The following is a 71758-nucleotide window of genomic DNA, read 5'->3' on the forward strand; positions in this document are numbered from 1 at the left end:
CATTCGAGATGATTGCAGTTCCCTTATTTATTTTCTCTGATTGGAATGGGCTACGATGATGACTTAGCAATTGGAATGCCAAAATCAGTAGTTTTGTAATTTCGGGGTCAGCCGTGATTTGTTATACAGAATGGTGGGTGAAAATGAAAGCATGTCTGGCAAATTCCACTCAGGTTTTGACCCAAAGACTGGTCTGGTATTAATTGCCTGAAGCTTAGACTAAGCTAAATACAAGCATTTTTGTAGTACATATTCCTAACAATCCGGCCAAAATGTCTGTTTTCTTGAATCTTGGGTTCCCTCCTATTTAGCTTTGAATGAATTGTTGAATCACTGGTGCTAGTGCCATTTGTCACTAGTGTCAATAGTAAGTATGTTACAACGTGATATTATTTTACCATTATAATCAATCGGTTTGCTGTCACAATAGTAACTTGCAGTGCATTATATTCAATTTGTTTGCTGTTCGTGCTTGGCATAATGTGGACGATCTTTGTTTCTTTTGTCTCTGTTTTCTTGTGTGTTTTTTTGGGATTCATGTAGATGGTGGATGTGCCTGTGTGCCGACTGCTGTTTGAACGAACTGACCTCGCCTTGGCTCATTTTCTGCCAGCATCGGATGTTTTTGACTGACTCCAGGGCACCTCATATCTACTGAGCTGAGGTTTAAATTGTAAAATTCCTGTCCCGTAGTTCGTTCCTTACCAACTAATGCACCCAGGTGTAAAAGAATTTTTTTGTAATGTATTCACATATATTTCTATACAAGTTTGCAGTGTTAATATACCAATGTTCGTTTCAATAGAGTGCACCTAGTAATTAATGTACCTCACCTTGTAAATAGATTCTTGTATTCTTAAAACTTTTTTTAAATAGAAGTTTCAGTGTAAGAAACCGATGTAACATTCAGTGGTGTATGACTACTAATTAACCTACTCGCCGGTATATGTAAATTCTTGTAATATATTCTTAAGGGTGTGGATGAAGTTTCTTGTATTCTTGAAACATTTCTATATGAAAAATTCTACTTTGCAGCGTTTAGCTATATTTTTGAGTAATTTTGATGCAATGTGGTGCCCCTGTTTTTTATTCCCGAAACCGAAGCGACTGTTGTTGCATTGGACTTTGCCTTGGCTTAGCATGTGGACATTTAACTACTCCCTTTGTCCCTGAAACCTGAAAGAATGTCATTCTCACCTATTGAGGAGTCTCAGTGTCAAATTTGATCAAGTACTAATATTTATATGTAAGTAATAACGTTAGATGTATAATGAAACATTTTCACAATAAAACTATATGGACATACTATTTTTTTTGCGACTATTGGAGAGACTAATGTTGATATTAATTTTTGTAAATCTAGTTAGACTTATTTTAAACTTAGGGTGCTATTTTTTTTTTTTTTTGGGGGGGGGGGGGGGGGTGTTGGGTGGGGGACGGAGGAAGTATGAGCGCATTTTTCTTGCACCGGTTCATAGATGATAAGAAAACTTTATGACAGGTATTCTTTTAAATACCTTATTGATTTTTTTTGGGACTGAGGGATTGATATTTGTTTTGTGAAACATGGAGAATAATTTTTTTTGTACTAAATAAAATACCCTAGTTTAATGAACGAGGGGAAATTTTTTGGTCACTGTTGATTACAGTACCTTCGTACGACAGTACGAGCATGCAGTGATGCAAATGACATATGGAGTAGACAGAGAGCGATTTGAACTTAACGTACACGTACATGAATTCCATACGCAAACTCTACTATTTTGGCTAAAATACTGTTTCGGCTGATTTGTTGGAAGAGAAAAATACTATTTCGACTGAAAAAATAAGCCGAAAAGTACGGATTATAAGACAAGCAAACAGGGCCTATGTGACCAGTCACGCAGAGTGAGGAAGTCGCGTCCCCGCGCCTGCGGTCTATGAGCCCATTACCCTGCTGTCGGTGACGGTGGTGGCGGTCGAGATGGGCGGAGCGGCGGGGGCAACACTCGTTGGACAGTGGGAGACGGCGGTTTGGCGGGGTTGGCAGCGGGAGCGTCACAACGGAGTAGTCGTCGGTTGCCCTGTGATTAGGAGAGAGCGGGATCGAGCGGGCGGTGACGGGAGGTGGGTGGTGCGGCGAGGCGTCGGGGGCCGCTGACCGACGGTAGTGGAAGAGCGGCGGCGGAGGGGTGCATGAGTAAGAGGAGCGCAGGAGTTTGGTGAGGGTGGAGCATCGCGAGCGAGGAAGAAGGTCGCGCGATAACGTCATCTAATTTCGTAGAACATGTACAATGTATTTACACTAAAGTTTTACAATTAAGTGTAACTTAGTTTGACTTCCTCCATGCCAACAGAACACATCTCTATCATTGACGTTTGACATCTCGCATACTCCTGTATACGACACAAAAGAGGGCACTAGGCTCTATATACACCATATGTGGCTATAGCACTTTGAAGACCACCTGAAGAATAAACTCTTATTTGTATGCTAATCTAGAGTGGTAATATAAATAAAAGTTTAAACTTTGTTGTCCAATTACAAAAGCAGCCTTTCACAGTTTGATCATGGTAAAACTTATCAGATTTTTCTAGCACATTGAACAATTGATCTTTCCTTTCAGTAGTCCGATTTTGAGTCTCAAGTTCTTTGGCAAATTAAGTCCAGATAACATTCATACAAGCTATATTTGCTGTTTCAGCATCCAAGTTTTGAGTGATTTTTCTACACTTAGAACTCTAACTAAAGCAAATGTATCATCCTTAAACATCCTCTTGTGACTAGCTGTAGATTTGCTTCTAGTTGCTGGATCCCAATTCTTTGCTTCCAATAAGAAACTGCAGGTCATGGATGACAGACAGTTGGCATTTGTTATGCAGAAGCTACCTTTGGAGAAAAACAAGCTAAACTTCAAAAAGACATACGCTGAGAACTGAGGCTTGGCCTACTGCTTAACAGTCGAAAGTGCTCGGCATTTACTGGATGAGAATGGTGTACAACCATGGAATTTCACCTCCTTTAGGAAATATATCAAATCGCCTAGTTTTGGAACGTTCCTGTCACTGTCAATGCAAAGCAGAAGATTCAGACGACAACAACAAACATGATCACTTTCACAAGGAATGTACTAAAGGAGTTACCTATACCCTGTCATTCGGACCACCCATATGTCCCCATCCCCCTGCGTCCATGGGAGGAAGGCCAAAGGAGTGCTCACCATGAGGAAGTTGTCGACGCACAGGTCTCGTCATTCAAGCTGAGTTTGACCTTGTCCGCCAATCTCTTATGGCCAGGGTCATGCTTGAACCTTGGTATGCAAAATTTCAGAGCAGGGCGGTCAGCATCAAGTCACAAGCTCTTAAAAAGATGCGCAAAGAGTTTCTGTAATCTAATTGCACTAGTGACCTAACATGAACAAGGCAATGCTGACCATCTTTTCCGTATTCGCCGTGTGGCAAAGGTAACCTAGCAAGTTATTTCTGATATCTAGGACAGAGCTGAGTCTGGCTAAATGGTGGGGGAACGATGGTTCGATGGCTCCTGTTGTTTGTCTCCACCTTTCTTCTACCTATGAGCTATCCTCATACTCTCAGTGATAAACAAGGCCAAGCTGTACCAAACACAAGAAAAAACTCACCGACTCACGGTAGCCTTGGCTATGCATCCGATCAGCTATCAGGCTGGATCTGATGATTGGTCGTCTCTCTCTCTAAAAAGAATCGGCTGACATCTGCAATGGCGTCAGTGAGAATTCGCTGCGCCGCCGCCGCGGCGCCACCCGCGTCCGTAGAGCCCCTGCGGGGAGCCGGAGGCACACTACCACTCGTACTTGCCCACCTCCACGGTTCTGCCACCAGTCCACTGTCCACTGTCCACCACCCTGACCCTGTGGTTCATTGAACCTGGCCCTTCAACACTCGCCAAGGCCAGCCAAGGCCGCCAGGGGGCGTCTGGCGTCTCCGCCCCGGCTCCTCCTTCCGCCAGGGCCCAGCAGCAGCCCTTTCGTCCCGCCCTCCCTGCGCTTTCCCTCCACCCCTTCGCGGACAGAAAAAGAAGTGTCACCTGGTGCTGGTCAGCTGCCCCCGTATAAAAAGCGCACCACCAGCGGCGGCCAAGCCATCCGCTGCCCCCCGCATCGCCATGGCTCTCGCCGTCCGCACGCCCCGCTTCCAGCCTCGACCGGCCTCCATTTCTGTGCCCGCACCACCCGCCTCGACCTCCCTCGCCTGCGCCGGCGGCGCCGCCGCCGCCGCGAACGCGAGGCCCCGCGCCTGCGCCGCCGCCGCCGTCCGCGCCTCGCCCTTCACCGAGGCCACCTCCTCCTCGCGCTACCGCCGCGACGCCTGGTCCTACGCCGCCGCCGAGGGCTCCTCCAACTCCGCACCCCCGTCCTCCGATGCTGCCGCTGCCGCGGTGGCGGCGGGCCGCCGGGACGACGAGATCGCGCTGCAGCTGCCGGAGCTGCGGAGGCTCCTGGACACGCTGAGGGCGTCCAGGGGGAGGGGCGCCGAGGGGGCAGACGGCGGCGGCGGGCCCGGGAGGGTGGCGCTGGTGGGAACAGGGCCCGGGGACCCCGAGCTGCTCACGCTCAAGGCAGTCCGGGCCATCGAGGCGGCGGACCTGGTGCTCTACGACAGGCTGGTGTCTAACGACGTGTTGGACTTGGTCGGGGAGGGCGCCAGGCTGCTCTATGTCGGCAAGACGGCGGGATACCACAGCCGCACCCAGGTGGGAACACTGTTCCTTCGTTTCGATTTTGGATCAATTGAGGTTTACACGCGATTGGAAATGCTAGTTGGGCGGGCATTCTGCAATAACGATTTCAAGTACGGAGTACTTTTTTCTGGGGACGTGCCAGACAACTTCCATGAAGAAAAACAGAGCTTGTGCCATATGGCTGTCTCTGTCTGGAAAAAAAAACAGAGAATTGAGGCGACCTCAGCTTAGGACTTTGTACCTTTCCTCCCCCTTGTTGGTAATTTGTATGTTTGATGACTGATTGATGCAATGTAGGAGGAGATTCATGAGCTGCTGCTGAGCTTTGCGGAGGCTGGTGCCAATGTTGTGCGCTTGAAAGGTGGCGATCCTCTGGTAATTTGCTCTTGCTTGCAAATCTACTTAGCACCTTAGGGTTATTGTGGCACTTACATTTGTTACCCAAGCCAAACAACAAAATTGGTTTGGCAACTTTTGCTAGTGGTGGTGTCATCAAACACTGAGGACTAACTTTTTTAAATCATGATCCATTCTTGGTGTGGCTTGAGTCATTTTCACGTGATGGATTCATAGAACTGATTGTCTGATACTGATTAGTACTAGTTATGATCTATATGTCATGTCTGTCACATCTGACTCGTCAAAGCAGCAGGTCATAAAAGAATAAAAGTAAACCCTCAGGCTACTGTTTTCCTTTGGAAAGGAGACAATATTGCTAGGATGGGAAAGATCAATCATTTGTAAGCTGTTGTGTTTGCAGAGTGTAGATGATCGATCATGTCCTTATTTAATCTTTTCAGTTATCATTGCAGAAATACTTCTCAATTCTAAGTGTGATAGCCTTTCATTAACCGAGACAAACAATGCCACTTAATTATGCCCTGTACTTTGTTTTATCTGTATAGTAGCAATAGCAATTGATTCTAAATTTTTTCTATTTTTTCATTCATTTTTCCTCAAAAGGATTCCCATTCTTATTGGCTATTTGGTTATACCATCTCATGTAAATTCCATGTGGATGTATCATTTTAGAGATCCCAGAGCCATGGGGGTGCAGTTGTACTTTTTCTAATAAAAAATAGAGGCAGAGAAAAGTAGCACCAACATTGCAATTTTTATCACTTTGAGCATAGACAGTGTTTCACTCTACATATAACTCTCTGGAATTGCGCTTCTATCTGTGGGCAATAAATTTGCTTGTATTCCTTTCAGGTTTTTGGAAGGGGTGGAGAAGAGATGGATTTCTTACAGCAACAGGGAATCAAAGTTGAAGTTATCCCAGGTATGATAATTCTATTGCACTAGCTTGGATACTTTGCATTGTTGGTTTGTAGCAGTTATGAAATACTTTGGATCTGAATTCCAAAACTCTGCAGGAATTACTTCTGCTTCGGGAATTGCAGCAGAACTAGGCATTCCGCTAACCCATAGAGGTGTTGCTACCAGGTATATGCTTAGCCTTTTGTAATTTTATTCTACCTAACTTTTAACTACTACAAAAAGATTTCCCCTTTATATATGGAAATGTTTCTTCTAAATGACTTTTCAACAAGCTTCACCATTTCGTAGGATCTGCAATACTCCCTCAAATGCAGCAATTAGCATGCCTAAATGTGGATCTTATGAGCATTTTCTATAGGGTTGAGGCTTTAAGTGTACTAGTTACTTGCTGTAACTCTGAAATGGTTCCCGTTTTTCACCATACCTGTCTCGTTGCGTAGTAAGGGGCTGTTTGGATTGAAGGATTTTCACGGGAATTTTGAAGGAACACAATCCATAGGCAAGGAATTGAATAGGAGTGTTTGGATTGAATGAATACAGAGTTCCATTCCACAGGAAAGGGAATAGTCGATGCACAAAACGTAGGAAATAAAACATCCACTGAGATCCAAGGGAAAGAATCTTCGCTGCTTATCTACTCTCCCACCAACCTTTCATCTCAGCCATGGGTCTACTCATCCTGTAACTTCCGATTTGGACAACAAGGCTGTTATTAAGTGGATGCACACAATAGAGAGGGGAGAGCAGCCGATGTTAGACACGGGCTGTGGTAGGATGCTATTGGACAATGAGGTTGTTACGGCCTCGGGATCTCAGGGCATAGGGATGTGAAGGGGAAGGCCGAGGTTTGGTTCCCTGGCGGCAGATCGGCGGCGCCGTGCTCGGCGCCTGGATTGTCGGACCGTGAACAAGAACTCGAACAGGGCAGCGCCAAAGAGCGAGAGAGAATAATCTCAATTCTCTGGCTGCCTTCTCCTTAAGCAAAGTATCTGCCTTATAGGCCACTAGTACATGCAACCAAACTCACACATGCGGCTAACAAACCCCTGAAAAGGTTGACACGATCTAACAAACTCAATTGATCTAACAACTTTAACTAAGCTGCTCCTGAACTTGTGGCATCGAGGCCTCCCCTGGTAACCGCGCCCATTGCGTTGTCGTGCCCCTCGCGCGGTCAGCCTCTAGCCACTGGTGCGCTGCCTCCTCTGATATGTTTGGCCCACCATAACAGAGGATTTGGCTGAACTTTTCTTCGGGAGAGGGAAGAGGAAAGTCTAGCAGCTTTGTGCAAGAAAACTTGTGTCTGCAGATAACTTTATTATGAGTCCCATGCTGTATAGCCGCACTGGAGATAATTGTGAATTATGGGTCTAGATGAATTAAATATGTTTATTTGCTAATAAAAATTTGACATTGCAATGACAAATATTTGAATAATAAAACAAGTATTCTTGTCTTTTAATCACACCTTATGTTTTCAGAATCCTGTGTTATAATTCCTACGTACCAAACACCCATATCTACATTTTCCTGTGTTTTTCCATTCCTATGTTTTCCCATAACACCTATACCCTATTCCTGCGGTTTTTTTCCTTTCCTTCGTTTTGCATTCCTTTGTTCCAAATAGGCCAAGTTCTCGGTATTATTTTCTGCAGTTCTGATGTGCTATGGTAATGGAATAGCAATTTTTTAGTTAAAAACTCTCTTGCATTGTTAAATGAACAGAAAGGCACTAGCTTGTCTCTGACACTGTAGTGTAGAGAGAGAATATTTCTTAAGTGCTTATAGTAGGATAAATTGTTGACATATAATCTTCGCTGCAGTGTAAGATTTTTAACTGGCCACTCCAGAAATGGTGGGACAGATCCACTACATGTAGCTGGAAATGCAGCTGATCCAGACACTACTTTGGTTGTGTACATGGGTTTGTCAACACTTCCATCACTTGCTCCAAAGTTAATGAAGCACGGCCTGCCGCCAGATACCCCTGCTGTTGCAGTAGAGCGCGGGACTACACCTCAACAACGAACGGTAGCGACTCTTTGGCCCTGAAAAACTAAATTGTGTTTAACCTTACTCTGCCATTCTGAATGTTCCTTACACTGTAGGTGTTCGCCTTGTTAAAGGATCTTGTTGATGAAGTCAAGTCAGCTGATCTAGTTTCTCCAACTCTAATAATTATCGGGAAAGTGGTATCCTTGTCGCCCTTCTGGGTTGAGTCATCTGAACATGATGCACTGAAAATTGAGAGCTCGTATGCAAATGAAGCCAGATGATAACATGTTTTCCTGATTTTAGTGATTGGACAATACTTTGAGTAATGAAATATCCCAGATACGAGCAGTTCCAATTGAGATCCATTTAGGACATGCGAGCACAAGTTCGATCTGGTGTACACAAACATTTCAGGAAGCATGGATTCTGAATGATGGATGGTAGCTTAAGCCCATAACAGCCTTGGGGCAGAAGCGCACTTGGACTGATCATGCTTGACACTTTGGCCTAATCTACCTGAGATCCACAAATTTCGATTTAGTTGTTCGGTAATAGTTGTGTGCTTCTGTATTGCTTTGGTGGGAATTGGTTTGATCCCCTTGCTTCTGTTGATGAAGAGGTCATGTCTGGATGCTTAATTGAAAGCCGTCTACATACCGTTCGCTTGTCTTAAAAATGGCTTGTTCGGCTTCTTTTTTCAGCCGGAACAGTGTTTTTCTCTCACAACAATTCAGCCAGAACAGTGTTTTTCAGCCAGTTTCAGCCAAGTTTCAGACCAGCGATTTTTCAGCCAGTTTCAGCCAAGTTTCAGCCATTTTTAAGACAAGCGAACGGGGGCTTTCAATTCAGTGTCGTCTTTGTCAAAGAAGTCTCGGTAGATGTATGTTTTCAATTCTGTAGCACCTGCCAACTCCTTTCTGATTTGAGGCCCATTCGGAGTGCAGGGATTTTGCAGAAATTCGACGATAAGTAGTTATATTTTTGTGGAAAATAAGAAACTTTCTGCTCCCCAAATGTAGATAACTGTAAGGAATTTTTTATCATCTTAAAAATAAATACATTGTTTTTATGTGTTCTGTTCATCTTTCAAAACTCAACGTAAAATACAGACTGAATCAATCTTTAAGAGCATGTATAGGAAAGGGTTGTATTTGGCTGGTGGAGAGAAGAGAAGCGCCTGTAAACTTATAGCCACATTATACATAAAAAAACCAAAAAAAACTTTATGAGAGAAAAAAGTGGTCGTAAGGGCTGACTACTATACGATTGAGTTGATAGGTAGGTTGTAAATGTACATATATCCAGTAAAGAGTTATATTATTAACTTTGTTCTAAGCCAGTCAGGTTCAGCTCATTTAGGCCCCTTTTAGAATGTGGGAATTTTCCCTATTTTTTATGTTTTCCTATGAAAATAAACTGATTTTTGTGTAATTCCTGTCTAATACCCGTAAAATTCCTACGTTCAACAGTGGCCCTCGGTAGTTCTTACTTTTCTTATGAAAACTACCTCTAATAACGTCGATATTACTGTTCTATTTTTTTTGGACACGACGAGGTTGCAGTTTCAACTTTTGTACGACCTTTGTAACGGACAAACGGCCTGAAAGGTCAGCCTGGGCATTCGGTATTACCGAACCGATCGGTTCGGTACTTCGGTTCACAGAGAAATTCGGTTCCTCGGAAAATAGGTACCGATCGGTTTGTTCCAAAATTCGGTATCGAGGAAATTCGGTTTCGGTATTTTCGGTTTGGTTTCGGTATTTACCAAAAAATACCAAACTGACCGCATGGACATGTAATAGTAGGTTCAAAAGCTAATTTTGACATGATTTCATAGAGAATAATAATGCCAAATACATACATATAAAAGTCCACAAGACTACAAGAGTAGAGTACCACAAATACATAATATAATAGACTAAAATAGTGCTATCAATAATATAACAATACTTGAACTCAGCACAGTTCGATAAATTCGGTTCCCCGAGGTAAATTCGGTTCCTGGGAATTAGGAACCGAACAGGGCACCGAAAAATTCGGTTTCGGTATTTCGGTTCGGTTCTCGGTATTTTCGGTTCGGTTCTCGGTATTTTGTGCCCAAGGTGAATGAAAGGAACATAAAGATGATGTTTTTTTTATATAAATCACGCCGTCCTATATGAGGTAGTGTATTAATGAGTCCATTCAAGAAAATCTTAGAAGACAACGGCGAGCCATTAATTCTGGTACACCCAGCGAGAGTTTCATTTACATTTAGCGTGCTACCAAATATGCGTTTATGATAACATGACAACATTTTTTAAGTAGAGAGAATAAATGAGTTTCATGTAGCACATAAAACAGATTGGTAAACTCCATTTAACAATTCAGTGAGCAGTAGTAAAGTTCTACAATTTGGTATTTTAAAACAAGTACAAATTAACTCAAATTTGTGTTCTATACAAACCAAAAATATTTAGCGTGAATTTTGTTGTCGCCGCCCTGTGCCATCGAGCCCTGCCACTGATGGAGTCCTCTTCTCCGCCGCCGCCGCCACTGGGGAAGAAACAGGAGAGAAAATGAGCGCATGAGCGAGCGCCAGCGGGCGATGTGCTGATGTCTCTGACCTGCAGAGTTGTTGGCGCGGGAGAAGTTGGACCACAACCCGCTAGGTAATGGAAAAGTAGCATGAGAATACATGTTTAATTTGGGCTGAATTTTTTACATGATATTTGTTTGTTTTGACTTTATTTTCTTTCTTTTCCCAATACACATACATGTATGTACTGTATGTACAAGGGTTTTCAGCAAAATTTTTGGATATTCACCTGAATATCCTTGAATACAGGTAAGCACTCTTGGGCGTTGGGCCTGTTTGGTTTCTTTATCAGCCTTGATTGCTTTATCTTGCTTAGCCTTGCGAGGTCAGGTGAGCCATTTTAGCTCTTCTCTGCTAGCAAGAAAAAACCTTACCTGCAAAGTCTCGAGGCACTATAGTTGGAGATCTGCTTCCATCCACGCCCTCGCTAGGCAAGACTATACACTACGGAGCAAGAAATCCAAGCACATCTACTGCTACTACTACATCACAAGACCGGTGTAATCTTTCTACCTAGGGACACGGGATCTGGCAAAGATCTTTCGCAACAGTGACAGATACTAGAATACACATGATCTCCAAGCGTGGGTTGCACTCATGCACATGTCTGACGGCAATGTCACTAGATGGTAGTACCTTGTAGCAAGAAATGCATAGGAGGTTCGTCTTTTTAAAATAATGGAAGTAAACTAATAGGCTTCGTACTCACCAACTTACTCATAACTCAGAAATCAGACCAATTCGTTACAAGAGTTCACACATAAAAATCGTCTCTAGCTAAAAAAAACAATCATCAATCCTAATAGAGGCCAACAATACATCCAAGGCGAAAAGGGCAAGAGCCGTCATCTCCAGCATATTGCAAGCGTGGATGGTGAGCTCCTTCTCAAGTTGCTGCAAGAGCACCTCCAGTGTGTTCAAAAAGCGAACCGTGGGCAGGGTAAACCGAACCAACAACGTTGCAGTGTGCGAACCATGATTGTCAGTGAAAAACATTTAGGCCCTAGTTGGGTTCTGGTGATTAATGAAGACACAAAATTACTGTGACTAACGTGTGTTTTGTAGAGACAAATTGAGTTATATTATGGTAATGGTGATTATTGGGGCAATCGATGGTTTCAATGCCCCTATCAATAGAAATTGTTTCGGTTTTTAAAGGATGGACGACAAGGTTAAGGTAGGAATAGTTCTAAGTGTCGTTTGGTGTTGAAGAGACACTTAGAGTAGTTTAGGACTTTGTTTTTCCTTTGGTCATACTATTAAGGGGGTATGAACTAGTGGTTTGTCCTAGGTGAGTATAATGTGTTAGGTGTGATGCACACTTGTCAAACTTAGTACTAGCTAGCTCTGAGTTGGCCCAAAGATCATTTGAAGTCAAACTCATTCACAAAGTTTTTGAATCAGAAGTGAATGAAGTGTTGTTTATGTTTATCGGATGCTGAAGAAGGACCGGACGCTAAGGCGTAGTGTCCAGTCAGTGGTAAGTTGCGCAGCGGGGGTCTGCTTGAAGACCGGACGATGGGTCTGGTTGTTGACCGGACGCGTAGGTGCCCCTACAGCCGCTCTCGGCTTAGTGATCACGCAGACCGGACGCAGTGCAGTGTGTGACCTGACTCGCTCGTGGCCGAGTCCGGTCAAATACAGAAAGGGTCCAAAGGAGGCATTTCCGGACCAGACGCGTCATGTCTGGAGGGACCGGACGCTACAATGAGTCAGGTTAGTTTAACGGTCGTCTGTCGATGCTGGCATCATTGTAGCCGTTGGCTACTGACTGGACGCGTCCGGTCACTTCGTTTTGTGCTAAGTTGGACCCTAACGGTTATGTTTTGAATGGGAGTGTTTAAATACATCTCCTACTCGTGCAATTTAGCTCTCTTGCCCATTTATTCAGCTGAGGAAACACTTTGGAGTGCAAGGGAGAGTAAGAGCCTAGTGGGATGATTGAGATTTGATAATCCAAGATTAAGGACCTCATTAATGCATATCGAGTAGCAAGTGTGCATCCACGTTTCTCATTAGGCTTGTCTTGATCAAGTGAGAGTTTATGCTTGTTACTCTTGGTGATCGCCATCACCTAGACGACTCGGTGGTGATTGGAAGCTTGTTGATCATCCTACGGAGCTTGTGGATGACCCAAGCCATGGTGTGAGTGGTTGTAGGTGATTCACCGCAACAGAGTGTCAAAGAATCAGCTCGTAGAGAGCACTTGATCCTTGCGTGGATCAAGGGGGAGCTACACCCTTGCGTGGGTACTTCAACGAGGACTAGTGGGGAGTGGCGACTCTCTGATACCTCAGAAAAACATCGCCGTGTTTCTCTCCCTCTCTTTACTTTGAGCATTTACATTTGAGCAATTCAATTCTTATCTTTACATTCTTAGAATTGCCATGCTAGAGTAGAATTGGAACCTAGGGTACAAAACTTTTATGCGGTAGATCAATAGAGAACACACTTAGGCACTAGGAGTGAAATGGGCTAAGTGTAGGGCTTAATTATTGCAAGAAATTTAGAATTAGTCCAATTCACCCCCCTCTTGGGCATCTTGATACTTTCAGTTGGTATCGGAGCCTCGTGCTCCTTAAATTAGGCTTAACCGCCTAGAGCAAGATGTCCCATGAGATGGACCCCCTCCCGTCTTTGAGGGAGATGATTTTCCTTATTGGAAAATTTGCATGGAGGCGTATCTAGAGGCCATAGATGTTGGAGTGTATAGAGCCGCCACATAAGGCTTTCCAAAACCTAAGGACCCCGCCTACCTTGTTGGTGATGAGGTAAATTATGAGAAGTGGAATGCAAAGGCTAAAAACACCCTCCTTAGAGGCCTTTGCAAGGATGTCTTTAACCGTGTGCAAAACCATGAAGACTCTCATGCACTATGGTCGGACATTTGTGCGCTCCATGAGAGAACTAAGAGTGAGCGTGAGGAACGCTATCACCTTGTGATCAAAAAGCTAAATTTATTTGAGATGCTTCCTAATGAATGTGCTAATGAAATATATTCTTACTTGAATGTTCTTGTAGAGGAGGTCAATGGGCTTGGACTCACTCAAATGCAACCATCCAATGTTGTGAGAAAGATCTTGAGTGTCCTCTCCATTGACAAGTATGGACATATTGTGACGGTGCTTCATCAAGGTGATCTTTCCACCGCTACGCCAACTCAAATATTGGGGAAGATCAATGCACATGAGATGTACATGCACATCACTCCATAAGATGGCTCTTCTTCCACCAAGAAGAAAGATTTAGCATTCAAGGCTAGCCAAGAGAAGAGGGGCAACGAAAAGATCACTCATGATAGTTCAAGTGATGATGAAGTTGATGATGTAAATCTTACTCTCATGGTGAGAAGAACCACCAAGATGCTCAGAAAGCTAAACAAGAGTGGCATCAAGTTTGATGGCAAGAAGAAGAAATTCTTCACTAGTAGCAAGAGGAAGCCCATCTTCAAAATGGATTGCTACAATTGTGGAGAGCTTGGTCATCTAGCTCATCAATGTCCCAAGCCCAAGAAAGACAAGTACAAGAAGAAGTACAAGAGCAAGAAAGATGACTCAAGTGATGATGATGACGAGAAGAAGAAAAACAAGCCATATAAGAAGAAGGATGGCAAGAAGAAGGAATATCACAAGAAGAAGAATGGCAAGGCTTATTGTTGGTGATTGGATCACGGATATTGAATTATCAAGTGGCTCATCCGATGGTGAAAGTGACAATGAGAAGGAGAAGGTGGCCGCCCTTGTGATTGGGTCTTCATTATCTTCACTGCCACCGCCACCATCATCCTCTACACACCTATTCCTCATGGCCAAGGGTGATCGAAAGGTACAAAGTGATGATGAGAGTAGTGGTGATGAAAATGGTAGTGATAGTGATGAAGAATTTGAATCACCCTCCTATGATGATCTAGTTGTCTTGCTAAATGACTACACTAAAATCATAAGAAAGACAAGAGCTAAAAATGAAAAGCTAAAACTTGAGAATGAGTCTCTTTTAGCAAAATATGACATAGCCAAAAAAGCTAATGATGAGCTTAGAGAAAAAGTTGAAATTGTGTCATCCAAGCTCAAGGAGCTCAAAACTTCTAAAAAGGAGCTTATAGAAAAACATGATAAACTTGAGGGGATACACAATGAGCTCACCACTAGATACAACTTGCTAAAAGAAGAATGCACCACTCTCAAAGTTAATCATGATAATCTTGTGCGTTCTCATGAGTATTTATCTAATGAACCGCATGATGCTACTAACCAAGTTGTTAAGATTGATATAGCCACATCATGTGATAACTTGATTGTTGAGAGCATTGAGCAAGGTTCTAGTAGCAAAGGCAAGAAAGTGGTTGAGTTCGATAACTATGATGATTATGTCAAGCTCAAGAGTGAGAATGAGAAGCTTCAAAAGGATCTTGAGAAGCTAGCAACCACCAACACAATTGTCTTGGAGACACTTGACAATGATCAAGATTTGGCTCTTGAGAATGAGATGCTTAGAGAAGAGAACAAGAGGCTCAAGATGGAGAAGGATCTTGAGAAGCTATCAACTCATTATGAACTTAGAGAAAAAACAAGAAACTCAAGTTGGAGAAGGAACATCTCAAGACCAGTTTGAGAAAATTCACAAAAGGCCAATATCTTCAAAGTGAGCTACTAATGAACACTGTGATGAAGATGGATAGAAGTGGTATTGGATTCTTGGCACATCAAGAGAAGAAAGGTCAAGCTCAACATCAACAACACAAGTCAAAGCCTAAGCCAAAGAGATGCTTTGAGTGTGGACAAGAAGGTCACTTTGCTCATGAGTGTGAAACTCCACCACCACAACCCTTGCCCAAGCATGCTAGACCCTTTGCTTTCAATGCTCGATCACTACATGCTTAGAAAGGATTCTAGTGGAAAGATGAAAGTCATGTTCTTAGGTCCACCAAACAAGAATAGGCCTAAGCAAATTTGGGTTGCTAAGTCACTAGTTGAGAAAGTCAAGGGCCCTCATCAAGTTTGGGTCCCTAAACAACAAGTTTGATCTCTTGTGTGTGTAGGTGAACTACAAGATCGGTGGAAGTCATTGGGTTATTGATAGTGGTTGCACTCAACATATGACTGATGATCCTCGTATGTTCACCTCACTAGATAATGAAGTGGATTAGCAAGAAAGAATTACATTTGGTGATAATTCAAAGGACAAAATACAAGGGTTGGGCAAAGTTGCAATATCAAATGACCACTCAATATCAAATGTGTTGTATGTTGCTTCATTGAGCTTCAACTTGCTATCCGTTGGACAATTGTGTGATCTTGACTTTCAATGCTTATTTACCGAGAAGGAAGTGGTTGTATCAAAGAAGGATGATGAACAAGTGATATTCAAAGGATTTAGATACAACAACCTATATCTAGTTGATTTCACCTCCAAAGATGCTAACTTGAAGACATGCTTATTCACCAAAACATCACTTGGGTGGCTTTCGCATAGGAGGCTTGCACATGTTAGGATGAGCTCACTCAAGAAGATAATGAAGGAGTTGGTGAGAGGCTTGAAGGATATCAAGTTTGAGAAGGATAAACTTTGTAGTGCATATCAAGCCCACAAGCAAGTTGCAAATACTCATTCAACCAAGGCTTACATATCAACGTCAAGAGTGGTAGAGCTTCTCCACATGGATCTATTTGGACCAATAACTTATAAAAGTTTGGGTGGCAACCTCTATTGTCTTGTGATAGTTGATGATTATTCAAGATACACTTGGGTGTTCTTCCTTCATGACAAGACCGAAGTGACTACATGTTTCAAGAAGTTTGCCAAGAGAGCACAAAATAAATTTGATGTGAAGATCAAGAAAATAAGAAGTGACAATGGAAAAGAATTTATCAACACAAACATTAAAGAGTATTGTGATGAAGTTGGGATCAAGCATGAGGTCTCCGCAACCAACACTCAATAAAATGGTGTAGTAGAGAGAAAGAACTGGACACTAATCACCCTTTCAAGAACAATGCTTGATGAGTACAATACACCTCAAGACTTATGGGCGGAAGCTATCAACACCGCATGCTATGCATCCAACTGCCTATTTCTTCAAAAGTTTCTTGGCAAAACCCCTTATGAGTTGCTCAATGGAAAGAAGCCGAACGTCTTATTCTTCCGGGTGTTTGGTTGTAAATGCAACATCTACAAGAAGCGGCAACACCTAGAGAAGTTCCAAAGACGTTGTGATATTGTCTTTCTTGTTGGTTACTCATCAAAGTCCAAATCATATCTAAAAGTGCATTTGCCCCCTATGTGGGTTTTGGTGTATTGATGACATCCAAATTAGGGACTAATGAGATCTTAATGAGATATATTACAGTTTTAGTCCCATGAAAGTTTTAAAGAGTTGATCTAAGATGAAATGGTATCCCTCAATTTCTTGAAGTTGAAAAGGCGGATGAACTCAAAGCGGTCTCCAAAGTTTACATTTCTTGTTTTGGTTTTAGGTTCATCGTACTATTAAGAGGGATGCAAATTTAGGTGGTCTGAGAAAGATAGAGTGCTCAAGCATAAAAATAAAATTAAAAGAGAGACACTCAAGCACCTCACGAACACTTAGATATATCTTTTGGAGTTTTGGACGTCGGAAGTGCCGATGCTAGCCGGAAGTCCTAACTCCCTCCGGAACTCCTAGGGCCTTGGGACTTAGGCACCTAGCTCGGTCGACCGTCGGAGGTGCCAACGCTAGCCGAAGATGTCGGCTGCCAGAAGTCCCAGCTCATGCCGGAACTCCTAGGCCCAGGGGACTTACGTGCCCTGCTCGGCCAACCGTCGGAGGTGCCGACACCAGCCAAAAGTGTCGGCTGCTAGAAGTGCCAGCGGTCATCAGCAGTTCTGACTTTGGCTGAGTCAACCAAGTGGACTACGCGTTTGAACAATGCTTTTCTTTGGCGCTGGAAGTTCCGGCGATCTATGTCAAAACTTCCGATGCAGATCTGAATGGTTGGTTTTTACCTATGAGTATTAATAGGTCTGTCCTCTCTTCTAACTGTTACCCACTCATTCGTTGCGATCTAACTCTGTCCAAAACTCCTCTCAAGCATTGAAGGCTCTTCTCTCCTCTCCCCTTTCCTCCTAGATCCTAGATTAAATTTTAGTGTCAAGGGAGTGACCCTACGTGTCTACCTAACCACTTGGAAGTGGGTTTGTAAGAAATCTCACACTCAAAAGTTCATTTTAGCACTTGTAGCAAATTTCCCGTAGGAGCTGGAACTGCTGACTGTTTGTGTCGAAACTTTCGGCCGTCGGAAGTTTTGGCCCAAACTGCTAGAAGTTTTGGCAATTGCTGACTGTTGACTTTGAGTTTGTGTAGAAATTTTTAGATACACCTATTTAAGCCCCTCTAGGCATTGTTTAGGTCCTTTCAATTGGTATCAGAGCAAGGTCTTCTTTTAGCACTTCACTACGTGAGAAGAAATAATGTCGGACACCGAAAAGATGCAAGCCGATGCCACCGAGATGGCCAAGCAAATTGCAAAAGAGTTGATGGGTGAGCAAGCAAAGCTATTCCAAGATGAAATGAAGAAGAAACAAGATGAGGTGCGCAAGATGAAGAAAGAGTTGAGCAAGAAGGTGGAAGATGCTATAAGTGGCAAGAATGAAGCAACCAAAGACAATGCAAGTGATGTTGGAGCAGGCGAGCATGCAAATGAAAAAGGAATGTATTCAAACATGGGATTCGATTATGGACAACTCATCAAAGGTCCACCTACATTCTCCTTCTGTCAATCTCGGCAAGCCACCTCACTTTGATGGAACAAGATACACCTATTGGTCTTACAAGATGAAGATGCATCTCATTGCCGCAAGACTTTGGGAAGTTGTGGATGTTCGTGTGATGATTCCTACCAATGAAGATAGAGAGATAACTCCAGAAGAAGTGCACAATCTTCATCAAAATGCCCAAACCATAGCATTGCTTGTGTCAAGCCTAGGCTCGGATGAGTTTAGAAAGGTGAATGGAATGGGAAGTGCAAAGCAAATATGGGACACTTTGAAAGTGTCATTTGAAGGAGATAAGAGTGTGAGAAAAGACAATATTGAGTTACTTCATGGTGAATTGGAAATATTTATGTTCTTGCAAGATGAAACAACTCAATCTATGTTTGATAGGCTTGTGGCATTGGTCAACCGCATAAGAGCTCTTGGAAGCACCGAATGGGATGACAACAAGTTTGCTAGGAAGATGTTGAGAACCTATAGAGACAAGAACAACATGTTAGCATCCGTGATCATGGAAAGGCCCGGTTATGATGAGATGACACCTCAAGAAGTTCTTTCAAAGCTCAAGCATCATAGTGTCTAGATGAATATGCAATCAATGCTCACAATCAAAATCCTAATGCAATGGGATACAACAAAAATATAGCCCTAAAAGCAACTCAAGCTCATGAAGGCAAATCTTCTAGTCAAGAGAAGAAGAAAGTGAAGGATAATTCTTCAAGTGAAGAAGAAGAGTCCGATGAAGATGTTGCACTCATCATTAGAAACTTTAGAAAGTTCATAAAGAAGAAGAGCAACCGCAAGACTTACGGTGATGGGAAGAGGAGGAACAAGAAAAGGTTTTGCTATGGGTGTGGCCAAACCAGTCACTTCATAGCCGATTGTCCTAATGAAAAGAAGAAGCACAAGCATGACAAGGATGAAGACAAGAAGAACAAAGGCAAGAAGAGAGGTGAAGCTCATCTTGGTGAAGAGTGGGAGTCAAATGATAATGACTCAAGTGATGATGAGAAGAAGAAGGGAGCCACAAACATTGCCATCCACCACTCATCGTCACCGACCATGATCTTCCCTGATTTGACTTCACCACTAAAACTCTTCTCCAACCTATCTTCATCACCGAGGCTCTTCTCCAACCTCATCGACAATGAATACTACACTCCAACTTGCCTCATGGCTAAAAGGGAGAAGGTACATGACTCAACAGATTCTTCTAGTGATGAGTATGATAGCTGTGATGAGAACATAGAAGAAATTGAAGCAACCATGATACAGAAATTTGGTAAAAAAGCCTTCACTAAAATAAAAACGCTAATGAAGAAATTAGAGAAGAGGGATAGATGCTTATAGATGCAAGGAGATATAATCACTAAAGAGAGAGAAAACCTTTACACTTGAAGCATCTATCACCGAGGAAAAGATGAAGGTTGAGAAGTTAACCGTAGAATTGTCTTTAGTCAATGACTCAATTGAGAAATTGACTAAGGAACATTCCTCGGTTAATGACACGATAGCTAGCCTCAAGAATGAGAAAAGTATAGCTCAAGAAAGCCTTACAAGCTTGGAAGAAAAATACCATAATCTTGAGTTAAAATATAGCACTCTTTGGGCTAGCACTTCAACTTCTCCTAAGGCAACCGAAGACTCTAATGTCTCCACTAGTAATGGTTGTAAAAGATGTTATAAAATTGATGTAAATGTATATACAACTAATCTTGTTGAGCTAGAGAAGAAAGAAAAGGAGATTGATAAGTTTAATATGATCTTGAAGAGTGGGTGCAAGTGTCAAGAGCAATCAACAAGACTATATACAAGTCATTAAGGCACCCATCCATCAAGGAAGGCATTGGCTATAATATGTATGATGGAAAGGCCAATGGAAGGAACATGATCAATGGTGTGCCTTGTGTGAAGTTTAGCAAAGGTGTTGCTCTTGATGAGCTCATATGCAAGGCAAACAACAAGGTCTTCATTCCCAAGATCCCACCTACAAGTGACAAGACAATCAAGACGAAGCAATCCGAGGCCCCCAAGCCACAAGCACCACTTCCACGGTGCTATGTTAGTGATTATATGTGTTGTTGGGGCAAGGATGGCAAGATTATGGTGAAGTATGTTGGTGCCCAAAAGAGGAAGGAGATCATGAGGAGTGTTTGGGTGCCCAAGTTTTATGTGACTAACCCCCTAGGGCCTAAATCTTTTTGGGTACCTAAAACAAAAGCTTGATTTATCTTTGTAGGAATATTCCTTTGGTGGAACAAGTTGGGTGGTGGATAGTGGATGCACCAATCATATGACCAGAGAGAAGGATATGTTCACATCATTCCAACCTAGTCATGAAAAAATTGGAAACATTGTGTTTGGTGATAATGGAAAAGGAGAAGTACTTAGTTTGGGTAAAATTGCTATCTCAAATGACAACTCTATTTCCAATGTTTTACTTATGAATTCATTGAGATATAATTTGTTGTCTGTTTCGCAACTTTGTGAGACGAGTTACAATTATCTCTTTATGGATAAGGGTGTGGAAGTCTATAGAAGTGAGGATTCCTCTATTGCATTTACGGGTCATCTAAAAGGGAAACTCTATCTAGTTGATTTCACATCAAATAGAGTAAATCCCAAGACTTGTTTAGTGGCAAAATCTAGCATGAGTTGGTTATGACATCGCTGACTTGCTCATATTGGGGTGAGGAACTTGGCCAAACTTCAAAAAGGTGAACACATTCTTGGACTAACAAATGTTTCTTTTGAGAAAGATAGAATTTGTAGTGCATGCCAAGATGGAAAGCAAGTTGGAGCCAAACATCTCGTCAAGAATGTTGTAACAACCGAAAGGCCATTGGAATTACTTCACATGGACATATTTGGACCCGTCGCTTATATAAGCATTGGTGGTAACAAATATGGTTTCGTAATTGTTGATGATTATTCTTGTTTCACTTGGATGTTCTTTTTGCGTGATAAGAGTGAGGTACAAGGCATCTTCAAGAAGTTTGCAAGAAGAGCCCAAAATGAGTTTGATGTCAAGATCAAGAGAGTTAGAAGTGACAATGGGACGGAGTTCAAGAATACTAATGTTGAAGAGTTCCTTGATGAAGAAGGCACCAAGCATGAGTCTTCGATTCCATACACTCCACAACAAAATGGTGTTGTAGAGAGAAAGAATTGAACACTCATAGAAGCCGCAAGAGCAATGTTGGATGAGTACAAGACTCCAACCAACTATTGGGTGGAAGCAGTCAACACGGCATGTCATGCCATCAACCGCTTATATCTCTACAAGAAAAGAGAAAAGACCGCCTATGAACTTCTAACCGGTAAAAAGCCTAAGGTGCGCTACTTTAGAGTTTTTGGATCCAAGTGTTTCATACTTAACAAGAAATCCAAGAGCTCAAAGTTTGCACCAAAGGTTGATAAAGGTTTCATGCTTGGTTATGGTACTAACGAACATGGATATTGTGTTTTCAATAAAACCACCGGTTTAATTGAAATCACAGTAGACGTGACTTTTGATGAAACCGACGGCTCTCAAAAGGAGCAAGTCAATGTTGAGATTGTAGATAATGAAGAAGCTCCTCATAAAGCTATCAAGAAGCTTGCCATTGGTGAGGTAAAGCCCGTCGAAGTACAAGATGAAGATGAAGACACCACTATGCACGTTGATCATTATCCTAGCATTCATCATGTTTCACCCAATGAACATGGTGAAGCTTTCGCAACAAGAAATGATGGAAGATCAAATGATGCACAAGGTCATCCATGTCAAGATGGTGCTATCAATGGTGATGAGCAAGCTCGACCTCAACTCAACAATCAAGCAAGAAGTGAAGATGACCCTCCACAAGACCATGGTTTTGATCCTCAAATCAATCAAGACCATGATGATGAAGATGATGGCCCCATCCAAAGATCAACTCAAGTGCCACATCTAAGAGTTCATCATTCCATTCAACGGGATCATCCCATTGATAACATATTAGGGAGCATTCGATGAGGGGTAATGACATATTTCCCTTTAGCAAGTTTTTGTGAACATTACTCGTTTGTTTCTCCGTTGGAACCTCATAGGGTGCAAGAGGCACTTGATGATCCAGATTGGATGATAGCCATGCAAGAGGAGTTGAACACTTTCACTCGAAATGAAGTCTGGTCTTTGGTTGAAAGGCCTAAGAAAAATGTGATTGGAACCAAGTGGGTCTTCCACAACAAGCAAGATGAGCATGGCGTGGTGACAAGAAACAAGGCAAGGTTGGTGGCTCAAGGATTCACTCAAATTAATGGCATAGATTTTGGAGAGACCTATGCACTGGTGGCCAGGCTAGAATCGATTCATATTCTACTTGCCTATGCCGCTCATCATGATTTCAGGCTATATCTAATGGATGTGAAGAGTGTATTTCTCAATGGCCCCCTATTCGAGTTGGTGTATGTAGAGCAACCACTCAGCTTTGAAGACCCCAAGTATCCTAACCATGTCTACAAGCTCGACAAGGCGCACTATGGGCTCAAATAGGCCCCTAGAGCTTGGTATGATTGCTTGAAGGATTTCCTACTCAAACAAGGGTTTGAGATAGAAAAGGCCGATGATACCTTATTCACTCGCAAAGTCAATAATGATATCTTTGTTTGCCAAATATATGTCAATGACATAATATTTGGTAGTACTAATGTGGCTTTTTTGTGAGGAATTTAGTAGGATCAAGATGAATAGGTTCGAGATGTCCACGATGGGAGAGGTGAAGTTCTTTCTTGGATTTCAAATTAAGCAACTCAAGGATGGCACGTTCATAAGTCAAACCAAGTACACTAATGACATGTTGAAGAAGTTTGATATGGACAAAGACAAGCCCATCAAGACACCCATGCCAACCAATGGACATCTTGATCTTGATGAAGGTGGAAAGGATGTCGATCAAAAGGTATATCGCTCCATGATTTGATTCCTCCTTTACCTTTGTGCATCTAGGCCTAATATTATGATTAGTGTGTGCATGTGTGAAAAATTTCAAGCTAATCCAAAAGAATGTCACTTGATGGTTGTTAAGAGATTTTTTTAGTATTTAATGCACACTCCTAATCTTGGCTTGTGGTATCCTAAGGGCTCCACTTTTGAGTTACTTGGCTATTTCGATTCGGATTATGCCGGTTGCAAAGTAAATCGAAAGAGTACTACCGGGACTTGCCAATTTATTGGTAGGTCTTTGGTGTCTTAGAGCTCTAAGAAGTAAAACTCCATTGCTTTGTCCACCGTCGAAGCCGAGTATTAGGCGACCGGTGCATGCTGTGCCCAACTACTTTAGATGAAGAAAACTCTCAAAGACTTTGGCTGTGAGCTAACCAAGATTCCTCTTTTGTGTGACAACGAGAGTGCCATTAAGTTGGCAAACAACCCCGTAAACCACTCTTGAACAAAGCACATAGACATCCAGCATCACTTTTTGAGAGATCATGAAGCCAAAGGAGATATCACAATTCATCATGTGAGCACCGAAAAGCAACTAGCCGATATCTTCACAAAGCCCCTAGATGAGTTTTTGCTTTGAGGAGTGAGCTAAATATCATTGATTCTCATAACATGGCTTGATGTCTTGCACATACTTTGTTTGATCTATATAGTAGAAAGCACTTGTGAAAAATGTTGTGTGATACTTTCAAAATCTACTTTATAGTTTTTCACGTGTGACTATTGCTTTGAAATGGTTGCTTGAAATCTAGTCGCACCTGAAAATGCTAGTGTCCATCATATTTTTGCCCCACATGGCATGTTGAGTTTGAGCTAGGAAGTTTCTAAGTTTCCTACGTCAGAAGTTTTGGCGTCGCCCAGAAGTGTCGACAGCTGGAGGTGCCGGCTCCTGCCGGAACCCCCGACTGCTAGCAGTTTCGGCTCGTGTCTGCACGGCCGATGCAGATCTGAGCCGACCGCTTTGACTATGTTTTGACCGTGCCCATTTGACCTAGGGTAATAACTTTTCACCGTGGCCTGGCCTAGTTACCACTCCACTCTTTCTGTCCCACCTGCCCACCCCTGACTACGCCGCCCCCGTCTTTGCGTCGCTTCTGCCGCCGCCGTTGTTTCACCGCATCCCTACCGGTGGCTTCGGCCCACGCCAGGCGCTTCAGCCCTCCCTAGGGGCTTGGCCTTCCCTGAGAGCTTCGACTCTGATCTTGGCACCACCTCTCCCTCCATCTTCTCACCATCCACCCGCTCTTCTTCCTAGAGTTCTTCATCGATGTTCTTCTTCCTCGGATTGAAGGCTTGCGTGTGGTGTGGTGGCTATGATTCTACTCTGTGGTGTTTCTCCTCGATGTGGATTGAAGCTTCTCCATCTTCTTCTCTATCTCTCAAGGTACTAGCCATGATGCCCTAACCCTAATCTTCAATGTACTATGATTTTTGCTTCTCTATTTCTTCCCTCTCTACTCCTCTACCCTCCTTGTGTTCTTGCTTCCCTGGATCTGGAGCCCTTTGGATGGATCGATCACCGAGTGCATCGGTAGTCCTAACCCTGCGCACGGGACTCCCAACAGTCGGCAGTTCTGGCTCAGGCCGGCACTTCTGACTCCTTGGTCATCCATCCGTCCGTGTTTCTCCACCTCCAGGTATTTGTTCCCTTTCTTCTCGCCTTGTTGCTTAGTCCTACTTCATTTTGCCTCATAGCCATGGCATCTGGTGATGATGATAGCGCTCCGCAATGTTGAGAGAAGCGGTTCAAGAAGAACAACGACCCAGCTAGTTCCTCCAAGCCATCAGGCCATACCAAGGTTGCATACATTCGTGATGCTGGTGGTGCTTGTGGCTGTGGTCAGTCTACCCATGCCCGTGCCCCTTCCACTCCAGTAGCCCCTCCTCCTCCACCAGTGAGTGCCGCAGCGTGGCAGTTTGTTCCCAGCATTGGAGATGTGCTAGTTACTAATCCTACCAAAGATGCTCTCGATCAAGTAGGCCACACCATTGATCTAGAAGTGTGTCCACACACTCCTCCCAACAGACTCATTTCTTTTGGTTAGTCATTTGGTTCCTTTCTCAGGCCTTAGTCCTACCATCTGGGAGCCTCAGCGCACTCCCAATCCTGCTGGAGGCTACATGCCACACCTGTCCATGGATTGATGTGCAGCGGCTCAGGCAATAGCGTGCCTAGAATCTTTATGAGGAGGAAGGCAAAGACTTGAGGATCGAGTATCGCCTTTGGCATCCCTTCCACTTTGATTTCTATAATCACTTGGTCTATCACCATTTCCTTCGCAGCAAGAAGGTTGAGCCACCGGTTCTTGACATGCAATACATCGACACTTATGAACTTGGTAAGATGCCAGAGTTGGAGCTCAAATAGCTTGTCCGTGATTTGAGGAGGATGGGGCTAGAGCAGTTAATGGACTTCCACAAGCCATGGAGCAATGAGATTATTTGTCAATTCTATGCCTCCTATCACTTGGATAACTCCAACCATTGCATCCATTGGACTACCAAAGGCAAGCATTATAAGCTGGATGCAGTCACTTTTGGTCACCTTCTTGGCTTTATAAAGGAGGATCACAAGCGACCTCGGATTTTTGACCTCAAGAAACTTGTAATCTCGGAGTATTAGTACATGTACATGGATGGTCACCTAGCTGATGGCAAGACTACTTGGCTAAAGCCCTATTATTATGTGATGAACAACATCCTTTGTCAGATTTTCTATTCGAAGGGCGATGACTCTACCTTTCTTCGTGATGATTCTCCGGTGGTTCTTGATTGCTTTGGTGAGCATATCACTAAGTTCACCATCAGTGAGTACATTTGGGACAGGATCACTTAGATTAGTGAGAATGTTGTGAAGTATTTTCCATATGCTCCCTATATCATGCACATTATTAAGCAAGTGTCTAGCATCAAGTTCCCCACCAACGCGTGCCACACCAAGCTCAAGATTTCCAACAAGATGTCTCTTAAGGCCAAGGATGAGCTCAAGAAGGCGAAGGGTACTCATGCTTCTGGATCCACCTCACGTGCTTCTCCATCGCATGGCTCTCACTCTCATCATGCTCATAGTGAGGAGCCTCAGTCCTCATCCTCCTCTGGTGCTAAGCCCCCCATCAAGTTCAAGTTCTTCATGAAGTATATGTTTGGGGCTTGTTGTGCTAGCGTGGAGTGTGAGCAAGAGTTGCTTGTGCAGATGCATTGCATTGAGCAAAAGTTGGACATCCACTCTGCTCTACCTCATGACTTAGAGCCCCTTCGTGACCCCTTCTAGCTTTATGATGAGGCTTGCAAGGATTATTATGGGGAGTCGCCCGATTAGCCCTGTCACCGTGGCAAGCAGCAAGTTGATGTTGATGATGAGGATTACATCGAGGAAGATGATGATGACGATGACAGTGGTGATGACGATGGTGGTGACGATGGTGATCATGATGATGATGATGACTATGAGAATTAGTAGTTCTTTCTTTCACGCGGCCTACCCCTTTTGACACTTGTTGATAAAGGGGGAGTGTTAGGCTTTGATCTATCTATGTAATAAGCTAGTTGGGTTCGAGACTTTAAAACTTTTAGCTTGTATGAACTATGTCGTGTGGTGTCAACTATATGATGGACAAGTATATATCTATGTGTGATGGATGATTGTAGGACAAGTAATGCTTATTATCTATCTTATTAGAGTTCGTGCTTGTCTTTACTTAGGATTGGTGGATGTTATCTTGGATAGCCATGTGTTGTTTCAAGTTTTTACTTTGAGATCTTGGCCATCACGATCTCTTTTACTTGTTGTATGAATATATCATGTCATGTTGCTTATCTTTTTCACGGATATATACTTGCTCACACACACTTGTTGCACCCCATGGATTGTAAAATTTAGGGAGAGTTTCTATCTTAATATATGCAACTGATGTGTTTATGATCATCATTGAAATTCAAATTTGTTGCATATATTAAGGGGGAGCTATCCATAAATTTTGGGGTTCAAAAGCTTTAAACTCTTCCATTCTTATAAAAGCCTAAGTTGGTTGTCATCAATTACTAAAAAGGGGGAGATTGAAAGTGCATTTGCCCCCTATGTGGGTTTTGGTGTATTGATGACATCCAAATTAGCGACTAATAAGATCTTAATGAGATATATTGCAGCTTTAGTCCCATGAAAGTTTTAAAGAGTTGATCTAAGATGAAATGGTATCCCTCAATTTCTTGAAGTTGGAAAGGCGGACAAACTCAAAGTGGTCTCCAAAGTTTACATTTTTTGTTTTGGGTTTAGGTTCGTCGTACTATTAAGAGGGATGCAGATTTAGGTGGTCTGAGGAAGATAGAGTGCTCAAGCATAAAAATAAAATTAAAAGAGAGACACTCAAGAACCTCACGAACACTTAGATATAGCTTTTGGAGTTTTGGCCATCGAAAGTGCCGATGCTAGCCGAAGGTACCAGCTGTCAAAAGTCTCGGCTCCCTTCGGAACTCCCGGGGCCTTGGGACTTAGGCGCCTAGCTCAGCCAACCATCGAAGGTGCCGATGCTAGCCAGAGGTGACGACTACCGGAAGTCCTAGCTCCTGCCAGAACTCCTAGGCCCAGGGGACTTAGGCACCTTGCCCTGCCAACCATGAGAGGTGTCGACGCCAGCCAGAAGTGCCGGCGATCATCAACAGTTTTAACTCTGGTGGAGTCAACCAAGTGGACTGCACATTTGAACATTGCTTTTCTTTGGCACCAGAAGTTCCAGCGATTTGTGTTGGAACTTTCGATGCCGATCTTAACGGTTGGTTTTTACCTATGAGTATAAATAGCTCTCTCCTCTCTTCTAATCGTTACCCACTCATTCATTGTGACCTAACTCTATCCAAAACTCCTCTTAAGCATTCAAGGCTCTCCTCTCCTCTCCTCTCCCCTTTGCTCCTAAATTTGATTTCCCCAAGGATTTGAGTGATTGGAGAGTGGATTTAGTGAGAGAATCACTTTGGCAAGCTTGAGCACTTGATTTCTTTGTCAAGCCGGTTGGATTTGCGTCTATTACTCTTGGAGCTTTGCTCCTAGTGAGCTAGGCGTCGCCCAAGAGCTTTTCATCTTGTGGAAGAGCCTTGAGAAGTTTGTATTACCCTTGATTTCTTAGTGGAAAACTCAAGTGACCTTTGTGTTTTCCTTGAGAGAGGCAAGGAGGTGGAAGAGACTCTGACCTTTGTGGTCACCTCAACAACAAGAACATAGGAGCTCCGTTGTGGGGTTGCCAAACCTAGGGATAAATCCTTGTGTCCTATGTGCTTGTTGTTGTTATGATTTGTGACATCATACTTGTTCTTGTTTTGTCTCTCTTCCTCCCCAAAGCTTTGTCTAGGGTTTGGACTCAATCTACGGAGTGGAAGCATTTCAGCGTCAAGGGAGTGACCCTATATGTCTACCTAACCACTTGGAAGTGGGTTTGTAAGAAATCTCGCACTCAAAAGTTCATTTTAGCACTTGTAGCAAATTTCCCGTAGGAGCCGGAACTGCTGACTGTTTGCGTTAGAACTTTCAGCCACCGGAAGTTCTGGCCCAAACTATCGGAAGTTTTGGCAGTTGCTGACTATTGACTTAGAGTTTTTGTAGAAATTTTTATATACGCCTATTAACCCCTGCTCTAGGCATTGTTTAGATCCTTTCAATATCGAGTATTAAAAAATGCCACCGCCTTGGTAGAAGAAACATATGATATGGAATTTGATGAATCTAATGGCTCCTAAGGAGCACATGAGAATCTTGATGATGTAGGTGATGAACCATTGAGGGAGGCCATGAAGAACATTCTGGTTGGAGACATCAAGCCTAAAGATGTTGAAGATGAAGTGCAAGTGATTGATCCACCTCTTCATCAAATGTGCCACAAGATAATGATAAAGATGGGAGAGTAGAAAATGAAGATACTCATGTCTCCCATGATCAAATGGTGGCACAAGCTCAAGATGTTGATGCTCCACAACCTCCTCCCTAAGTGGTTGAAAGAAGAAATTTGCCTCTACTTCAAACACATCCACAAGATCTCGTCATAGGGAGTCGTTCAAAGGGTGTAATGACTCGCTCTCAAAAACTTGCTTCATTTGTTGAACATCACTCTTTTGTTTCTTGCATTGAGCCTAAGAATGTAGAAGAAGTTCTTCAAGATCTGGATTGGATAAATACCCTGCATAAAGAATTGAACAACTTCATCCACAGTGAAGTTTGGACACTTGAAGAGCGACCACAAGTTGCAAGAGTTATTGGAACAAAGTGGGTGTTCCGCAATAAGAAAGATGATCAAGGCATTGTTTTGAGGAACAAGGCAAAGCTAGTTGCAAAGGGGTTCTCTCAAGTTGAAGGTTTGGATTTTGGAGAGACCTTTGCACCAGTTGCAAGACTTGAAGCCATTTATACCCTCCTTGCATATGCATCGCATCATGAAATAAAATTATATCAAATGAATGTTAAAAGTGTTTTTTAAATGGCTTCATAAATGAACTAGTCTATATTGATCAACCTCTCGGGTTTGAAGACCCTAGATATCCTAATCATCTCTATCACTAATAATGCACCGCTTGTGAACTTTCCTAAAGCCACCCCATAAACTGTCCACCACAGTCATAAACTCTCCTACATGCACCATAAAATTGCACCCAACAACAGCTAACCTTTAAAAATGAACGCACCAGATTTACTCTAACATCTCTTTTCTCTTACTCACATCTAACGGTCTAGATTGTTGGGATTAGTCCTCATTACTCATCGTCCCATCCCATCCTATCCCGTGCTCACCCCACGAGCGGCTCTCCTTCTCCCTGACGCCCCCGATCCCACACGCGTGAATTTTTTTAGCCTTTTCCTTGTGTGCCATTATGGAAGATGCTCCATTTCTACATGCCACCAAAAAGTTCACACGGACCCTAGTGCCATGATGCTAAACTCTTTTGTCCAATACGCCATTCTGTCTTCATTCTGTTTGGTTTTGACCGTTTGGTAGCTCTTACATGTGGTATCAGGCAAGAAAAATGTCCATGTTGCCCTTTTAGTCATGGACATATGTGGAGGCTATGTTGATCGATATTGACTGGCATCTCCCTTAGTCTCTCACTCTCTCTTCTTGCTCGACTCCCTCAGTTCCTTAACCCTAGCAGCGAAGAAACCCTAGTGGCAGCGGAGGCTGTAGTGGCAGCTGGGAGAGAAGATGATGAATCCCCTGTGCTTGTGGTAGCGCATGGGGTAGTGGAGCATGAATTTGCCCATGGATATACAGGATAGGCGTGGCATGGCGGGGAACAAGGGCATGGGCGAGCGACCAGATTGGCTTCTGGATGAGTGAGTTCACTGCTTCCCCCTTGGTTTTGTGGTGCCCCGTGTTTGTAGTGTTGATTGGTATTTAGTGCCTTGCGTTTGTGCCCCATGTTTGTAGTGTTGATTGCATGCTCCTTGTTCATCTATAGGATGGATGCAGAAAGTAGCTACAACTTAGAAATCTGGATTGTTGCTCCCAATACTCGTGCGCGGTGGTTTTCAGTTAACAAAGTCATGGATGCTAACCACACTAACTTCACATACCTGGTTGCTGAAGTTGTCGACAAGTATCCTCATAACTATGGTGACATAGTGAGATTGTTTTATTTCTGCATGGATAGTAAAGTGAACATCCAAGTCTGCACTGACCAAGATTTGGTTGAAATGTTTGCAAAACATAAGGCTTCCAAATGTTGCTTGTTGACTGTTGCATATCATAGCCCAAGTAGTGAACCCCCTGTGATTCCTGATTGGCATTCTAGTAGCACTGTGAACTCTGTTGAACCCCCATTCACCCCTTCAATTGCTTGTCCAAGCTTAGCAGAACCAAGCCATGCCACACACACTCAATCTGCTGAACATGAATACCTGGCTAACCCAAACCCAATGAATGAGCATGTGGGTGTTGATAAGGAAGGGTTGTATATTGACCTTGATCCCCAATACCCCCACCTCCTCCCAATCCTCAGAGCCAAGGTGGGAGTAAAGAATGGGAAGGTGAGAGTTCTAGTGCTGATGAATCCTCTGAGACAGACTCAGATGATGAATCCTCTAATGATGAAGTAGAATACATAGATGATATGGTTAAAGATAGGGAGCCTGAGCATATGCCTGATATTGATTATGACAAAAAGGACCCTCCTATGTTAGTAGGAACAGTGTATTTAGACATGGATGGTGTTAAGATTGCTTTAGCTACTCATACTGTTAAACATGAGTTCAACTATGACATTGAGAAGAGTGATACATGGAGGTATAGGGTGAACTGCTCATAGCGAAGTGAGGGCTGCAGGTGGAGACTTCATGCCTCAACTCTAACTGATGGGCACACTATTAAGGTAATGTGTTAGTACATTGTTTTCATTGACTGCTCCCTATTTTTCTTGCATTGTGTGGCTTGTAATAAGTGCATTACTTGACTATTTTGCAGGTGAAAAGGAACCCCTACCCTCATGAGTGTCAGAGCACTAGGAGGCAAGGAATCTGTGTAGGGGTAACATAGTTCTGGGTGTGTAGTCAGGTGATTGATTGGCTGAAGGAAGATGAAACTCTAGGTGCAACAGAACTGCAAAGGAGGTTGAAGGATGCACACAAAATTATGGTGCCCTACAAGAGTGTATAAAGGTAAAAATCTTGCCATGGATAAGATTTATGGGCCTTGGGGCAAAAGTTTTGATAACCTATATAGGCTTAAGGCCCAGTTAGAAGAATCAAGTCCTGAATCATTTCTTGTCATTGATAATCACACCATCAACAATAAGATCAGGTTCAATAGGCTATTCTTTGCACTGAAACCATGTGTTGATGGATTTCTTAGAGGCTGTAGACCATATCTTGCAGTAGATAGCACATTTTTAATAGGAAGGTTTAGGGGATAGTTGTGCATTGCTTGTGCAGTAGATGGGCACAACTGGATGTATCCAGTAGCTGTTGGTGTAATTGACTCAGAAACCAATGAGAATTGGGTGTGGTTCATGGAGAGGTTGAAGGAAGCAATAGCCACCCCAGAGGGCTTGACATTCTGCAAAGATTGTGGCCAAGCAGTCATGAATGGGGTTAGTAAAGTTTTTCCAAATGCTGAACATAGAGAGTGTATGTATCACTTAGTATAGAATTTCAAGAAGAGGTACAGTGGGAAGGTATTTGATGATCACTTGTGGGCTTCTTCATATTCATGGAGCCCTTACATGTTTGAGAAGCACTATCAAGCAATGGCTGTAGCCAAATCTGAGGCAATGAAGTATCTGCAAGAAACTCACAAGAAACTTTGAACTAGGAGCCAGTACAGGACATTGTCAAAGGTTGATTATGTGACTAATAATTTGGCTGAATCATTCAATAATTGGATCAATCCTGAGAAGGTAAAGCACCTGGATGACTTGCTGGACACTATAAGATAGAAGATTTTGATCAAATGGAACCATAGGAAGAAGGTAGCCAAGAAGTTGGAAGGAAAGATTCTGCATCATATCCTGCATAAGCTAAGCGAAGACAGTTACAACCTGGACATTGAAGTGATCACAGCCTCCCCTGATGGTGTGGCAGAACTATATGCTAAGGGAGGTAGTGGCTTCAGGTTTGTGGTCAGCCTACCTGACAGAACCTGTTCCTATAGGGTTTGGCAGGGGTCAGGAATCCCATGCAAACATGCAATAGCCTACATTACTTCAATTCCTGGGGAAAACTAGAAGACCATGTGGATGATTACTTCTCTGTCAACAAATTCAGAGCTGCATATGAGGGTTCCATCCCTTATATTCCTGACAAAAGCATGTGGCCCAAAGCTACATATGACTTTTTCATGCACCCTCCTGTCTTAGGTCCATAGGAGGTAGAAGGAAGAATAGGATGAAATCATCGCTTGAGGGAGGCCGCAGCAAGAAGAGGACAAAGAAACATGAGTGCCCCATCTGCCATGAGTTAGGGCATCATAGGTACACTTGCGAGAATGGGAATCCAGAAGATATAGCTGCAATGGAGGCTGAAAGGTAAACTATGTAACTAAATTACTTTGCAGATACATGTACAGCTTCAATAACTTAGTTAACTAATGTAACTTTTTCCATGCAAGGGTCTTCTAAAGAAAAGGCTGAAAAAAGCAGCAAGCTATAACACAGAAACTAGCATTGTGGTTGCTACTCCATCCCAGATGGTGTTTCCACACAATGAGGCAGTGATCAATGCTAGACACAAGAAAAGGAAGAGGAAATCTTCTTCTTCTGGTGCCAAGAAGAGCAAGGGGGCAGCTACCACTACTACTTCAAACTCAGGTCCCAACCGTGTGTCTAACAGGTATGTTTACCAGCTCTTAAATTGATCACAACACTTCTATTATGACTGCTAATGCTAAAGCACACTCTGCCTTTTTGCCACAAGGTCTGGAACTGGTTCCAATGACCTAGTTCCAATCCAAACTGTGAACCTGACCCCTTTCCATGAAGACTCCATTACAATAGAGACAGAGCCACTAGAGACTGTGCTGACCTAGGCTTCACTAAGGAGGAAGATAGGGATCAAGAAGAAGCTTACACCAAAGAAGCTCCAAGTTACAACAGCCAGCCCATCTAGCCTAGGTAGTCCTGCTTCAAATACTAGAAGCAAGAAGAAGCTCCAGCTGCAGTGAAAGGTGCCTGCTCAATGTTCTTTTGGTGATGTGGTTCTGAAAAAATACCTGCTATGTGATGGCACAACTGTTCTTTTGCTCTGTGATGAATGTTCTGTGATGGCATGACAATACTTAGCTGTAGATGAAAACCAATAACTTAGTTGCTATGTGATGAATGTTGGTGACATGTTGGTGCCATAAAACCTTTGTGATAAAAAACACTAAGGTAGCTGCTATTATGTGATGAATGTTTGTTTACTGTTGCAGTACTCTAATTGTTGTTATATTGTTCTCATATGTTGTTGCATTCTGGACAAATGAACAATCTTCATATTCATCATTCAACATTGATTGATTGATTCATCCATCCATCCATCCATCCATTCATCCATGACTACTCATACACAAAGATAGAGCTGAGGACCTATATATATGAGGAACAGCCTAGGGGCTCAGTTGGCGCCAACAACCCTGACTTTGGTGCCAAAACACTCGGCCTTGGGCTGGCCTAGAAATGGCACATAAGCAAACCAACTAGTTCACAGAGCCTCACAAGCCTAAGGGCATTTAAGTCATTTGGCTGCGCCGTTACCCACCGTTAGGAGCAAAACTGGACGGAACGGCTTATTGGACAAAAGAGTTTAGCGTCATGGCACCAAGGTCTGTGTGAACTTTTTGATGGTACGTAAGAATGGAGTAATGGCACACGGGAAAAAGTCTCAATTTTTTTCTCCCCCACGCGACTGACTCCTCTCCCGCTCCCCTCCAACTCCATCTCTCTCTCCCGACGCGACAGCTGGTGTAGGGCGACGGCGCCCTCGCCGGCGGCGCACAGGCGCGAGCGAGCCCCGGCAGCCCTCCTCCCTCAGCCCCGACCCGCCCTAGATCCGCCGCTGCCGGTGCCCATCCTGAAGGTCCCCGCAGAGCTATCAAAGCATATCCGGAACCTCTTCGCCACCAGCCGCGGCCGCGCCATCCTGCTCTCCGGCCCCATAGGTTTGTTTCGTTTCCGTTGTCCCTGCCGCAAGAACCCCCGTTCGCTGCTCGGTTGTGGGCAGGGGATGGTGTGGTGTCCCCTGTTTCTCCGATGGATGGTGACCTTGTTGGCTGCTGCAGATCCTTCTTTTTTCTTTCAGGCATGGATGAACAGAACAGATGCTTTCTTTTTCTCATGTTCGTGAGTACAGAGCATTGCCCAAGACGACTCAATTAAGGTAAATATATATACTGATCTGTCTTCATACTGTGTTGTGACGAGAACCATGACAGAATAAAAGGCATCCAGTCTAAAGTGTTGCCTATGTTGTAAATAGTATATTATTAGTGAGTACTTGTTTTTTTGCTATCGGCTTTTTAAATTATTCAAGGCCAACAATTATACACAATCAAAGTATACAGGTAATAATCATGAGCTGTGATTCATTGCTTCTTGGAAGCAATCGTTTATCATGGTTCTGACACCCTTCCTTTTTCTCCCGTAGCGGCCAGTATACTATTTCATTTTCTCCCATAGCGTTAGCATGGGAAATATACTTGATAGAAGTAATATTCCATCGACAACACTGAGTAGGGTAAGAGGGTGATTCTAATAAAAGAAGTACTAATTTGATATTGCTAGATGAAGACTTTCAATGAGTTGAAAGTTAATAAATTTAGACAAAGGCATTATGATGTTCTGTTATATTTTCCAGTCATACTCTGTCTTCTCTTGTTTAAATAAAAAAATATCCGTAAGAAGTCACAATGTGCAGCCGCAATTGAACTGCAGCAATAGTTAGACTTCTTTTTTTAAATCACAGTTTATATTTGGAGTTGTGACTGGTGGTTGTTGTGCAGGTATATTTGGAATTAAACTGAATGAAAGGATCTCTGCCAGCAAAAATGAAAGGATCTCTGCTACTAGCACATTTTATTTGCCAAGAGTATAGAATGTTTGTTTTATCTGCTGTTATTTTCCTATTAAAAAGGGGGGCATTGTTTGTATGCTTAGTGTTTCCTGCAGCAGCAGCAGCAGCAGCAGCAGCAGCAGCAACAACAACAACAACAACAAAGCATTTAAGTCCCAAACAAGTTGGGATAGGCTATAGTTGAAACCCAGCAGAAGTAATCAAGGTTCAGGCACGTGAATAGCTGTTTTCCAAGCACTCCTATCTAAGGCTAAGTCTTTGGGTATATTCTATCCTTTTAAGTCTTCTTTTATTGCCTCTACCCAAGTCAACTTTGGTCTTCCTCTGCCTCTCTTTACGTTACTATCCTGGCTTAGGATTCCACTACTCACCGGTGCCTCTGGATGTCTCTCTTGAATATGTCCAAACTATCTCAACCGGTGTTGGATAAGCTTTTCTTCAATTGGTGCTACCCCTAATCTATCACATATATCATCATTCCGAACTCGGTCCCTTCTTGTATGACCTCAAATCCAACGCAACATACGCATTTTCGCGACACTTATCTGTTGAACATGTTGTCTTTTCGTAGGCCAACATTTTGCACCATACAACATAGCAGGTCTAATTGTCGTCCTATGAAACTTGCCTTTTAGCTTCTGTGGTACCCTTTTGTCACATAGAACACCAGATGCTTGGCGCTACTTCATCCACCCTGCTTTGATTCTATGGCTAACATCTACATCAATATCCCCGTCTCTCTGTAGCATTGATTCTAAATATCAAAATGTATCCTTTCTAGGCACTACTTGACCTTCCAAACTAATATCTTCCTCCTCCCGAGTAGTAGTGCCGAAGTCACATCTTATATACTCAATTTTAGTTCTACTGAGTCTAAAACCTTTGGACTCTAAAGTGTCCCGCCATAACTCCAGTTTCTGATTCACTCTTGTCCGGCTTTCATCAACTAGCACTACATCGTCCGCGAAAAGCATAAACCAAGGGATGTCCCCTTGTATTTCCCTTGTGACCTCATCCATCATTAAGGCAAACAGATAAGGGCTCAAAGCTGACCCTTAATGTAGTCCTATGCTTAGTGTTTCCTGCCAATTTAAAAAATTGCTCTCATGTATCCATTGTTTCACTGCTCTGTAAATTTGAAATGTTTTTTTTCTCTTTTTACATAATGTAGTCTACTAGTTGAAGTATTTTTATCTTGCATGTGAAGATGTATTTTACCCCATATTTTGCTGCTCCACAAGGTAGGTGTCCAGAAAAAACTGCAATGGCAGTTTTATTTAACATAGTACCATTTGCAGGTCCTTGGAACAGTAGGTGCCAAACTCATATAGGTTGTGCAAAATAAAAGGTGTATCCTGAATCTGAGAACTCAAGTTACTTTGGTGCTTGTCTGGTAATAAATCTGCAGCCTGATCATTGCAAGTTTTTTTATATTGGTCAATTTATTTCTACTAAAAAATCAAATTGTGACATTGCAACCTATTCAAGAGCTTCTATGATTTGTCAGAATATAATTTTACACACAAGATTTGTTTTCCTGAATTATAGAACCAGCTATAAAATTGAATTAACACTTGGACTAATGCTATGACTTGTATATGATTCACATGACAAGAATAGAGATAAATGTATATGACTGAGGTGACATTGGTGCAATGACAGGATCAAAGTGGTGGACAAGGACATGTTTTCTGCAATTTTGAACCACGTTGTCTAAATCAGGTGGGGCTATGCATAGGGATGCTGCCGCATTTGCCATCAACGATCTAGGTGAGGGGAAAAATTACATGTTGCAATCCACACATCAGACTGTGAGCTGAGGTATTTGATGTGAAGCTAAAACTGTGCTGCAGAGTATTTGAAGGAGCATTGACATTCATGTGGCCTGTGCTAAAATTGTTGTACATAAATCTCAAAACAACTTGCCTGAGCATCAGTATCACTAATCCATTTTTTATTTTGCATCAAAACAACTTGCCTCTGCATCAGTATCATCAAACCATTTTTTGGCGCGGTTGCGTGCCAACTGATGGACGCGGCGCATCCCGGTGCCGTGCCAATGCACAAGGGTAACTTCGACGCCAAGATGGAGTACGACATGATCCAGAATTACAAGGTCCTGCAGGATGTGTTCAACAAGCTCAAGATCACTAAGGTGCGTCACGGCTTGGTTTCTCTCCTTTCTCTTGTGCTGAAATCGATTGAACCAGTTTGCTTCGTGCTCTGAATGTTCAGTGCTGATGAGAGTTGATTCCAGTTGTGTGATGTGACATGTGCACATGTTACGCAGGAGCGTTAATTTCTGGGCAAGAATTTATTATGCAGTGGTGTTAAGGCCTTGTAGGATCCTAATTTTTCTCTGATTCCTTTGCTAATTCGAAGCAGTTTGATGATGTCATACTTACTGTGCTCTAATTTTTTTCACACTGTTGTTTGGTAGCTTTAGAAGCTGACGAGAACAATGAAACACTGCATCGATTTGTTGGTCTCACTGGAAAATATTCAAATCATGAGTTCAACTAATTTTTGCTCTAATTTTTGCACGCTGCAGCCTACCAAGGACATCCAGAAAATCTGCCGCGGCAGGCCATGCTTCACTTTGGAAGGCCAGGCTTCAATACATGTTTCTGCGCAAAAATACATATGCAGTAATGATTTGTTCAACTACTTTTTAGAACCTGTATCTACTTTGTTCAATGGATTTAGAATTTGATCATATGAAATTTTCAGATGTATTTGCCAGCCATATAACTATTGACCTCATATGCACAGGTATTGCCTTGATGGTGTTTCAGCAACTCGGGGGAAATGGACCTTGATCAGCTTGGATTGGTATTAAATTTAGGAAATGTGCTATATGTTCTTTCTTTCTTCACAGAACAATCAGTGTCAGCAAAAATGTTTCCTTTATTAGTGGCTTAAAGTTTTCTTATATGTGGAAACCTGAAAAATTAAGAAATTAGAATCCAATATTAGAACTGATGCTTCCTGGTTCAGATCATTTTGATTTAAATTCCTTTGTTCTTGTGTTTGTGCAGAAAGTACACATGGCCGGGTTCATTAGGCATTACAAGCTCCTCGAAATGGTTGCTGAGCAAGGAGTGGAATTTCACTCAAATGTACTCCTATTATGAAGGCCAGTGCATGGTGATGGAGAGTGTTTCTACAGGAGCTTCATATTTTCCTACCTTGTAAGTGTCCTCCTCCCTTTTCCTTTGAATAACATTTATGTTTAGTGGTTAACACAGTAGTTTGTGCCACTCTAAAATAGGAGCAAGTTCTTCATAGGTAGGATACACATGAGGACCACCGTCTTCTTGCTGCTGTTAAAGGGGTGGCTAGGCAACATGCACGCCTTGGGTGGGCTTCTGAATTTTCCAGGAGCCACAAAGTAAGCTCTCACCTTCTCCACGTTTGGCATTTCTAAATTTTACAACCTGTTGACATAGGTTCAAATATGAATTTATTGGAAATGTAACAATCTAATGCTAATAAAAATACGATATAATTAGAGAACTAAAAGAGATCATGCTTCTTCCCTACACCAATATAATGCACCCATGCTGATTTGTTTGGTCATCTGATGAAATCACTACTGTTTTGTTATATTTTCTTTCTCAACTACTATCCTATAGCTATTGCTTACTGGTAGAAGCTGCACAGACAAGTGTTATGTTGGTTATATCTGTTGTTCATACCTTGTTATAAATAGTCAGTATTGTGTAAGCATTATTGCAAAAATACAGTGACTATCTGATTCTTTTAGGCATTTAAGAAGCTGATAAAGAAAGTATTGAGATGGAAGACACACCGGATGGAAGCATGTACCAATAATTAACATGGGTGAAGACTTCTAGATATTGTGTATTATATAATATCTAGCTAGATATTGATTCATAAAAATAAATATGAATTTTATTATTAATTGAATTATGGTTGCACTGTGTATCATCATGTATTGTTATATTTTTAATACAATATTCATATGAATTGAGATGTTTCCTCTGTCGTGTATGATTTTTTTAATATCTTGTTGATTGGCAAACAAATATTTTCTTACAAATACTTTAGTTATTTGATTTGTCCATAGCGTTAGCATGGGTATTATACTATTTCTATAATATACTGAAAATGGTGCACCGAATTGGAATCTCTCTTAATTGTCTTGCTGTACTCTATTTATGTGACGCAATTTGGTTGTTTTCATGTGCATCCCTGAAATGAAGTCGTGGCGTTAGCACAGGCACTATACTAGTGTTTATAGGTTGTCCAAGGCGCTATATGGGCTAAAGCAAGCCCCAAGAGCTTGGTATAAACGTCTTCGAGATTTTCTCATTGAGAAGGGCTTCAACATTGGGAAGGTCGATACTACACTATTCACCAAGAAGCTTAATGGAGAGATCTTCATTTGTCAAGTATATGTTGATGATATCATATTTGTCTCAACAAATGAAGACTATTGCAAATAGTTTGGTGAATTGATGTCGAAGGAGTTTGAGATGTCAATGATTGGAGAGCTCATATTCTTTCTTGGTTTTTAAGTCAAACAAATGAGAGAAGGGATTCTCATCTCTCAAGAAAAGTATACCAAGGATCTTCTCAAGAGGTTCAAAATGGATGAATGTAAGCCAATTAAGACACCAATGCCTTCTAATGGACATCTTGACCTAGACGAGGGAGGTAAATCAATTGATTAAACTCTCTACCGTTCTATGATTGGTAACTTGTTATGCATGACCGTATCTAGGCCTGACATCATGATTAAACTCTCTACCGTTCTATGATTGGTAGTGTCGGGGACCTAATACCGGGGTACCCCAGAAGGTGGAACCAATAACCACCGAACGTTAAAAACTTTTGGACGGATAAGGGCGCCGTTACGTCCCTTGTTCGAATGACAAGAGTTTGGTTCCGCCTCACCCGACGCCTTTGGGATGGCTCTGCCTCGCCCGAGGGCTAAAGGCTAGTCTCCGTCTCGCCCGACGCCTTTGGGGCAGGCTCGGTCTCACCCGAGGGCTAAGGGCTAGTCTCCGCCTCGCCCGACGCCTTTGGGGCGGGCTTGGTTTCGCCCAAGGACTAAGGGCTAGTCTCCGCCTCGCCCGACGCCTTTCGGGCCAATCTCGCCTCGCCCGAGGGTTGAGGGATAGATTCCACCTCGCCCGACCCCGGAGGGGCGGGCTCGGTCTCGCCCAAGAGATAAGGACTGGTCTCTGCTTCACCCGACGGCCAGGAACGAGCCTCGCCCTGCTCGATATCTAAAGACTGGTTTCATCTTACCTAACAACTTCTCCCCGTTCCCTCATGACGATGGGTACTGGGCAAGACAAGACATTCAGGTCAACCATGGCTCCAAGGACCATACCCTGCACCCTGGCAGGAAAAGTACTGCCAGGGAACGATAGGACGGGTGCTTTAGACCCTTTCGGGCGCCGCAGAGCCCGAAAGGTATTACAGGTGCGTGCTCCTCGCCCTATAGAGTTGTAGACGCCGCCTTCAGCTCTAGGACACGGAACCCGACAAAGATATAAGAGAACCGCTACGCTCCAGAAAAGGATTTGCTATCTCCACGAATGACAGATATTCTGACACCACGCTATGGACCCAAGGGAGCGGCGCCCGCTTCCTGATCCCTTAGGTCCACCAAGTCAGAAGACCTTGGCCACGGCGCTACTCCGAACCCCGACCCCGCGTCCCTCTGACGAAGACTCATAGGAACCAGAAGGAGTGCGGAGCAAGGCTGGGGGAGGCTCATAAGTCAAAACCATTGTACTGCAGCCCATACCCTATGCAGGGCAGTGTTCTATAACCAACCTGACATTCTACAGAGGCATCGACAGTATTGTAGGCGCTTATCTTCCTTCGCACTCATCAGAATGAAGGACCAGGCTAGGTAGATGTGAGCCACAAGACTAGGTAGAGTACGCATCCTAAAGCCCTCACCCTTGTAAAGCCAGCCCCTTCATCTATAAAAGGGGAGACGCTTCCTCCATCAAAGGGACTGATCTTTGACGTCATAGTACACAACACTCACACAGTCAAGCTGCGATCAAGCTCTTGGCCTCCTTTCAACCCTTCCATCAGAGACTTGGGACTAGTCCCTCTCTCGATCGTTTGTACCCCCTACTACGAACCGTTTTCGGTGCTAATAACACGAGCAACAACAAACTGGACGTAGGGACATTCGGCCCAAACCAGTATAAATCTTGTATCCTTTAGCGCACCATCCGAGCCTAACGCACATTACTATAAATTTACTTGCCGGTGCTTGTATGAAACACCGACAGGTAGCTTGTTATACTTGACCATATCTAGGCCCGACATCATGTTTACTGTGTGTATGTGTGCTAGATTTCAAGCTAGTCCTAAGGAAGCCCACTTAGTTGCCGTTAAAGGAATCTGTCGGGGACCTAATACTGGGGTACCCAATGAGGTGGAGCTAATAACCATCAAATGATGATGCTTTCAAGCAGACGAGAACGCAACTGCACTTCTTGTCCGTATGACCGAAGGTTGGCCGCGCCTCGCCCGGCCCCTGAGGGTTGGCTCTGCCTCGGCCGACCCCGAGGGCTGGACTCCGCCTTGCCCGATGTCTAGGGGTAGATTCTGCCTCGCCCAACCTCCCCGGGCGGGACTCCTGGGAATGCTACATGACGGGTACCCCCGAGGGACATGTCGAAAGCATCCCCATGGAGGAGGCTACCCCGATGGGCAACCTCGACGACAAAACTGAGGGGGACACAGCGGCCCCACCTCACATAGGGGTGGAGCAGCTGAAAGCTCGAAAGTGAGAGATCAAGGAAGCTGGAATCCAGCTTGTGCAAGAGTGCGCGGAGCTCGATCGAGAGATCGAACGCCGCGGGGACAGTGGTCGCGCACGTGCCATGGCCTGCGATGTAAACCAGAGGATCATCACCAACGATGAAGCCCTTCCTCGCTTCGCAGGGGCGAGCCAGAACATTGCCGCCGCAATGGCCTTGTTCCATGGACTTCCAGAGGTATGGCAGAACCTCCTAAATTATAGGGCCCACATGCACCTGTCACTATCCAATGACCTTTGACATCTATGCATATGTTTCCAGTAACTTAAGAAGACTGTCGGGTGTCCTCGAGGAACCCCGAATCATCCATGATTTCCGAGCAGGATCACATTACAGAGTCATTGCAGTATTACAACATTTATTCAAATATATACATCAGAGTAAAAATAGCGGAAGTCTTACAATAACTTAGTTTACAAACCAGTGATTTCAAACCTTATAAACTAAGTTCGATAGTAATACAAAACGTAGTAGTGGAGTGGCATTATACATAATACAAAACACACAATAGAACTGCCCTGCCCAAGGGCCACACATTTACTTCTCATCGTCAGATCGAACAATAGTCATGCAGCACGATCCAAAACAGATCTGCTCATGAGGCTCACCTGCAACAAGGGTCAACGAACCCTGAGTACAAAAGTACTCAACAAGACTTAACCGAAATAAAATTGAGAAGACTCAGGAATGCAGGCTCAGGGATTCAAGGTATGGCTTTAGCAATAATCAAAGTTCTTTTGCGTAAAAGCTCTTTAACAAAATTCTTTATATAGAAAACTTCATAAAATCATATACCAAGCTGACACGATCCGTGTTGAGATCATGAAACTTCATAGCCAACACCTTCACAAACCATCCTCAAGTTCCAGTTATTTATTACTACGATGATGAACAGAGAAGTGAGTCTCCATAACCGAGGAGCAACGACGATTCGAACCGATTATAACCCAGCTGGGAATTCCAGACCACACGACATATGTAGGTCCCCGACTTACATATATCAACCTACCCTCAGATCCTCTAAAACAAGAACGGGTCCGTGCCACCCGAGAATACAGTACTCCACCAATCTAGCCCATTGCCACGTGGGTACACGCTATTCCTGCCATCTCTCCACTCCCAGTGCGCGAGTAGCCATTCTCGCAATAGAATAGCCAAGTTAAGGCTTACCGGAGTATGTGGTTAGTACTACAAAGTCTCACCGCACATAGTTCAACAATGGTACGGACCTTAACCGACACAGGCGGAAAGAACCCGCTCACAAGACCTCCATGTCTTGTGGCTCACACACACCGAGTCCACCCGGTCTAGATTTCTTACTTCACATGCTCATATTTCATGATAACATAAGTAACCAAAGATCCATTTAAAACTCGCAGGTGACAGGTAATCACCCGACTAAGCATGACTAAGCATAACTAGTCATTTACGAATAAAATAGGTAATCAAGGTAGATATGGAAAAGCAAGGCTGGTAATGCACCAATTAGGTTTCCACTTGACTCTTAATCACTTAATGCAGTAAAGAAAAGCAAAAGCAAAATCAATTTGTAAAACACAAGGTAGGTTTGAATGCATCCGGGGCTTGCCTTCGTTGACGGAAAAGTCCGGTTCCTGCGACGTTCCACAAATATCTGATCCGACCTCAACAGACGGATTAACTTCCTCAACCACTTGATTAACTACCACGTGTTCACCTTCGTTCACTACACGTAGTAACAATGCCATGTTTAACATGATGCGAGATATAAAACATGATGCTCGATGATGGATGCAAAAGTTAATAACTTGAATACAACTTTCCTTCGCGGTACAATTACAAATAATTATCATAAAGCATTTTTAGTCGTGCTTCTAATAAGTCAAAGGTTCACTTATTATACATGCTTACCAACTAAAGCCTCATCATGAAAAGACATGTATAAACAATATACAAGAAAATGTAGAACTTTTACTTTTTACCCAAGAGGTTGCATCTAAGAAGCAATCAAGTTTATTAACATGCATTTACTAACGAAATTCTTAACTAAATCATTTAGAATTATTAACTAAAGGGCGAACCTAAACATATCAAGAAGGTAATCACTTGGCCATGACACAGCAGGGGTGGGGTGTTTCATGATCTATAATCAACTCCAAAATCATTCAGGACATCTCATGATCTATGTTTATCATTTTGACAATTATTAACTAATAATTAAGGCATATAAATAAGAGTATGATTAAACATCATCAAATTAATCCCAAACTTTTTGTGGAGGCAGGTTTTAACAATAAACAAATACACTAAAAATTTCATGGTCACTGGATATTTATTTTGGCCTATAAAAATTACACAGCAAGCATTTCTTAATTAAAAGCACTAATTTTTAAGCATCCAAAAATTGTTGATTTTCATGGTTTCATATTTTTCCTACATAGAGGACATCATGAAGAGGCTACACAAAAAGTTTCATGATTTTAGCATGCACCAATAAATAGTAATCAAATTCACAAGTTTCAGCTGAAAATAGAAAAAGAAAAAGAAAAATCCTGTAGCACACTATTTATCTGAGTCACAAGATTCACAATTAGGCCCTTGCCTTTGTTCTAATTGTTGCGCGAAGCCCCTGTCGCGATTTTTAGAACAGAGGACATCGGAGAGCTCGGTTTCCGCGGTTACTGTTCATCGTAATTACAGAATTGCCACTCGCATAATTTCCCAATTTACTCCAAATTTTATATGGTAACTCAAAAATCTCCAAAAATAAAAGTTGTTCAAAAACAAAAGTTCTACAACTTTGCTTTTATAACCATCCCCTAATTCGGTCTACATTTTGAAATGCAAAATTGAATTCAAAAGGGGACACTTTAAGTACATTTCGCCTTTTTAAATTACTTCAAATTTTACTAAACAACTTTGAAAACTCCAAAAACAAACTTTGTATAACTTGACAAGCTCTACACTTTTGCTTTTGGGCTCAACCCCAAAATATGCTTAAATTTTGAATTAGGTTTTTCGGGGCAAAACTAAATGATAAAAATTCGGATTTTCGGAAACCCAATAAAACACAAATGTTTTGAAATTGATTCAAACAATACAATTCAACACATACCACATAAATGTAAACTTGTTTTAGTGAATGCATATCAAAGTTTGCAATATGACCAAATGCCTTGCAATGCATATGATGACATGTCCTGTTTTTAATATTTAAACACCCGAGGTGTTACAATCCTTCCCCCTAAAAGAAATCTCGCCCCGAGATTCAAAGACATAGGGTAAGTAATGGAAAAGGAAATGTGTCGCAAGAACACATACAAAATCTATTCATAAAACAGTTGAGGTCCCTTTACAAAACATAACTAGTAACAACCGAGCTCAACTAACATTACTCTCTATTGACGCAAGAAACTCTGGAAATTTTTCTAATAAGTAATCTTCTGATTCCCAAGTAGCTTCTTCTTCTGAATGTTGATTCCATTGTATCTTGTAGAACTTGATTGTCCTTCTTCGAGTAACACGATCTTTCTGATCCAAAACTCGGATAGGATATTCGGAATAAGTCAAATCTGGTTCAAGTTCCACTCCTTCAACCTCAACATTCTGCTCAGGCACTCGGAGACACTTCTTCAATTGAGAAACATGGAATACATCATGCACAGCTGCGAGATGTTCTGGTAATTTCAAGCGATATGCCACTTTTCCATACCTCTCCAAAATTTGAAATGGTCCAATATATCGAGGTGCCAACTTTCCTTTAACACCAAAACGGGTAACTCCCTTCATTGGTGATACTTTCAGATATACAAAATCTCCTTTGTTAAATACCAATGGTCTCCGTCGTCTATCCGCATAACTCTTTTGACGGGACTGAGCTATCTTCAAATTACTTTGTATTTGTCTAACCTTGTCTTCTGTTTCTTTCACAAGGTCAACTCCAAAGAATCTTCTTTCTCCAGGCTCAGACCAACTCAGCGATGTTCTGCACCTACGACCATAGAGTGCTTCAAATGGAGCCATTCTAATGCTTTCCTGATAACTATTGTTGTATGAGAACTCAGCCAAAGGTAAGCATTCATCCCACTTATTGGAATAGTTAAGGACACAACACCTTAACATATCTTCAAGCACCTGATTGACTCTTTCAGTTTGTCCATCAGTCTGCGGATGATAAGCTGTACTATACAGTAGTTTGGTACCCAATGAAGAATGCAATTGTTTCCAAAAATTGGAGACAAACTGTGTACCCCTATCGGACACAATAGTCTTGGGTACTCCATGGAGACTCACAATTCGCTCTAAATACATCTTGGCATACCGTATAGTGGGATATGTATTCTGAACTAGAAGAAAATGTGCTGATTTGGTTAGTCGATCTACAATAACCCATACTGAATCAAATCCCTTGGATGTCTTGGGTAGACCAACAATAAAATCCATACTTATATCCTCCCACTTCCAAGATGGAATAGGTAATGGTTGTAATTCACCAGTAGACCTCAAATGTATAGCTTTCACCTTTTGACAAGTATCACACTTTGCTATATATCTAGCAATCTCTATTTTCATTTTAGTCCACCAGAATCTTTGCTTCAAGTCATGGTACATCTTGTTGCTTCCCGGATGGATAGATAACCTAGTAGCATGTGCCTCTTCTAGAATCGACTGCCGCAACTCAGGAACCTTTGGTACTACCAGGCGATCCTTGAACCATAACACACCTTTATCATCTATGCTGAAGCATTCTGCTTTTCCATTCCTGACCCTTTCTTTGATATGAGCTATACCCTTGTTTTCCTTCTGAGCAGCAATAACTTGATCTCGAATAGTGGCTTCAACAATTATGTTGGTCAACCAACCTTGTTGAATTACTTCTACATTCAACTTCTCCATTTCTTGACATAGCGTCAAGCCCATTGTTCTCACTGTCAGACAATTGCAATAACTTTTGCGACTGAGGGCATCTGCAACTACATTTGCTTTACCGGGGTGATAATGTACTTCCAAGTCATAATCTTTAATCAGTTCTAACCATCTTCTTTGTCGCATGTTCAACTCTGACTGAGTAAAGATATACTTTAAGCTTTTGTGGTCTGTATACATATGGCATGTATTACCAAGCAGGTAATGCCGCCAAATCTTCAGAGCATGAACCACAGCTGCTAACTCCAGGTCATGAGTCGGATAGTGTTCTTCATGTTGCTTAAGTTGCCTAGACGCATAGGCAATGACTCGGCCTTCTTGCATCAACACACATCCAATACCAATACCTGAAGCATCACAATAAACATCAAACGGCTTCTCGATATCAGGTTGGGCTAATACTGGTGCAGTGGTTAACAGTCTCTTCAAGGTCTGGAAAGCCTCTTCACAATCAGTTGACCAGACAAACTTGACTTGGTTCTTCAACAACTCGGTTATGGACTTTGATACTTTAGAGAAATCTGGAATAAACCGACGGTAATACCCCGCCAATCCCAGAAAACTCCGAACTTGATGAACTGTGGTTGGCGGTCTCCAATCAAGCACATCCTTTACTTTGCTTGGATCAACTGCAACACCTTCAGCTGACAAGACATGTCCAAGAAACTGTACTTCCTTAAGCCAAAAGTCACACTTGCTGAACTTGGCATAAAGTTGATGTTCTCTCAAACGGGTCAGAACAATTCTGAGATGTTCGGCATGTTCTTTCTTATTCTTGGAATATACTAGAATGTCATCAATAAACACCACTACAAACTTGTCTAGCTCGGGCATGAATACTGAATTCATCAGATACATGAAATGAGCTGGAGCATTTATCAAACCAAAAGACATTACCAAGTACTCGTATAATCCATATCTGGTGGTAAATGCCGTTTTGGGAATATCTTCAGGCTTTATCTTGATTTGGTGATATCCTGATCTCAAATCTATCTTGGAGAAAACTTTGGCTCCAGTCAGTTGATCAAAAAGCAAGTCTATCCGAGGTAAGGGATACTTATTCTTGATGGTCACTTCATTCAATGGACGATAGTCAACACATAACCTTAGGGTCTCATCTTTCTTTTTCACAAATATTGCTGGACATCCCCAAGGTGATGAACTAGGTTGAATAAATCCTTTCTCAATCAATTCTTGTAACTGAGTCTTCAACTCGGCCAATTCCTTTGGTGGCATCCTATAAGCTCTCCGAGAAATCGGAGCTGTTCCAGGTTGCAACTCTATGTTAAACTGGACATCCCTATCAGGTGGTAGACCGGGTAAATCTTCAGGAAACACATCCGGAAATTCACACACTACCGAAATATCTCTAATCTCTTTGACAGCAGTTGCACAAATCTTGCCCACTGATCTTCTTAAGGTTGGAAGTTGGATGAGAAGTTGAGAATTACTATCAGGCAAACTCACCCTTAATGTCCTATTCAAAGCATCTATAACAGCCTTATGCTGATACATCCAATTCATTCCCAAGATTACATCTATATCCCGATCCTTAAGGATAATCATGGTAGTGGGGAAAATATGCCCACCCAGGTTTATGGGTACCTGGTATACCATTTCCTTAGTACACAGACGTCCCCCGGGCGACTGTATAAAGAAACTTTCCTTTGTTGCCCCAATTGAAATTTCATGCTTTACCACAAATGTTCTATTGATGAATGAATGAGATGCACCTGAATCAAAAAGTATAACTGCAGGGTGATTGGCAACAGGAAACATACCCATCATCACTGGCTCCCCTTCTGGAATTTCTCCAGCTTGAATATAGAACACCCGTCCTGTCTTCCTCTCATCTTTGCCCTTCTGAGCATTCTGATTGGGGTTCTTGTTTGGTGCCTGACCCTGTTGTTGATTGGCAGGGGCCTTCTGATAATTTTGATTAGCCTGCCTGGGATACGGACATTCCCTGGAGAAATGACCGATCCTTCCACAATTGTAACACGGATAATTGTGACCCTGGGACATTGGAGCATTACCACCAGGAGCATTGGTCGACTGTGAACTCGGGTAGGTTATAGCAGGACAGACATTTGACTGTTGCCCAGCTTGAGACTGCGGCGGACGATAAGGAGGACGATTATGATGTACTGGATGATAAATCACCCTCTGCCTCTTCTGATTTCCCCCAAAGGATCTAGACGGCACACTCTTTTTCTTCTTGAGCTCCTTATGCTGCCGATACTTTGACTCTGAAGCAATTGCAATATTTACTGCCTCATGATAAGTAACATTAGTACAAGTTGTCATCATTGTCTGCAGCTTGGTATTCAGACCTCTCATAAACCACCTCTTCTTCTTAGCATCAGTATTAACATGTTCGGATGCATATTGTGATAGGTGATTGAATCTTCCCACATACTGCATCACTGTTTGATCTCCTTGCTTCAAAACAAGGAATTCATCTAGCTTCATAGTCATAACTCCTTCAGGGATATAATGGGCTCTGAAGGCAGTACGGAACTCAGCCCAAGTTATTGGAATGCCAGCAGGTTGCATAGCCACTAAGTTTGCCCACCAAGCACTTGCTGCTCCTCTAAGTTGCTGAGCGGCAAACGCAGGTTTCTGATACTCCGTGCATGGGATAAGATCAAATTTCTGCTCCATGGTTCGAAGCCAGTCATCAGCCTCCAATGGTTCATCTGCCTTGGTGAACACCGGTGGTCTTGTGTCTGTAAAATCAACATATGTGGCCTCCTGTCTGTTATGATGGCGACCACGGTTTCCGTGCATCTGATTCTGATTACTCTGAGCTATCTCATGAAGCAAACGAGAATTTTCGGCCGTCACATTGACAAGTGCGGTTATAGCATCCGCCAGATTTGTTGGAACTGGTGGCGGATCTGGAATACCATCCTCATCTTGTGAAGTTCCTGGAATATACGAACCCCGCGTACGACGCATCTGCTCATAATAAATCAAACTTTATTACAAGCCTTTATTGAATTGCACTAAAGCTTACTCCAAACACATTACATAGAGTTTACTAAAACACAAACCCGCAAGTACAAAAACAAGACTACATAACTTAACTAGAACTAACTATTATACAACTCTACTCCTTTCCTTGATTACTTCAAACTTCAGGCTCGGTATCCATTCCGGAAATATTACCGCCTTCATTATCACTTTCATCGATCATTACTAATTCTTCAGGATCTTCTTCTTCTTCTTCTTCTTCTTCTTCTGATTCGTCATCATCGGCAAGGATGACACCGGGGTCCATGGCATCAGCTTGGGGTTCATGATTTAGATTTAGTAGATTGCTAAGCCTATGAACTTCCTCATGTAGATAGGTATTATGTTCTTCTAAATCTTCTACATAGAATTCTAGCTCATGAGTTCTAGCTCTAGCTATATCTTCCCTATGCCAAGCTTCATTCCTTCCCTCCACCGTACGAACTAACATGCTTTCACAGTTCCTGTGCGCGGTGGTGAGACGCTTCAATTGATCCTGTAATTCTCCTACCTGTATAGCATCCAAAGCCCTATCTCTAGTAGCTTGTGCTAACTCTGTAGAAATCCTCTGTATCTCTGCCTGAGGATCAGGCCTAGAGCTGCTACTGCTAGCACCATCATTCCTAGGGGCAAGTTGGTGACGAGGAACTCCTTTGGGTCCAGTGGACTTACGGGGCGTCATCTTGGTACGAGCCATACTGTAGGAAGCCAATTTAATCCAAGTAAGACCACTTGATCAAAGTCTAAAGAGCAGCTAGAATAGATTACATTACTCAAACCAGACTCACTACTCAACTCCAGACTCAGAGGTGAAGGAAGTAACGAGTGAATTAACCATGATGCATGAATCGTTCTTATGAACAAAATCATCAAAGCTTATAATGCACATAAACAACATTTGTTTTTATATAGGGCATAGTAAGATTACTACTCCACCACACAAAACCTTTTAATCCAATAGGGAATGGTGAGAAAGAAATAAGATAAGTCAGAAGCAATTTGGACCAAATTAACAAGTTAAATTTAGTCATCCCAAATCATTTTGAAGTTTTTGTAAAACAATACGACAAAGACTTTGCAACGACCGCTCTGATACCATTCTATGGCAGAACCTCCTAAATTATAGGGCCCACATGCACCTGTCACTATCCAATGACCTTTGACATCTATGCATATGTTTCCAGTAACTTAAGAAGACTATCGGGTGTCCTCGGGGAACCCCGAATCATCCACGATTTCCGAGCAGGATCACATTACAGAGTCATTGCAGTATTACAACATTTATTCAAATATATACATCAGAGTAAAAATAGCGGAAGTCTTACAATAACTTAGTTTACAAACCAGTGATTTCAAACCTTATAAACTAAGTTCGATAGTAATACAAAACGTAGTAGTGGAGTGGCATTATACATAATACAAAACACACAATAGAACTGCCCTGCCCAAGGGCCACACATTTACTTCTCATCGTCAGATCGAACAATAGTCATGCAGCACGATCCAAAACAGATCTGCTCATGAGGCTCACCTGCAACAAGGGTCAACGAACCCTGAGTACAAAAGTACTCAACAAGACTTAACCGAAATAAAATTGAGAAGACTCAGGAATGCAGGCTCAAGGATTCAAGGTATGGCTTTAGCAATAATCAAAGTTCTTTTGCGTAAAAGCTCTTTACCAAAATTCTTTATATACAAAACTTCATAAAATCATATACCAAGCTGACACGATCCGTGTTGAGATCATGAAACTTCATAGCCAACACCTTCACAAACCATCCTCAAGTTCCAGTTATTTATTACTACGATGATGAACAGAGAAGTGAGTCTCCATAACCGAGGAGCAACGATGATTCGAACCAATTATAACCCAGCTGGGAATTCCTGACCACACGACATATGCAGGTCCCCGACTTACATATATCAACCTACCCTCAGATCCTCTAAAACAAGAACGGGTCCGTGCCACCCGAGAATACAGTACTCCACCAATCCATCCCATTGCCACGTGGGTACACGCTATTCCCACCATCTCTCCACTCCCAGTGCGCGAGTAGCCATTCTCGCAATAGAATAGCCAAGTTAAGGCTTACCGGAGTATGTGGTTAGTACTACAAAGTCTCACCGCACACAGTTCAACAACGGTACGGACCTTAACCGACACAGGCGGAAAGAACCCGCTCACAAGACCTCCATGTCTTGTGGCTCACACACACCGAGTCCGCCCGGTCTAGATTTCTTACTTCACATGCTCATATTTCATGATAACATAAGTAACCAAAGATCCATTTAAAACTCGCAGGTGACAGGTAATCACCCGACTAAGCATGACTAAGCATAACTAGTCATTTACGAATAAAATAGGTAATCAAGGTAGATATGGAAAAGCAAGGCTGGTAATGCACCAATTAGGTTTCCACTTGACTCTTAATCACTTAATGCAGTAAAGAAAAGCAAAAGCAAAATCAATTTGTAAAACACAAGGTAGGTTTGAATGCATCCGGGGCTTGCCTTCGTTGATGGAAAAGTCCGGTTCCTGCGACGTTCCACAAATATCTGATCCGACCTCAACAGACGGATTAACTTCCTCAACCACTTGATTAACTACCACGTGTTCACCTTCGTTCACTACACGTAGTAACAATGCCATGTTTAACATGATGCGAGATATAAAACATGATGCTCGATGATGGATGTAAAAGTTAATAACTTGAATACAACTTTCCTTCGCGGTACAATTACAAATAATTATCATAAAGCATTTTTAGTCGTGCTTCTAATAAGTCAAAGGTTCACTTATTATACATGCTTACCAACTAAAGCCTCATCATGAAAAGACATGTATAAACAATATACAAGGAAATGTAGAACTTTTACTTTTTACCCAAGAGGTTGCATCTAAGAAGCAATCAAGTTTATTAACATGCATTTACTAACGAAATTCTTAACTAAGTCATTTAGAATTATTAACTAAAGGGCGAACCTAAACATATCAAGAAGGTAATCACTTGGCCATGACACAGCAGGGGTGGGGTGTTTCATGATCTATAATCAACTCCAAAATCATTCAGGACATCTCATGATCTATGTTTATCATTTTGACAATTATTAACTAATAATTAAGGCATCTAAATAAGAGTATGATTAAACATCATCAAATTAATCCCAAACTTTTTGTGGAGGCAGGTTTTAACAATAAACAAATACACTAAAAATTTCATGGTCACTGGATATTTATTTTGGCCTATAAAAATTACACAGCAAGCATTTCTTAATTAAAAGCACTAATTTTTAAGCATCCAAAAATTGTTGATTTTCATGGTTTCATATTTTTCCTACATAGAGGACATCATGAAGAGGCTACACAAAAAGTTTCATGATTTTAGCATGCACCAATAAAAAGTAATCAAATTCACAAGTTTCAGCTGAAAATAGAAAAAGAAAAAGAAAAATCCTGTAGCGCACTATTTATCTGAGTCACAAGATTCACAATTAGGCCCTTGCCTTTGTTCTAATTGTTGCGCGAAGCCCCTGTCGCGATTTTTTAGAACAGAGGACGTCGGAGAGCTCGGTTGCCGCGGTTACTGTTCACCGTAATTACAGAATTGCCACTCACATAATTTCCCAATTTACTCCAAATTTTATATGGTAACTCAAAAATCTCCAAAAATAAAAGTTGTTCAAAAACAAAAGTTCTACAACTTTGCTTTTATAACCACCCCCTAATTCGGTCTACATTTTGAAATGCAAAATTGAATTCAAAAGGGGACACTTTAAGTACATTTCGCCTTTTCAAATTACTTCAAATTTTACTAAACAACTTTGAAAACTCCAAAAACAAACTTTGTATAACTTGACAAGCTCTACACTTTTGATTTTGGGCTCAACCCCAAAATATGCTTAAATTTTGAATTAGGTTTTTCGGGGCAAAACTAAATGATAAAAATTCGGATTTTCGGAAACCCAATAAAACACAAATGTTTTGAAATTGATTCAAACAATACAATTCAACACATACCACATAAATGTAAACTTGTTTTAGTGAATGCATATCAAAGTTTGCAATATGACCAAATGCCTTGCAATGCATATGATGACATGTCCTGTTTTTAATATTTAAACACCCGAGGTGTTACAAGAGGCCGCGATGCCCGAGGATCGTCAAGCCCACCGTGAGATTCGTATGTTGCTCGAGCATGCGGCGGCGCAGCAGGAAGAGAGCTCATTGTCTCGGCGATGCGACCTCGACACCAGCCAGCGCACGCCCTTGGCATGCCCCGCCAGGGATGCGTTAGTCCACCAGGCACCATAGGCGGCAGGCAGCACGCCGTGGTCCCGGTGCATCAGCGTCTTGGCTACAACCACGACGCACGCAGCACCCTCGATGCCCGCAGACGCACCTATGGCAACTCAAGAGGAGCCCTCCGCTTCTATCATCATCGTCTTGGCGGACACTATGACAGCGGTGAGGACTGGAGCCCAAGCCCTAGGCTGCCGGGCCCTCAGGCCTTTGGCCAGCACATCCTCAATGCTGCTTTCCCGTCAAGGTACCGACCACCTACTGATATCCCTAAGTACTATGGGGAGACAAACCCTAGACTTTGGCTTGAAGACTACCTGCTTGCCTACCAAGCCAGTGGTACGGATAATGACGACTTCATTATCCGCAACCTTCCACTGTTCTTAGCCGATTCGACACGAGCATGGTTGGAACACCTGCCGTCCAACGCGATTTAGAGTTGGGCGGATCTGAAGGAGATCTTTATGGGAAACTTCCAGGGCACATACAAGCACCCTGGGAACCCATGGGACCTCAAGAACTGCCATCAGAAGGCCAGTGAGACCCTCCTTGGGTACATCCAGCGCTTCTCCCGGTAGTGTAACGAGCTCCCCAACATCGCCGATGCCGACGTTAAAGGAGCCTTCCTGTCTGGGACTACCTGTGAGTCTTTGGTCCATAAGCTAGGACGCAAGGGCCCGCGAACCACCAAGGAACTCCTGGACATCGCCACCAGCCACGCCTCAGGAGAAGAGGCAGTCGGAGCAATCTTTGATCGTCTTGAGGGCAAGGCAAGGCAGGACGAGGGAGCCGACAAAGGCACCTCCAATCGTTCCCCCAAAAGGAAGAACAAGAAGCAATGGCGCGAGGACTTGCTCGTGGCCACTGCTGACCGCAAGGGTGGTCGAAAGCCCACGGAGGGCACTCTAAACCACTTCAAAAAATTACTTGAGGGGCCATGCCTGAACCATGCCTTTCCGGTTAAACATATGCTCAAGGACTGTAGCCTCATGTGGTGGTTCTTGTCCGAGGGCTCCAACAAAGGGGAGCAGGGAAAGGACCATGCCCCACTACGAACAACATTGAGGAGAAGGACGATGACTTTCCGACGCCGAACGGTTGCCTTATGATCTTTGGAGGATCAGCAGCCTATGACTCCAAACGTCGTCAGAAGGTCGCACACCACGAGGTCTACATGGCCGAACTGATGACACCTCCCTTCCTCCGGTGGTCAGAGTTCGCCATAACCTTCGATTGGACTAGCCATCTGAATAGTGTTCCGCACCCAGGGAGATATCCGCTTGTGGTCGACCTAATCGTCGACCCAAAGTGACTCACTAAAGTACTGATGGATGAAGGTAGCGGCCTCAACATCATGTACGCCAAGACGCTCGACGAGATGGGTGTTGACCAAACCCGCCTCCTCCCAACCCGAGCACCCTTCCACGACATCATGCCTAGGAAGCAGGCCATGCCACTCAGGCAGATCGATCTGCCCATTACCTTTGGGGATCAGTTCAATTTTAGGACTAAAACCCTCACCTTTAAGGTGGTTGGGTTCCCCGAAACCTTCCACGCCATCCTAGGACGTCCATGCTACGCGAAGTTCATGGCCGTCCCCAACTATACATACCTCAAGCTGAAGATGCCAGCCCCCCATGGGGTCATCACCGTTGGCACCTCCTTCCAGCATGCCTATGAGTGCGAGGTTGAGTGATGCGGTCACGCTACAGCAATCATCGCCTCAGGGGAGCTCGCCACCCTCAAGGAGGAGGTCACCAAAGAAGCGCCCAACTCCAAGAAGTTGACCGGGTCATTCGAGTCACTAGAGGGCTCTAAAGAAGTCCCCATAGACCTCAAGAGCACTGAGGGCAAAACAGTATGCATTGGTACCACGCTTTCCTCCAAATAGGAAAGCACGCTCGTCGACTTCCTCTGCAACAACAAAGACATCTTTGCATGGAAACCCTCGGATATGCCGAGCATTCCGAGGGAGGTCACCGAGCATACCTTGAAGATCCACCCAGGCTCCAAGCTGGTGAAGCAACACCTGTGTCGCTTTGACGAGGAGAAACATAGGGCCATCGATGAAGAGATAGCAAAACTATCAGCTGCCGGATTCATCAAGGAGTATACCACCCAGAGTGGTTAGCCAATCACGTTCTTGTACGAAAGATGAGTGGGAAATGGAAGATGTGTGTAGACTATACGGGTCTCAACAAGGCATGCCCAAAGGATCCATTTCCTTTGCCGCGTATAGACCAAATAGTCGACTCTACCTTGGGTGCGAAACCCTCTACTTCCTTGATGCATACTCTGGGTACCATTAAATCACAATGAAAGAGTCTGACCAGCTCACGACATCTTTCATCACCCCCTTTGAATCGTTCTGCTATGTTTCAATGCCATTCGGTCTAAAGAACACTAGGGCTACGTCCCAGTGCTATATGCTCAAATGCTTTGGGGACCTCATCGGGCAGACCATTGAGGCCTACATTGATGACATCGTAGTTAAGTCCAAACCGGCTGACCACCTCATTGCTGATCTTGAGCAGACCTTTGCAAAACTCCGAGCGAACGGCATCAAACTCAATCTCGAGAAGTGTGTTTTTGGGGTCCCAAGGGGCATGCTACTCGGCTTCATCGTCTTCGAGCATGGCATCAAAGCCAACCTAGAGAAAATCTCAGCCATCACAAGTATGGGCCTAATTCAGAACATAAAGGGGGTTCAACGAGTCATAGGGTGCCTTGCCGCACTCAGCCGATTCATCTCGCACCTCGGTGAATGAGGTCTCCCCCTTTATCGCCTCCTAAAGAAAGCTGACTGCTTTGAGTGGATCTCCAAGGCCCAGGAGGCACTTGACATGGTCAAACTGCTTCTGACAAGGGCCTCGATCTTGGTTCCTCCAAGAGACGAAGAATCCCTCCTACTATACATAGCGGCCACCATGCAAGTGGTTAGCGCCATCTTGGTAGTAGAGTGGGAGGAAGAGGGGCATGCCCTCAAGGTGTAGCGCCCTGTGTACTTCATCAGTGAGGTACTATCCGACTCTAAAACCCGCTACTCTCAAATCCAGAAGCTCCTATACGCAGTCCTCATCACCAAGAGGAAGCTACGCCACTACTTCGAGTCACACCCAATGATGGTCATGACGTCATTCCCCCTCGGTGAGGTCATCCAAAGCCAGGACGCCACAGGAAGAACCACAAAGTGGGCGCTCGAGTTAATGGATCAGGGCATTACATATGGCTCCCAAACGGCGATCAAGTCCTAGGTGTTGGCTGACTTCATCACAGAATGGATCGAGGTCGAAACACCACCGGCGGTCATCGATCAAGTGTACTGGACTACGTACTTTGATGGATCGCTGATGAAGAAGGGCGCCGGCGTAGGACTGGTCTTCGTATTGCCCCTCGAGGTATGCATGAGGTACATGGTTTGTCTCCATTTTCCCTCATCCAATAATGTGGATGAGTATGAAGCACTCATCAACGGCCTATGCATTGCCATCAAGTTGGGCATCCAATGCCTCGACATTAGGGGTGACTCCTAGCTGGTCGTCAACCAAGTCATGAAGGAGTTGAGCTATCATGACACCAAGATGGCTACGTACTGCCAAGAAGTCCGACGGCTAGAGGACAAGTTCGATGGCCTCAAACTCAATCACATCCCAAGACGCCTCAATGAGGCGGCCGATGCGCTTGCAAAGGTGGCGTTCGACCAAGAGCCAGTGCCAATAGGTGTCTTCACCAGCGACCAACACAAGCCATCGGTGCACTACAAAGGGTTGGAATGGGCCAACGATGGTCCATCCAATCTAGCCTCGGAGGCTAACCATCTGACGGCTCTGTCCGGCCCTGAGGTCACAGAGCTAGAAGAGGATCCAGCGATAGAGCCCGACCCTCTGGTTGACTGGAGAACACTCTACCTTGACTACCTCCTTTGTGACACGCTGCTGATGGACAAGACAGAAGCTCGATGGCTCACACGTCGTGCCAAGTCCTTTGTTCTTGTAGAAGGCGAACTCTACAAACGAAGCCACACCGGGATCCTATAGCTCTGTATCCCCATCGAACAGGGGAAGCTTCTGCTGAGCGATATCCATGGAGGGTCTGTGGTCACCACGCCATGCCTAGAACCTTGGTTGGGAATGCATTTCGATAAGGCTTCTACTGGCCCACTGTAGTAGCCGACACCGAGCAGATCGTACGCACCTACGAAGGGTGTCAGTACTACGCTCGGCAAACTCACCACCTAGCCTAAGGCACTCCAGATGATCCAAATCATGTGGCCCTTCATGGTCTGGGGGCTCGATTTTGTTGGGCCTCTGAAGAAAGCGCCCGGGGGCTACACCCACTTGCTTGTCACCATAGACATGTTTACAAAGTGGATAGAAGCTCGGCCAATCTCCGTGATCAAATCCAAGCAAGCCATGCTGTTCTTCCTCGACATCATCCATCGCTTTGGAGTACCAAACTCCATCATTACGGACAACGGCACGTAGTTCACCGGCAAGAAATTGCTTCAATTCTGCGATGAACACCATATCTGGGTTGATTGGGCCACCATCGCGCACCCCTGAACTAATGGGCAGCTCGAGCATGCAAATGGCATGCTCCTATAGGGCCTCAAGCCTAGGATCTTAAAACCGGTTGAACAAACTTGGCGCATGCTGGGTCGCCGAACTCCCCATAGTGCTCTGGAGCCTAAGGACAACTCCTAGCCGAGCCACCGGCTACACGCCTTGCTTCATGGTCTACGGTTCCAAGGCCGTCCTCCCAACCGACCTCGACTATGGAGCAATGAGGATCAGAGTAGACGATAAACAGGGAGCCAAGGCATCCCACGAAGACGCCATGAACCAGCTAGACAAAGCTCGTGATGTCACCCTCCTCCGCTCGGCCAAGTGCCAGCAGGCATTGCTACGGTACCATAGCCGATGGGTGTGGGACCGATCCTTTAATGTCGGGGACTTGGTTCTCCGCCTCGTGCAGAGCAACAAGCACCGCCACAAGCTCTCCCCACCTTGGGAGGGGCCGTACGTCATCGCGGAAGTACTCCGGCCAGGCACCAACAAGCTAAAAACCACCGACGGCGAGGTCTTCACCAATGCCTGGAACATTGAGCAGCTACATCATTTTTACCCTTAAATAAACACATACTTTCTCTTATCAGTTTTGTCATCAAAATCCTCGATCTTTCATGACATCTGACCCGTGCAAGTGCAAGGGGTCGGACCTCACTCGGGGGCTGGTATGAGTACGTTTATCTTGCAAAAATTCTCTATGTTTTCCCTCTTTTCTCATGGTAAGTCCTAAGGGCTAGGATTTTGGGAACAAAATCTGAGTATAACTGGTAGGACTACGGGAAACCCACGCCCCAGCGGCTACGGTCTCCTTGCTCACCAGCATGATCAGAATTGGCTCACCCGCACTCCAAGTTTTTTGTGACCTTAACTACGGGAAGGGTCGGAAGGCACCAAACCTCTTTTACAAAAGGAGCGCGAAGAGCTGAAAAGCTGTTTGTCGTAATGAAATTTAAGAACTCATTCATTTTTGCATGAATTCATTGCTTACAAAGTGATTTCATCACGAAAGGGGACTGATGTATTCAAGAATAGAAAAGACTATTCCCACAGCTCCCCCACAACTTAAGCAATTACATTTTCTGATCAGTTCTACTCTAAATACTACTACGGTCGCCGCACCACGCTCTTCATTGGCAACGTCCTATAGCTCCGTAGGATCCCTAAGGGTGCCATCGTCTGCAACATCGAGCACCACATCAGTGACTGTGGCACCTTCGCCAGGGCATATAGGGACTACGCCATCGTGATCAGCCACAATCCTAACAATGGCACCTGGATGGGGGGCACTCCTTGCCAAAGAATGGCCGCCATGGCTGATGGATGTCTCTGACATCTCATCAAGCTTCATGAACTGGCCGATCTGAGCGGCCGCAAGGGCAAAACCCCCATCAACATAGTCCTAGGCGGCTTCCCCACCAACAAGGCTCTCCCGGAGAAGATTCATCAGAAGAAGTCCCTGTACGACTCCATCCCGACGAAGGCCTCGCGGACGATGACAAAGTCAACAACGCTCAGCACCTTCTAATGCGCCTCCTCCTTCGGCAGAAGCAACCCCTTCTCGGTGAAGGTGGCCAGCACCATCTCATCTATGTTGGATGACCTCTAGCTCAACATCATGCTCTGGATTTACAAACGGATCCATGAGTTCTCCTCTCCCTCGCATTACCCTCTCTCACTTAGAAACCACCGCGACATGCGAACGCGCTCCGTGAAAAGGAAGAAGGAGAGGTAGAAGCTCAAGATTAGGCGAAGGAATGGGGACGAGAACCCCCTCCCTCCCCCTATTTAAGGAGGAGATGCAGCAGCTAAAGAAAGGCGAAAGGTTGGGACGAAAAACCCTCTCCCTTCCCCTATTCAATGCAGATGGGAAATCAATGCTGACGGAAATTTGAGGGGACGCATCTGGACCGATGGGACGTGCTCTGCTCAACAAAACAATACCTGGTCAAATGGGGCATGGCCTGGGCATGGCCCACCACTACCGCGCACCGAGTGCGAGAAACAATGCCCACCCGCATGCAGGCGACTCTTTGCTTCCCCAGGCAGGACCCAAAGGACCCAATGATGGAACCTCCATCAAAGGGAGCCTAACGGGCCTCTTGGGTCGATCAGACGGCCCAGGTGAACGCTGAACGAGCGGCCGCCAAAAGATAAGCACCTTTGTTTACTTTCTTTGCATGTTAATGTTACTATAGAGCCTTCGACACATGCAACAGCAGGGGCGTGGACATTGCTCGGGGGCTGCCGAGAGTGTCTACTTGTTTAGACATTCTCTTCGCCCGACCCCTCCGTGTGGGTGTAATACTTTGAGTAAAACTAGACAAACCGCTAGACCCTATGCCCTAGCAGCTACGACGTTTTTGTTCACCAGCATAATTGAATTCATAGTTCCCCGCACCCCGAGCTTTAGCATCCGCCTTCTCGAGAAGGTTTCGGAGGGGTCTACCTGTAGAATCTCCTTCAAGGAGAAGCTGTCAGGTCGCCTAAGTCAATCGAACGGCTCGGATCGCCGCCGAGAGATAGAAACAAAAAATTTTGATGCTCGTGCAGGTCACACCGGCCCCATCGCAAACGACGGACCCAAACCCCGCATGGGCATATCTAGTAAGGGCTTCTAGTTAGTCATGACCACCAAGGTAACATCACCGACCCTCGCTCTCATTTCCATTATATCATACATACATCCAAACGTTGCATATGCAATTGCTGCATCTCAACGCTTCATGTCGTGTCACGAAATGGTAGTCGCCTCATTCCATATGAGCGGCAACTAACCGAGGTTCAAAGGCTGGCCCGCGAAGGGCTTGAGGCCGCCTTGCATCAAATAGAGCCAGGGGAGAAAAACCGAGATGAGCCCCAGCGGCCTTGCTCGACCATGGTCAGAAGCGGACAGGGACATCTTGACCTTTCTCGTTCGAATCTAACCTCGAGCCAAACCCATAGAATCTCCATCGAGGAGAGGCCAATGGGCCACCTAAGCCTATCTAACGGCTCGGGCATCTACCTAGAGGCGGGTTAAGAAGTAGTGGAATGCCACATGAGGGCTCTGCCAACCCCGTCAGCGAATGACAGACCCAGATTCCACACAAATGTGCCCGTTAGTGACCTCATTGAGTGTGACACTCAAGCCATCGAGGCAAGTGTCGTTAGCTTAGCCCCTCTGGTTGTGGAAACCGAGGATAGGGTGACGCGTGAAACACGGATGACCCCTATCAGACCCCAAGAGGCTTGGGGGCTCGAGCCACTCAATCCTACAATAAGAGACTAAGGTTTGAAGCCTGACCCATGAAGGGTCTGAGGCCGCCTCGCGTCGAACAAGAGCCAGGGGAGAAAATGGGGATGAGCCACAGTGGCCTTCGCCCAACCCACATAGAAGCGGATAGGGTCATCTCAACCTTCTAGTTCAATCTAGCCTCTAGCCGATCCCATAGAATCTATTGGAAGGCAGGTTACGGAACAACTGAATGCCACCCGAGGGGTTTGCCGACCCTATCACGAGCGACGGGACCAGATTCCATTCGAACATCCCCGTTAGCGAGCTCATCAAGTGCGTCACTTGAGCCGTCGAGGCAAGTGACATCGCCTCAACCCCTCCAGTCACGAAAACATTGGACGGGGTGACAATCACAAAACAAGCCGACCCTTGACCGAATCCCCACCACATGCGAGGGCTCGGGGAAGGCTGGGCTTGCAATGAGACCTAACGCATGGTCACAGAACGATAGCTAAAATCCTAAGTAAGGGGTATGTGTGAATACAAGAGTAAGTTTGCTACCCTCGCTTTGGTCTCTAGTAACATCCGACCCTAGCGACCGCAAGGGGTCGGATCTCACTCGGTGGCTGATAAAGGTATAAATACCTCCTTTTATTGAAACAGTCGCTGTGTCAGACCTCTTCCTCGCATTAAGGTTAGCAGCAAGGTTTGTGGGAACAGATAAACAAGCATGCCTGGTAAGACTACAAAAAACCCACGCCCCGACGGCTATGGAAACTTTGCTCACCAGCATAATCGAAATTTCCCTCTTATACACCTCGGGCCCTATGGTCTTAATGAACAGAACGGTCAGATTGCATAAGCACCTTTTTTAATGCAAAAAGGGAAGAAAGCAAGTTCAATCAAACAAAATGAAATTACGAATTTGTTTAACGAAACGAAGTTGCAAATCTATTTTCAAAAAATGAAAGTGCCTACACTTGTCCACAGATTATAGATAAATGTTTATCAGACTCGTTCGACTAACTACCCCCTCTCAGGGAGAACCATATCTTCAATTCTGCTCGCTAGGGTCTCCGCAAAAGGTGTCACCGTTGCTTCTACGGCATCCAGCACGGAGGGTTCATAACCAGGCACGAAACCAGGGCTCATCGCCTCAAAATCAATGTTGTCATCATAATGCGAGCAGGTGACGACGAAGGTTTGGGTGATCCCTGTGTGAAGAGCTTCCTTCTATAGCAGGCGCACCCACGCCGTGATATCTATGACACATGCCATGAGCGAGCCGGTCCCCTCCGCCTGCACCCCCTGTAGGTCATCATAGACCACGCCAAGGGCAACCTTTAAGATGTCGAGCTCGTCGCTCTCTGCATGAAGGAGACTCCTCGCCTCAACGAGATCTGTGGCTAGTATGGCAGCGGCACCCTCAGCCTCCAGCTTCTAGGCTTTCACGGTCTCCAGCTCGGTGTGGAGGGAGCAGATCCCCTGTTGCGCCTTGTTGCGCTCTCGGACGGCCCGGTCGCGCTCCCCACAGGCCGTGCCATGCTCCGAGCGGAGCCTCTCTGTAGTATGGCATAGCTCATCTCGCTTCGTGCATAGCTAAGCAACCATCTTGGCATCCAGTTTCGCCCTCTGCTCTAGGGCCACGGAACTCTCCTCGGCCACCAGCCTAAGACCCCGCTCCTTCTCGGCCTCGGCCAGGAGGTCGACGATCTGCTGGTGGGTCTTGGCATCTCGCTAGAGCAGCTCATCCTGCTCCTTCCGCACGCTGGCAGCCTCCTCCTGATCCCGCCATGCCCTCTCTGATAGCTCATCAAAAGACTTCTCGGCGAGCTCCGCATCCCCACAGGCCTCGGCCTCCCACCGTCGAAGATCATCCGCCTCCGCGACAAAGGGAGTCAACTTGGCCACCCTCTGTCAGAGCTGGGCGGTCATGTCCCTATGCAGCCATGCCTCATCAATGAGGTAGTCCCAATCCTCCTTGTGTTCACGAAGGAACTGGGATTTCTCCCGGCTGCGTGCAATAAGTGACTGAAAAAAGACGGTGATCAGAAAACAAAAATAGATGAAGACAGAAGAAATCAGGAGACAAGACCAAGTGAATACCTGGCCGGTGAGAATGATTATGTCTCGAAGGGCACCGTTGGCCTAGTTCAGAGCTTCCAGCATGGCCGTGAACCCCTTGTGGAGCTTCTCCTGCTCCATGCCCTCGGTGGCATCATCGAGGGTGAAGAGTTCCAACGATGGGTCCCATAGACTCGCCCATCGAAATGGGGGCTCATCCAACACGGGCAGGTGGTGGCCCTCTGATAGAAGGACTAGGGACAACTCCTTGCCGGTCTCCTCCAGCGACCACTGCGGTGTCCGAGGGTCCCTAGGAAATGACCCCCCTCAATCCTACCCACGGTGGGTGTCGTCTCTAGGGCCGCCGGTCGCACGGGATGCGGCGCTGCCTTGGGCATCGCCACCACAGCTTCTAGCTATGACCCATCCATCATAGCCACCATCACCTCTGCCTTCATCGGTGGGACCTCGTCTGGCTATGCCGCACCTACCATGGTCGACGAAACAGATGCGGTGACAGCTCTGCATGGCCCGACGTTGGCAGCGGCATCACTTCCATCGCCAATTGAGCGGCAACCTCCACAGGCACCTCCTCAGCCTCGCCAATAGCTTGACTAGCCGAGGGCATGGGCACCACCACAGACGGCGCCAGACCAGCCGACGAGGCTGTGACAACGGCTCCGCTCTTGCCCAAAACGGGAGCGACATCTGGTGGCAGCCCCCGCCTATCCTGAAGGGCGATGGTCTTCTTGGGTGCCAGTACTATGGAAGTGCCCTGTCTGACCCATCTCCTAATGCTGCAGAAGAACCAAAAGGCATGAGTCACTATGAAAAACAGAGAAAAACAGAGGAATCGGCAACTTACATCGATGTTGTCGGGCGGTGGACATGTTTGGAGGACGAACCCCCAGTTCCCTGCCCCACCTCATCGGGGCGGGACCGCTTTGAGCCTGTCCACTGCTCCTAGGCTGAGGGGCTTGCCTACCTCATATCTAGGTGCATGGCGGTGGAGCCACCCCCTCTCTCGGTGCTGTGGGCGCGGTGGTGGATCCACCCGCTCCCGCCGACACCTCGGGCACGGTGGCAGATTCGCCCACCCCCACCGGCTCTTGGGGCATGGCGACGGATCCACCCACTCCCAATGGCACCTCGACCGCGATGGCAGATCCACCTACCCCTGATGGTGCTAAGGATGGGCCGACGGTCTGGCCTGCCTCCTCATCTGGCCTCATGGCCTCAACTTTCCTTGCATGGAATAGGAAGGGTCCCTACATTGATGAGTGGGTACCTGTTAGTGCATCCTCACCTCCTAGGCCACCCCACTCGGTGTCTATGACTACCTCATCATCTTCCTCATCATCGTCGTCATCGTCATCGTCGCTGTCTGTCTCCTCTCCTCGCTCATGTGCCTGTTGTTTCTGCTGCATCTTCTTCCTCTTGAAATCCTTTGTCTTCCTCTCCCACTCGGCCATGGTACGATTCACCGCTGCCATGAGTGGGTCCTTCAGCAGTGGAGCCAAGCTATCCATAAAGACAAGCCTCTTTGGCTGGTCTGTAACACCCTAAAAATTGCCTCTTTTGAAATAGGATTAAAATGATTTATTTGTGATTTTTTTTTGTGCTCATGAAATATAGGAAAATAAAATTTTTCATTAATTTAAAATACATCATAAGGTAGCAACATGTTTGAGCATACATGCCATTGCATTTGATTTTATTGGTTGAGTGGTTTTAATTGAAAAGTCAAAATGGTTAAAATTCTTTTGAAATGAAATTAAAAATGGCCTTGAAATAAAAGAAAAGAAAGAAAAAAAAATTAGAAAATAAAAGTATTTCAAAAGTTGTAAAGTTTACCTTGGAAAGCCTAATAGAATTGTCTATTTTTATTAAATGGGAAAGTATTTTTGAAACCATACTTGAATTGGATTTGAATTTAGCTTGGAATTGGAAGATTAGAAAAAGAAAAGGAATTGGAAAATGTAAGAACTTAAAAAGTTATTTGTGGAAACTTACCAAAATTGCTCAATTATATTTGAGATGAAAAGTATGTTCAAAACTATATTCAAATTTGCAATTGGTTTACATTGAATTGGCTTTGAAAACAAAATAGAAAAAAAAAGATTTGGAAAAGAAATTCTTTTCTTACCTTTCAGCCCAGACTCCGGCCTGGCCTGCTGGCGGCCCAGCCTTTCTCCCTCCCTTCTCCCTTTTCTTCAGCGCCCGGCCTGCTGCCTCGGCGCTGCGGCCCGCTCACCGTCCCAGCCCCCGTGGGCTTCCTCGCGCGCGCAAGTCACAGGCCCAGCTGGCGCCTACGGCCTGCCACGCGCAAGCGCCGGCCTGCTCGGTTAGGCGCTGCACGCCGTTCTCTCCCTTCCCTCACTGCGCTCCTGGCCCCACGCCGTCAGACGCCCGCGCGTCAGCCACCCGCACGCGGCCGCCGCTTCTCCCTCACTACGCTGCCGGTCCCGCATGTCAGCGCCGCACCTGTCTTCTTCCCTTTCCTTTCTTCCCCGTGTTTCTTTCCTTTCCTTGCCCCGGTAATGGCGCTGCGCCCTAACGGCAAGCCACCGCCGCCATCTCTCCCGCAAGGCAGGCGACCGAATCCTGCCCGCGCCTCTGCTCCCTTTCCTTCTACGCCACAGCCCCCGGCCTATAAAGCCGAGCCACACCCCTCTTTCTCCCCCTTCTCCGTTCGCCGCCCGAAGCTCACCACCGCCGCCGTAGTCCCGCTGCTCCGGTGCCGTATCAACGACGTCGAAGCGCCCGTGAGCTTCTCCGTGACCCGACGCATCTGTAGGTAACTTAGATTCTGCGTTTTGGTCTCGACTTGATTGGATTCGACCTCACCCGCGCCCTCCCTCTCTCTCCAGCCGCCGCCGACGACGAACGACCCCCTCGAGGCCCTCCCGGACAGCGCAACCACCTCCAGAAGCCTCGCGGTGAGCTTATCCGCCTCCTGGTGCTCTCCGTTCCTCAAAAACCGCGCTAGAACTCCGTATCCGCAAGCGCCCGACGCCGCCGGTCATGGTGCCCTCACCGGAGTTACTGCGCAGCCGCCGTGGGTACTCCCGTGCTCCCTGCGCCGTCGGTTTCGCAATGAAGGGCCACGATTGGGCCATACCGGTTCGGTATGTAGCCGGTCCACCGTGGCCATGGACTCGGCCCACACCGCCGCGTCAGCACGCGTCCACCGCCGCGTGGCACACCGCGCCAACCAGCAGCTGCCGCGTGGCGCCCGGTCAGCCAATGCGGTCAACCTTTGGTCAGCCGCACCATTTTTTGCAGAAAAGCCCCTAGGTTTCCAGTGAATCAACCCGCAATCCAAATCAATTCAAAATAATTGTTTTTCAGTCCCGTTTTTATTCACGTTAGACCCTGTGTTTTCTAGAAATAGTATGCCCAGTCCAAATTACATTTAAATTCAGAATTTTAATTGTTTTAATTCAAATTTGAGTTCAAATATTCACAGAAATGCCACTGAACCTTATTTCATGCGTAACTTTTGCGTTTTAAGTCCGATTTGACCAGTTCGAATTGTGTTAGGATCGTATTTATGTTATCTACGTGTTTATACAACTGTTAGGCATGTTTTCAACACTTGAAATTCATGAGTAGGTTTAATCTATTATTTAATTAAAGTAAAACTTGTTTAAATCATAACTTATTTATTTAAACTCTGATATAGTCCGTTCCAGTTGCATTAGATTCGTAGTGACGAGATTTACACGTTAGTAATAGTGTTTACTATATTGATATTTCTGAAATAACGTGATTTAAATCATATCTTGATTAAAGATTATGCAACTAGGTTTTATACATAAAATATGATTTGTTTTACTTTTGTTTTATAATTTAAATCTAAGATTGACTTAATTCAATCCATATTGTTTATAAAATATCTTTTGTATATGAATTCATAAAGTTAACATAAATGAAGCCTATAGTTTATTTTTCCACGTATAAGGCAAATCTCTCGGTAGTTGTAACTTTTCAACCATAGCTTCGATTAGCGTGCCTCTCACGACTATGTGTTCGTAGTGATGCGTAGAATCGTATATCAATCTCTTTTACTTATTTTTCTATGATTGGTGTACTGTTCTAATATAGATGCAATTGTATGCTATGCATGTATGTGTATGGATATTTGTGTGGTGTTCTACGATTGTCCAGTCGGTGAGATACACGTGGTGATCCAGAAGAAGAAGAAAGATATCAAAGAATAAAGCTTACCAAAGGATCGGTGTGTAAGGCAAGTATAGCATGGGACCATCCTTGTTACCTATTCATATATAATCACTTAATTCATATTGCATGTGTCTCCCTTGTTGCCAAATAGGATATCCTAGATATTTGATATCTTGTACCTTGAAACCTTTGGGATATTGCATGGAATAGTTTTTGCTAGTGCTTAATCAAAACCATGATCTTGTAACTTGACTAATGATATATGCAATAAACATTAAAATATGACTTTTTAGTAACATGGAATCAGGGGGCTGAAGTGTTTATATGCTTCAGATTCCTCTCCCTAAGGACTCATCTGTAAGTGATCATCCGGGACTTACAGTACAGCTGTGAGGGCCATATGGCTCTGGCTTTAGCTCAGTATGAGGACATTTTCTAGCTTGTTAGTGGTTACCTTCACGGCGCAAGAGGGGCTCCAATGGGTATGATCTCGGTTTGCTAAGTAGATGCACTTGCTAGTCACTACTTGGAGAGGGGTTCATGCTTATTGATGGGAAAACCTTAGCGGCCCTAACTTGTTAGACGAACCTTTGAAAGGCTTCATAGTGAACCCTACCGACCTTCCTTGGTAGTGGGTCAAGAGGCTGATCACCTCGGGTGAAAGGGTAAATCACGACTCACAGTGAACGTGTACAACCTCTGCAGAGTGTAAAATTGTTATAACAGCCGTGCTCACGGATACGAGCTGCCTTGGACCCTTATGGAATAGAGATGATCATTAATGGATGACGATGTTAATAATTAATCGTTTATGCTATACATTATTCATGTTTACTTGATCATGAGTTTAAGGGCTTATGGATAAACTTGTTGCCAGTCAATTGCTAAAAAGATGATCTATTAAAGCTAATCGTAGTAAACCAGTGTTAGCCTTTTTGAGCCTCATGAACCCCATGATATAATTGTTAAGTACGACATGTACTTACACTTGCTTTACTTTTCTATACATTGGATAAAAATCCCGGATGGGTACCAGATTGCTGGTTTTGGAGGAGTTAGGCTTGTGGTCAACCAGTCAGTCGTCCTTGTGGATTTCGGAGTCTTCACCAGAAGATCGGAGTCAACTTTCCGCTGTCTTTACTCTGAGGGTACTTTTCTTTTACTAATACGTTATGTAATAAGTATTGTCTTTTGATATTACCCTGATTTGTGGCTGTATGTGAGATTTGACTTCCTGGGCTCACATATAGTGTGTATCTGGTTTTGTCTTTAAAACCGGGTGCTACATGGTCCCGCTATCCCAATATCGGCATCAAGGGGTCAGAAGTTCAATTAAAAAAAGAGGCACGGGGAAAGAGAACTTACCAAGTCAATGTACCCTAGTTTTGGCCGCATTGGAGGGTGCCTCGACATCGGATACATGAAATCAAGGATGACGCCGGCGTCATTCTTTGAAGGCTCCATCGCCTCCTTGATGCGCTGCACCACTTCGGAGGGGGGGAAGCGCTTCAGTGACAAGTGTTGTCCCATCGAGTGATGCTCTAGGTGCCATTAGGTATAGGGGAAGCGTGTGGCTCATCAGCAGTGCCACCCTCCATGTATGGTAGGCGCCGATGATCCTCGACCCCTTCACGCCCCTCTCCTTCAGAATTCGGATGGCGGCGAGATGGTCTTGGATTTTCTTCTTGTCCTTATCTGGTACACCCCACTTCCACGGCTCTGGGACCTCTTTGATAATGCGCCCGAAGAATGCTGGCAAGGGGGTGGTTGCATCATCCTTGACATAAAACCAATGAGAGTGCCACCCCTTGTTGGAGGTCGACAGACGCATCGACGGGTATTCGTTTGCCCGGTTGTTGTGGAGATGAATGCCGACACATCCCACTAGCACGCTCAGCTCTTGCCTCTTCTCTCACTTCTTGAAGAGGTTGATGGCAAAGAAATACCACCATAGGTCGAAGTGGGGACTAATCCCCAAGAACCCCTCACACAGGGCGATGAACGTCGCAATGTGCTGGATCCCATTGGGAGTAAGGTGCTGTAGCTCCACCTTGTAGTAATGCAGTAGCCCCCGAAGGAACTTGTGGGTGGGGATGGCAAATCTTCGCTCATGAAAGCAGGCAAAGGACACCACATAGCCTTCAGGCGGCGATGGCACGTCTTCATTACCGGGCACCCGCCACTCCTCGGCGGCGGTCCGTGGGCAAAGGAGGCCACAACGAACGTGGCCCTCCAGGCACTGAAGGGTGATATTAGATCTGCATCACGGCTCCATTGAATGATTGGGAGAGGGGTGGATGCGAGCTTGATGGTGGCTATGATGCGGGTGCGGCAGAGGTTGTAGATGCAAAGACGAGGAGGCAAAGTACAAAACTCTAGGGGCGAACCCCTTGGTTTTATAGGGGCAACGGATGCGAGAAGGGCAACCGTCCTCCTAGATCTCCGTGCCTACCATGATACACCACCACGTCACGTCGCGGGATATGCGCCCACAATCCCTGTCCTTTCCCACCAAAGTCATGCCGGATGTTTCGCCTTCCTGGGCAGACTAGGACTCTTTTCCTGCATAGGGAATACGTGTAAAGAAGCATTTCTCTGGCCCACTCGGGCCCAAGAGTTTGAGGGTCGGCCCAATAGTTTCGATGGCTGTCCCAATGAGGGATGGGCCCATGAGCGGCCAAAACTCAGGCGCATGAGCCTCAAGGGAGCCTCGATCCTTAATCGAGTCTCAACCGGGTTGACCCTGATGAATCCCCACGGACGGGATACCAGGGTTACCTTTAAACCATCCAGTTGTCAAACACAAAATCTCATAGACATACCCGCGAAGCATCCGAATTACCCCCCGGGCAATTCTATCCGAATCACCTGGAGGCTCGGGGGCTACACCCGACGGGTGCA

General features: G+C 44.5%; 4 protein-coding genes and 1 long non-coding RNA gene across 7 annotated transcripts in view; all 5 read left to right on the forward strand.

Moving 5' to 3' along the window:
- The window catches only part of LOC136450190 (glutenin, high molecular weight subunit DX5-like), an 8406-nt gene extending 7620 nt beyond the window's left edge, over positions 1-786 (forward strand). The window contains exon 10 of the mRNA XM_066450540.1: positions 1-786. This exon is cut by the window's left edge and continues 2121 nt beyond it. The gene's annotated coding sequence lies outside the window, so the exon portion shown is untranslated.
- A 3201-nt stretch (positions 787-3987) lies between these two features.
- LOC136452539 (S-adenosyl-L-methionine-dependent uroporphyrinogen III methyltransferase, chloroplastic-like) lies at positions 3988-9033 on the forward strand. The gene is made up of 6 exons (XM_066453149.1): positions 3988-4711; positions 4997-5074; positions 5912-5981; positions 6076-6145; positions 7804-8011; positions 8089-9033. The coding sequence occupies exons 1-6, from the start codon at positions 4124-4126 to the stop codon at positions 8254-8256; spliced, it is 1182 nt and encodes a 393-aa protein (XP_066309246.1). The 5' UTR covers positions 3988-4123; the 3' UTR covers positions 8257-9033.
- On the forward strand, positions 6152-7276 carry LOC136452540 (uncharacterized). Its single transcript, XR_010758849.1, has 2 exons — positions 6152-6772; positions 7214-7276. It is a non-coding gene; the product is annotated as an uncharacterized lncRNA (long non-coding RNA).
- A 25962-nt stretch (positions 9034-34995) lies between the features above and the next one.
- On the forward strand, positions 34996-39718 carry LOC136452541 (microtubule-associated protein RP/EB family member 1A-like). Of its 3 annotated transcripts, none has more exons than XM_066453150.1 (8): positions 35070-35095; positions 37087-37181; positions 37451-37943; positions 38340-38436; positions 38561-38620; positions 38827-38979; positions 39060-39179; positions 39555-39718. In XM_066453150.1, exons 3-5 carry the CDS (start codon positions 37818-37820, stop codon positions 38605-38607), a joined length of 270 nt encoding a protein of 89 aa, XP_066309247.1. In that variant the 5' UTR covers positions 35070-35095; positions 37087-37181; positions 37451-37817; the 3' UTR covers positions 38608-38620; positions 38827-38979; positions 39060-39179; positions 39555-39718. The 3 variants fall into 3 exon arrangements, with proteins under 3 accessions (XP_066309249.1, XP_066309247.1, XP_066309248.1); XM_066453151.1 differs by lacking the exon at positions 35070-35095 and having other exon boundaries at positions 37076-37181; positions 37451-37558; positions 37778-37943; XM_066453152.1 differs by lacking the exon at positions 37087-37181 and having other exon boundaries at positions 34996-35095.
- A 19839-nt stretch (positions 39719-59557) lies between these two features.
- On the forward strand, positions 59558-59956 carry LOC136454889 (uncharacterized). Its single transcript, XM_066455136.1, has one exon. It carries the CDS (start codon positions 59558-59560, stop codon positions 59954-59956), a length of 399 nt encoding a protein of 132 aa, XP_066311233.1.
- Positions 59957-71758: the final 11802 nt, after the last annotated feature.

Source organism: Miscanthus floridulus, chromosome 5 (assembly GCF_019320115.1).
Source record: "Miscanthus floridulus cultivar M001 chromosome 5, ASM1932011v1, whole genome shotgun sequence".
NCBI classification, from domain to species: domain Eukaryota; kingdom Viridiplantae; phylum Streptophyta; class Magnoliopsida; order Poales; family Poaceae; genus Miscanthus; species Miscanthus floridulus.

Coding starts and splice junctions, on each gene's coding strand:
- LOC136452539 (XM_066453149.1), top strand. CDS start 4,124: ATGGCTCTCGCCGTCCGCACGCCCCGCTTCCAGCCTCGACCGGCCTCC. Junction 4,712..4,996: donor GATACCACAGCCGCACCCAG/GTGGGAACACTG, acceptor GATGCAATGTAG/GAGGAGATTCATGAGCTGCT. Junction 5,982..6,075: donor CAAAGTTGAAGTTATCCCAG/GTATGATAATTC, acceptor AAAACTCTGCAG/GAATTACTTCTGCTTCGGGA.
- LOC136454889 (XM_066455136.1), top strand. CDS start 59,558: ATGGTCTACGGTTCCAAGGCCGTCCTCCCAACCGACCTCGACTATGGA.
- LOC136452541 (XM_066453152.1), top strand. CDS start 37,818: ATGGACGCGGCGCATCCCGGTGCCGTGCCAATGCACAAGGGTAACTTC. Junction 37,944..38,339: donor ACAAGCTCAAGATCACTAAG/GTGCGTCACGGC, acceptor TGCACGCTGCAG/CCTACCAAGGACATCCAGAA. Junction 38,437..38,560: donor TGCGCAAAAATACATATGCA/GTAATGATTTGT, acceptor TCATATGCACAG/GTATTGCCTTGATGGTGTTT.